General features: G+C 53.5%; 1 long non-coding RNA gene across 1 annotated transcript; it reads right to left on the bottom strand.

Moving 5' to 3' along the window:
- Positions 1–35,841: 35,841 nt before the first annotated feature.
- LOC140422633 (uncharacterized) lies at positions 35,842–41,709 on the bottom strand. Its single transcript, XR_011947528.1, has 2 exons — positions 41,554–41,709; positions 35,842–36,052 (listed from the first exon to the last, which is right to left on the bottom strand). It is a non-coding gene; the product is annotated as an uncharacterized lncRNA (long non-coding RNA).
- Between the last annotated feature and the right edge of the window lie 28,416 nt (positions 41,710–70,125).

Consider the following 70,125-nt stretch of genomic DNA (forward strand, 5'->3'; position numbering starts at 1 on the left):
GAAATAATAGATCTGAGTAGTATGATAGATGTTAAACAATTTGATTTTCTAAAGGCCGTCAGTAAGATCCGACATAACAGACTGATGGGTAATCTCAGAGCCAGTGGAGTTAGGGGACACAGCAGCAGGATGGACACATGCTGGCGACACACACAGAAAACAGCGAGAGGAGTTAAAGGGATTTAGGCTGATTGATGGAAGGTGGGAAGTGGTGTTCCACAAGGATCAGCACTGGGATCACTCTCCTTCACCATTCCCATCAACAATATGGGATCGGGAAGCAGAATGATAATTACATAATTTACAGACAAAATCAAATTGAGAGTGATAGTGAATACGGAGGCAGAATACAACTAATTAGAGGCACACACCATCATTAATTATGAATTTTCAAAGTGGGTATTTCGATGGGACATTAATGTCCCGACAGATCAGTGTCCGCTGCTGCATTTTGTTCAGAACAATAGGTCCCCCAATCACTCCTTGGAAAACAAGTGTGTGAATGGACTGGAGGGGTTTCTGGCTTCAGGTGAATAGATTCACAAATCGTGTGAAGCAGAAAGACAGTTTAAAAACACCCATAAAAATTGATCAAACTTGTGAGTTCATTTCAGGATGAATAGGAATGAGAAAATATCACAAAACCTATTGGAATGCTGCACTGCTGTGGGTTTTGAGAAATCTTAGACTGTGGGTGATATCTGTTCATGTTAGAGTAGATCAATAGAAAACAGAGATAGAGACATTTCACTTCATACAATAAATATCAAACATCTTCAAAACACAGCCAAACTCTTCCTGTTTTCAACCTATTCCAAAGTTAAAACACACAGAGAGAACTCCACAGAATGGAGCGACCCCTCCCCAATAAAATACATCATTTCAAAATAGAACCAACTAATTTCAGTCCAGTTACTGACCCACACACAATACAATTCCACACGGACAGATAGTCCCAGTAATAGATAGATAATTGGATCAGATATTCCACTCTGGTGAGAGTCCCACAGTCAGTACAATTCTACACTGACAGACATTTCCAGTAATCCTTGTTCACCGCTGTCAGATATTCCACTCTGGTTAGTGATCCACACTCAGTACAATTCCACACTGACAGATACTTCCAGTAATCCTTGTTCACCGCTGTCAGATATTCCACTCTGGATAGTGACCCACAGTCAGTACAATTCTACACTGACAGACACTTCCAGTAATCCTTGTTCACCACCGTCAGATATTCCACTCTGATAGTGACCCACAGTCAGTACAATTCTACACTGACACATACCCACACTCAGTGTGATTTAATTCTTTCTCCTCCTAAACCTCCCTTCAGAGAGATTGCCTTTACTGAGATCCAATCTAACATTATACAAGATTCCACTCAAAATAATAACGTCACCGGTCAGAGATCCAGTGAGTTACAAGCAGAGGTTTATTGTGAGTTGATGAAAGGGATTCAAACCATTGACAGGCTTAAAGACATTTGACAATGATATCGTTGACCAGGTGTCGATATAACAGTGAGCACGAGATCAGGATCAGATATTTTCAGTCCCAGTTTAAAATCAGAGAGCCGCTCACACACAGATTTACACAACTTCAATGGTGATGGTCACTTACCAGGAACACCAACAATAGCCAGGATTGGGTAGAATATTTTCTCAGCAGTCTGAATTGGATAAAGCATTTTCAGTGTGAAGTGATGTGTCCCTTCCTGCGATTGGCAATCTCTCTGTCTAAAACTCTGAGGTTAAATATTCTCCAAGATTTTAATTAATACCCTGTGGAGCCGCCTCAGGGAAATTGAGGTTGTGACATCGTTTAACTTATTTTTCAAGGTGTGAACAAACAGATTACGATATTGTGTTCAGTGAAAGAAAATATTATTTTTCTGAGTGAGTGACCTCTTTGCAAACACTGGACGGTGTTGATCACATTGTTCAACTAACATTAACAGAAAGGATGCTGTCCACTCAGACACCATCAGTCCCATCTCTACATCTCAGATTGTTTCAGTGATAACCCTCACTCCACTGTAACCATTCAGTGATTCAGTTCCAATTGTCAGTGTGTTTCTCTGGGTGTGTCCCCTGCACTCTGGGGTGTAGCTGTCTCTGGAACTGTGACCATTCAGTGATTCAGTTCCAATTGTCAGTGTGTTTCTCTGGGTGGTTCCACTGCACTCTGGGATGTAGCTGCCTCTGTAACTGTGACCATTCCTTTATTTTATTTCCGTTGTTTCTGTTTGAGAATAAGTAGAACATTTCAATGTCTCCAAAATCTGGAACTATTTAAAGTGCAAAGTATGAGATCCCATATCTGAATCTGATTCAGCCCCTCAAACTAAGAAAATATTTAGCATCATTGGAACCTCAGAAAACTCAGAGGCTGCAGCAGCAACAAACTCATCACCTCAGAGAGCAGCATTAATACATAGTCAGCAGTGAAAACTAGTACCCCGTCTCTAACTGACACCGGCCTCCATCTGATACACACACTTCAACTGGGAGAGAGGCAGGGTGAGATGTGGAGGAAGAGAGAACTGGTCTGTGAGATGTGCTGATAGAAGACAGCGTGAGAGAGAAAGAGGGTGGGAGGAGAGATATTGGGAGAGAAAGAGGGTGGAGAAATAAAGGATAAAACGGGAGAAGGAGGTGGATTGTCTGAGAGAAAGGGAAGCAGAGAGTGGAGAGGGTGAGTGGCTGAGGGAGGCAGATTGGGTGAGAAGGATGGTGTATTAAATACTCACATAATCTTAGACATAAGTACAGGAGAGAGCGACTGAGGGAGCGGGAGAGGGAAAGATTGTGAGCGAAAGTGTGAGAGAGGGAAAGAGAGTGAGAGAAAGTGTGATAGAGGGAAAGAGTGTGAGAGAAAGTGTGAGAGATGGAAAGAGTGTGAGAGAAAGTGTGATAGAGGGAAAGAGTATGAGCGAAAGTGTGAGAGAGGGAAAGAGTGTGAGAGAGGGAAAGAGAGTCAGAGAAAGTGTGAGAGAGGAAAGTGTGCGAGAAAGTGTGAGAGACGGAAAATGTGAGAGAGGGAAAGAGTATGAGAGAAAGTGTGAGAGAGGGAAAGAGTTTAAGACAAAGTGTGAGCGAGTGAAAGTGAGCCAGAGAAATTGTGAGAGAGGGAAAGAGAGTGAGAAAAAGTGTGAGAGAGGGAAAGTGTGAGAGAGGGGAAGAATGGGAGAGAACGTGTGAGAGAGAGAAAGAGTGTGAGAGAAATTGTGAGAGAGGGAAAGAGAGTGAGAGAAATTGTGAGAGAGGCAATGAGTGAGAAAATGTGTGAGAGAGGGAAAGAGTGAGAGAGGGAAAGATTGTGAGAGAAATTGTGAGAGAGAGAAAGAGAGTGAGAGAAATTGTGAGAGAGGGAAAGAGAGTGAGAGAAATTGTGAGAGAGGGAAAGAGTGTGAGAGAAATTGTGAGAGAGGGAAAGAGTGTAAGAGAAATTGTGAGAGAGGGATAGAGAGTGAGAGAAATTAAGAGAGGGACAAAGTGTGAGAGAGAGAAAGAGTGTGAGAGAAAGTGTCATTGAGGGAGTTTTGTGAGAGGGAGGGAGGCATGGAGGGAGAGAGATATAGGGATGGAGAGAGAGAGGGACAGAGTGTGAAAGTGTCTAACGGAGATGTGAGAGAGGGAGAGAGGGAGGCATGATGCAGAGAGAGAGAGGGGGGGAGAGTGAGAGAGGGGGACAGAATGTGAGAGAGGGGTAAGTGTGAGACAAGGGAAATCTGCTAGAGATAGTGGGAGAGTGGGAGTGAGTATCAATGAAGAAGAAAGTATGTGAGAGGCAGGAATTTGAGAGAGGGAGTGTGAGAGATGGAGGGATTGTGAGAGATGGCGGGTGAGAGAGGGAGAGAGTGTGAGGAAGGGAGAGTGAGCGAGACAGGTAGGTTGTGTTAGACAGGGAGAGAGTGTGAGAGAGGCAGAGAGTCTGAGAGGGAGACAGTGGGAGATAGGGAGGGTGACTGAGGTAGAGAATGTGTCAGAGGGAGAGAAAGTGAGGGGGAGAGTGTGAGAGAGGGTGAGAGTGCTAGAGAGGGAGGGAGTACAAAAGAGAGAATGCGAAAGGGGAGAGGGGGAGAGAGTGTGAGAGAGGGAGAAAGTATGAGAGAGGGAGGGTGAGAGAGGGAGGGTGAGAGAGTGAGAGAGTGTGAGAGAGTGAGGCACTGTGAGAGAGGGAGGGAGTGTGAGAGGGGGACAGAATGTGATAGAGGGAGAGAGTGTCAGAGAGGGAGACAGTGTGAGAGAGGGAGAGAGTGTCAGAGAGGGAGACAGTGTGGGAGAGGGAGAGAGTGTAAGAGAGGGAGAGAGTGTGAGAGAGGGAGAGAGTGTGAGAGAGGGAGAGAGTGTGAGAGAGGGAGACAGTGTGGAAGAGGGAGAGAGTGGGAGAGAGGGAGAGAGTGTGAGAGAGGGAGAGAGTGTGGGAGAGGGAGAGACTGAGAGTGGGTGACAGTGTGGGAGAGGGAGAGAGTGTGAGAGTGGGAGGGATTGTTGAGAGGGAGAGAGTGTTAGAGAGGGAGAGAGTGTGAGAGTGGGATACAGTGTGGGAGAGGGAGAGAGTGTGAGAGAGGGAGGGATTGTTGAGAGGGAGAGAGTGTGAGCGAGGGAGAGAGTGTGAGAGTGGGTGACAGTGTGGGAGAGGAGAGAGTGTGAGAGAGGGAGACAGTGTGAGAGAGGGGGAGAGTGTGAGAGAGGGCGACAGTGTGAGAGAGGGAGACAGTGTGGGAGAGGGAGAGAGTGTGAGAGTGGGTGTCAGTGTGGGAGAGGGAGAGAGTGTGAGAGTGGGAGGGATTGTTGAGAGGGAGATAGTGTGAGCGAGGTAGAGAGTGTGGGAGAGGGATAGTGTGAGAGAGTGGGTGTGAGGGAGGGAGGGAGTGCAAGTGAGAGATAGAGTGTGAGGGAGTGCTCTTGGAGATACAGAGAACAAAGAACAAAGAAATGTACAGCACAGGAACAGGCCCTTCGGCCCTCCAAGCCCGTGCCGACCATGCTGCCCGACTAAACTACAATCTTCTACACTTCCGGGGTCCGTATCCCTCTATTCCCAACCTCTTCATGTCTTTGTCAAGATGCCCCTTAAATGTCACTATCGTAAAGATATGTGGAACTGGGTATCAGGGGGAAACACAATCCGGATTAATACATTTGCTGAGGAAACAAACGTGTTCCTAAATTATAAAAATCTGATCAGAAGTAAATGTCCTCCATGCAGTATTGCACCATTTAAGTTGTGAATAACTGACAGAGTGTGATAGGTCAGTTATTGTGCAGAGCTGGAATAGAGCTTGTCTTTCCCCAGTCAGAGGCCAGAAAGCAAACACGTGGCACAGCCGCTTTTAAAAATAATTGTAAAGCAACCGGAAAAAAGATAGACCTCCCTCTAATTATTAAATGTGCGTCTGCTTTTATTGAGAGCAACACAGATGTTTTCAATATTAAAGCACAGGCAGCGCCCAGGGTCAGACAGATTGGAACTTACAATGAAGTTGATGCTGTGAAGTAAGCAGTGAGCTAAAGCGGGCGCTGGGTTCACACATAGACACAGTGAATAGAAAGGATTACAGTGAGAATACTCGCGGTGCTGGGGAACTTGGAGGGACCCTGCAGGTGTTGGTCCCATCATCTCACAGCCAGACCACATCCAAAGCCTTTAAAATGCGTGAAGTCCCGAAGGAGGACAGTCATTCCTGGGGCTGGTTTAGCACACTGGGATAAATCGCTGGCTTTTAAAGCAGACCAAGGCAGGCCAGCAGCACGGTTCAATTCCCGTACCAGCCTCCCCGAACAGGCGCCGGAATGTGGCGACTAGGGGCTTTTCACAGTAACTTCATTTGAAGCCTACTTGTGACAATAAGCGATTTTCATTTCATTTCATTCCATTTCATTTCATTCCGTTTGAACTCAGCGGCTCTGTATTTGAGCAGATGATTCAATCCCACTGCACCGCCCTTTCCCTGGAGACGTACATTTGATTTCTGTCGCTCCTACCATTCCCTGTGAAACCACTGTTGTATCTGCCTGCACCAGTGTCCCAGGCCGTGCAGACCAGATCCGAACCACTCGCTGTGTGGATCGTTTAGAAGCAGTTTTCCCTTCGGGATGATTGGATTGGCTGGGGCTGGGTTATTGGGAATAAAAGACGATGATGTGAGATTCGTTCCACACATTTAAGATGATAAAGTTTTGGATAATCTGGATGTAAATGAACTGTTTCCATGAACAATATAAATGTCTGTGGGAAAGATGTAACTGAAGTATATGATCATGCAGCTACATTCATCAGGAGTAATGCAGAGCCGGAACTGATAACAAATGGCAACATGGGGAGACTACACGGTCCCTCACACCTCCTCCACCATTCAATTTAATCACTGCTCAGCTTCTGCCTCAATGTCATTTCCCGCTTCTTCCTCACATCCTTTCATTACCTCATTTTCTGTAAGAATAATGGAGGCTGACACCCAAAGCCATATTTCAAACCGAGTTGGACATTTACGGCCATAAGACCATAAGACAAAGGAGCTGAACTTGGTCACTCGGCCCAGCGAGCCTGCTCCGCCAGTCAATCATGGCTGATATGTTTCTCATCCTCATTCTCCTACCTTCTCACCTTCTCCCCATAACCCCTGATCTCCTTATTAACCAAGAACCTATCTGTCTCTGTCTTAAAGACACTCAGTGATTTGGCCTCCACAGCCTTCTGTGACAGAGAGTTCCACAGATTCAGTACCGTCTGGCTGAATAAATTCCTCCACATCTCTGTTTTAAAGGATCGTGCCGGCGTGGGTGAGGTAAGTACTGCTTAACAACTTCCTTACCTTGCAGGTCAGCTGTTAGTTCGGGAGAGAGAGAGCCGGGACCTTGGAAACAGCGCGGGAGTTTGAAAAAGCGCGGGAGCTGCGAGGCAGAGGGGACAGTTTAAAAGGTCGCGGCGTGGGTGAGGTAAGTACTGCTTAACAACTTCCTTACCTTGCAGGTCAGCTGTTAGTTTCGGGAGATCAGTTTTGGGAGCAGGCCTATTGGCTGACTGTAAATCAGGAAGGATACAAAGGGTGTGGCTGAAGTGCCTTTAGAAACAGTGCTGGAGGCAAACAGTGTGTATCTGAGTTTGGGTAAGGCTGAGTTCGGGAAAGAGGGGAGTGAGGGCTGTGTTTTTTTTGGAGTTCGGTGTTTGGGGTTAAGTTTCCCCCCCCCCCCCCCCCCCCCCCGCCCCAAAAAAAAAAAAAAATATCCAATTAATTAAGTAAATTAATTAACTAGTTAAGGGAATTTGGTGCTCATCTTAAGGAGGTACAGAGAAGCAGACCTGTGAGGGAGTCTCGGGAGCAATTACATCACAGCCAGCAGGTAAGTGATTGGCTTGTGACTGGTAAGTCATTTCTCTCTCTTTGACTTTCTCTTAGCTGTGTAGTGTAGTTCAAATTTAACTTCAGGTTTAAGTCATGGCAGGAGAGCTCAGACCTGTGCCATGCTCCTCTTGTGAGATGTGGCAAGTCAGGGACCCTTCTGGTGTCCCTGACTCCTTCATCTGCAAGAAGTGTGTCCAACTGCAGCTCCTGTTAGACCGCTTGACGGCTCTGGAGCTGCGGATGGACTCACTTTGGAGCATCCGCGATGCTGAGGAAGTTGTGGATAGCACATTCAGTGAGTTGGTCACACCGCAGATTAAAATTACTGAGGCAGATAGGGAATGGGTGACCAACAGACAGAGGAAGAGTAGGAAGGCAGTGCAGGGATCCCCTGCGGCCATCTCCCTCCAAAACAGATTTACCGTTTTGGAAACTGTTGGGGGAGATGGCTCACCAGGGGAAGGCAGCAGCAGCCAGGTTCATGGCACCGTGGCTGGCTCTGCTGCGCAGCTGGGCAGGAAGAAGAGTGGCAGAGCTATAGTGATAGGGGATTCAATTGTAAGGGGAATAGATAGGCGTTTCTGTGGACGCAAACGAGAATCCAGGATGGTATGTTGCCTCCCTGGTGCAAGGGTCATGGTTGTCTCGGAGCGGCTGCAGGACATTCTGGGGGGGGCGGCGGGGGGGAGGGTGAACAGCCAGCTGCCGTGGTGCATATAGGCACCAACGATATAGGTAAAAAACGGGATGAGGTCCTACAAGCTGAATTTAGGGAGTTCGGAGTTAAACTAAAAAGTAGGACCTCAAAGGTAGTAATCTCAGGATTGCTACCAGTGCCACGTGATAGTCAGAGTAGGAATGACAGGATAGCTAGGATGAATACGTGGCTTGAGAGATGGTGCAAGACGGAGGGTTTCAAATTCCTGGGACATTGGGACCGGTTCTGGGGGAGGTGGGACCTGTACAAATCGGACGGTCTGCATCTGGGTGGGACCGGAACCAATGTTCTCGGGGGTGTGTTTGCCAGTGCAGTTGGGGAGGGTTTAAACTAATGTGGCAGGGGGATGGGAACCGATGTAGGAAGTCAGTGGGGACAGAAACAAAAGGCAGGAAGGGAGAGTGTGTAAAGCATGACCTGAGAAAGCAGGGCAGAGAGCAAGGACGGTCTACATTAAACTGCATTTATTTCAATGCAAGGGGCCTGACGGGCAAAGCGGATGAACTCAGGGCATGGACGGGCACATGCGACTGGGATATTATAGCTATGACTGAAACATGGCTAAGGGAGGGGCAGGACTGGCAGCTCAATGTTCCGTGGTACAGATGCTATAGAAAGGATAGAACAGGAGGTAAGAGAGGAGGGGGAGTGGCGTTTTTGATTAGGGAGAACATCACGGCAGTACTTAGAGGGGATATATCCGAGGGTTCACCCACTGAGTCTATATGGGTGGAACTGAAAAATAAGAAGGGAGAGATCACCTTGTAGGACTGTACTACAGGCCCCCAAATAGTCAGCGGGAAATTGAGGAGCAAATATGTAAGGAGATTACAGATAGCTGCAAGAATAATAGGGTGGTAGTAGTAGGGGACTTTAACTTTCCCAACATTGACTGGGACAGCCAGAGCATTAGGGGCTTGGATGGAGGGAAATTTGTTGAGTGTATTCAGGAGGAATTTCTCATTCAGTATGTGGATGGACCGACTAGAGAGGGGGCAAAACTTGACCTCGTCTTGGGAAATAAGGAAGGGCAAGTGACAGAAGTGAGGGATCACTTTGGGACAAGTGACCATAACTCCATTAGTTTTAAGATAGCTATGGAGAATGATAGGTCTGGCCCAAGAGTTAAAATTCTTAATTGGGGCAAGGCCAATTTTGATGGTATCAGACAGGAACTTGCAGAGGTAGATTGGGGGAGACTGTTGGCAGGCAAAGGGACGGCTGGTAAATGGGAGGCTTTTAAAAATGTGTTAACCAGGGTGCAGGGTAAGCACATTCCCTTTAGAGTGAAGGGTAAGGCTGGTAGAAGTAGGGAACCCTGGATGACTCGAGATATTGAGACTCTGGTTAAAAAGAAGAAGGAGGCATATGACGTACATAAGCAACTGGGATCAAGTGGATCCCTTGAAGAGTATAGAGATTGTCGAAATAGAGTTAAGAGGGAAATCAGGAGGGCAAAAAGGGGACATGAAATTGCTTTGGCAAATAATGCAAGGGAGAATCCAAAGAGATTCTACAAATACATAAAGGGGAAAAGAGTAACTAGGGACAGAGTAGGGCCTCTTCAGGATCAACAAGGGCATCTATGTGCAGAGCCACAAGAGTTGGGTGAGATCCTGAATGAATATTTCTCATCGGTATTCACGGTGGAGAAAGGCATGGATGTTAGGAAATTAGGGGAAATAAATAGTGATGTCTTGAGAAGTGTGCATATTACAGAGGAGGAGGTGCTGGAAGTCTTAAAGCGCATCAAGGTAGATAAATCCCCGGGACCTGATGAAATGTATCCCAGGGTGTTGTGGGAGACTAGGGAGGAAATTGCGGGTCCCCTAACAGACATATTTGAATCATCGGCAGCCACAGGTGAGGTGCCTGAAGATTGGAGAGTGGCGAATGTTGTGCCCTTGTTTAAGAAGGGCAGCAGGGAAAAGCCTGGGAACTACAGACCGGTGAGCCTAACGTCTGTAGTCGGTAAGTTGCTTGAAGGTATTCTGAGAGACAGGATCTACCAGCATTTAGAGAGGCAAGGACTGATTCGGGGCAGTCAGCATAGCTTTGTGCGTGGAAAATCATGTCTCACAAATTTGATTGAGTTTTTTGAGGGGGTGACCAAGAAGGTAGATGAGGGCAGTGCAGTAGACGTTGTCTACATGGACTTTAGCAAAGCATTTGACAAGGTACCGCATGGTAGGTTGTTGCAGAAGGTTAAAGCTCACGGGATCCAGGGTGAGGTTGCCAATTGGATTCAAAATTGGCTGGACGACAGAAGACAGAGGGTGGTTGTAGAGGGTTGTTTTTCAAACTGGAGGCCTGTGACCAGTGGTGTGCCTCAGGGATCGGTGCTGGGCCCACTGTTATTTGTGATTTATATTAATGATTTGGATGAGAATTTAGGAGGCATGGTTAGTAAGTTTGCAGATGACACCAAGATTGGTGGCACAGTGGTTAGTGAAGAAGGTTATCTAGGATTGCAATGGGATCTTGATCAATTAGGCCAGTGGGCCGACGAATGGCAGATGGAGTTTAATTTAGATAAATGTGAGGTGATGCATTTTGGCAGATCGAATCAGGCCAGGACCTACTCAGTTAATGGTAGGGCGTTGGGGAGAGTTATAGAACAAAGAGATCTAGGAGTACAGGTTCATAGCTCCTTGAAGGTGGAGTCGCAGGTGGACAGGGTGGTGAAGAAGGCATTGGGCAGGCTTGGTTTCATTGGTCAGAACATTGAATACAGGAGTTGGGACGCCTTGTTGAAGTTGTACAAGACACTGGTACGGCCACACTTGGAATACTGTGTGCAGTTCTGGTCACCCTATTATAGGAAGGATATTATTAAACTGGAAAGAGTGCAGAAAAGATTTACTAGAATGTTGCCGGGACTTGATGGTTTGAGTTATAAGGAGTAGGTGTACGAGGCAAGTTTTTTACGCAGAGGGTAGTGGGTGCCTGGAACTCGCTACCGGAGGAGGTGGTGGGAGCAGGGACGATAGGGACATTTAAGGGGCAACTTGACAAAACATGAATAGGATGGGAATAGACGGATACGGACGCAGGAAGTGTAGAAGATTGTAGTTTAGTCGGGCAGCATGGTCGGCACGGGCTTGGAGGGCCGAAGGGCCTGTTCCTGTGCTGTATATTTCTTTGTTCTTTGTTATTTTTGAGAGGCCGAATAGACTGGGACCTTTTTCCTTGGAGCGTAGGAGGCTTAGGGGTGATCTTATAGAGGTCTATAAAAGAATGAGGGGCATAGATAATCTTTTCCCAAAGGTAGGGGAGTCTAAAACTAGAGGGCATAGGTTTAAGGTGAGAGGGGAGAGATTCAGAAGGGCCCAGAGGGGCAATTTCTTCTCTCAGAGGGTAGTGAGTGTCTGGAATGGGCTGCCAGAGGTAGTAGTAGAGGCGGGTACAATTGTGTCTTTTAAAAAACATTTAGATAGTTACATGGGTAAGATGGGTATAGAGGGTTATGGGCCAAGTGCGGGCAACTGGGACTAGCTTAATGGTAAAAACTGGGCGGCATGGACTGGTTGGGCCGAAGGGCCTGTTTCCATGCTGTAAACTTCTATGATTCTATGATTCTATGTACAATGTCAATTAGTATTCTGAAGCATTTTGATTAAATCAGCCCTGAGACTGAATTCCAGTGTTTCAGAGTAAAGCTTCATCTACACTGTCCATCAAACACTCACAACACAAATACTGTCTGGAGTTAAATACAGAGTCAAAATCCCTCTGGCCTGCCCAAGGAATTTTTCATTGCAGATAGTTATTTTTATTTTTTGGAAAAGCAGAACTTAAATTGCACCGAATCCCAGGGTGGACTCTTGTTTATTTCAGCCCTTCACATTCAAACGTGAAGTTTAAGCTCCGATAAAGGTGTCTGCTTGTCTCTGTCTGTATATTCAATGTTCCTGTAGCTTATTCACTTGTCTGAAGTATTTGAATAATAGGCCTTGGTTAATCAATCCTTTATCACAGCTCATGGAAGTTGTGAATCTTCAAGGCTCTCAGTCTAATGTAGTTAAGAAAAAACTGCTTCCTTTGATCCTCAATCCATTTCCCAACCCTAAAAAGATCTCACACCTTTCCATAATGCAGGGATATCTCCATCAAAGCTTCTAATCAGTTCCCCATACACTTGTTAAACCTGCCTGTGTGAAGTAAATTCCACTGACAGATTCCGAAAGCTGCACAGAGCAATGACTGGTTATTTTAAACTTTGAAACGGAACTATTTTAACTTGTCCATCAGTCCTATTAAACAGAAATGTTGTCCCTGTGGGCTGACAGTCTCTCAGCAAGATTGAAACATTGAGGGACCCCACGTCCTGCATTTGACAACATTTGTGGCACTTCCACAATCTACGATACATTGCTGTCTGTATTGTGTGAATCCAGCTGTGAGATATCTGTCCAGTTTAAACTTCCACTGTTTCTGTATTCTCATCATTGATAAAGATCACGGTTTGATCACCCCTCTGCCTGAGGTGGGAGTGGGAGCATCCAGGGCTGCAGGCCCGGCCTGCTGTCCTCCCAGCCCTCTGCCTGAGGTGGGAGTGGGACCATCGGGGACTGCGGACCCTGTCCTCCCACCCCTCTGCCTGAGGTGGGAGTGGGAGCATCGAGGGCTGCAGGCCCGGCCTCCTGTCCTCCCACCCCTCTGCCTGAGGTGGGAGTGGGACCATCCAGGGCTGCAGGCCGAGCCTCCTGTCCTCCCACCCCTCTGCCTGAGGTGGGACTGGGACCATCCAGGGCTGCAGGCCCGGCCTCCTGTCCTCCCACCCCTCTGTCTGAGGTGGGACTGGGACCATCCAGGGCTGCAGGCCCGGCCTCCTGTCCTCCCACCCCTCTGCCTGAGGTGGGAGTGGGACCATCCAGGGCTGCAGGCCCGGCCTCCTGTCCTCCCACCCCTCTGCCTGACGTGGGAGTGGGACCATCCAGGGCTGCAGGCCCAGCCTCCTGCCCTCCCACCCTCAGGCCAGCACCTCGGGGGCATCCTCCACTGCCGGGGGCAGGGCGGACAAGACATTATGTGCGGGCGGCAGCCTCCCGTCGCTCCTCTGCCCCCGCGGTGCCCTCGCCCTCCCGCCTGCTCACGCGGCAGCTGGGGGTGAAGTGCTATGCCCACCCTACCATGACCATTGAGGCGGGCACCCGTGCGATGGGCGGGGCTGTCGGCCCCTCGGCCATCGTAGCCGCCTCGCGGATGTACGGCAAGGCCGGGTTCTTCCTGCGGGCCGAGCAGGCGGCCCACCGGGCCCTGGAAAGGGGGCTCACGGTGGGCGGGACACACGTGGCGGTGGAGACGCTGGAGGCCACCGCAGAACGTGTTGTTCTATCAAACGTCCCGCCCTCCCTCCCCACCGAGCTCCTCCTGCCCCATCCCAACCTACTGGGGGAGGTCAGGTCCGGGGCGGCGTCGCTGACGCTCGGCCTGCGGGACCCCTCCCTACGCCATGTCTACTCCTTCCGCCACCAGGCTCCTGTCCGCCTGAGCCGGGAGGGGGAGGGGGATGCTGCCGGGGCCTCTCCCGCCATGGAGGCCGTGCAGCAGGGCGATCCCGACCCGCCCCCTCCCCGCAAGCGCCGCCTGCCCGGGCAAGGGGGGGTTTGCTGCCCCCTCCCCGGGCGAGGGGTGGGGGTCTCCCGTGTTGGTGCCCATCCCCCCGACGCCTGGCCCGGGGCACACAATGAAGAGAAGCAAGACCGGGGGGGGGCCTCCGAGGCCCCCGAGCCACTCGAGCTGCTGTCCTCCCCGAGCAGGAGGACCCGGGGTCGAGCGGAGTCGAAGCCCCTGGGGGCCCGTCCCGCCCGGTGCAAGTTTCCTCCCCGGACGCCTCCTCTTCACCATCGCCGGGGGCCGGCAGCAGCAGCGACCGCTCATCGTGCCACTGTGGGCCGTGGACGGGGGAGGCTCCCCGCCCTCTACACCCGGGCGGGCGACGCCGGAGAGCCCTGTTTTCAAGCCGGACATATTTCCGGGGGGGTCTCTCCGAGGTCCCGGAGTCGCCGGCGTGGGTGGGGGCGCCGTCCACGGGCCCTGAGCCGCGGGAGGAGCCTGCGAGGGACCTGCCTGAGGACGACCCTGGGGGGTGGGGTCAAATCGGGCCAAGGGTTAGCCGGTGGGCCCGTGCCGCCCACTCTCCATGTGGCGGGGGACTCGAGCTCGGGAGGTGACCGTTCGGAGGAGGAAGGCTGCTCGGTGGCGGGTGAGGAGGAGGATTTAGACGCGCTCTGCAGCGAGGCAGAGGGCACCCTCACACCCGGCACCGAGTCTCCCCTCGTCCCCCCTGGGGGGGGGGTCAAGGAGCCGGTGCCAGGCCGTCTGCTGCACCTAAAGGCCCGTTTCGGGGCAGCGGTGATTCACTTTGTAAATGTATCCGCTCCCGTGGCCGGACCGCAGCAGGCGGCTTCCTTCCAAAAGGTGTCCACTCTTCTCGGCACCATCCCGGTGGGCGAGTGCATCGTCCTCGGAGGGGATTTCAATTGCACCCTCCGGGACAAGGACCGCATCGGAGTCCAGCGCAGCCCGGCGGCGGTGGTGGAGTTGAGGGACCTGGTTAGGTCCTTTGATTTGGTGGATGTCTGGCGGACTCTCCATCCTGAATTGCGGGTGCGCACCTCTGTGCGGCCCCAGTTCAGAGCGTCCAGCATCGACCGTCTTTACATTTCCAAGACGTACTTGCCCAGCGTTCCGACGGCCTCCATGGAGCAGGTGCCGAGCTCGGATCACCACCTGGTGTGGGCGGGTCTCGCCCCGTCCCGCGCTCAGACACGGTCCGCGTACTGGCACTTTAACAACCTGCTGCTGGAGGGCGAGCGGTTCCTGGACTCGTTCCGCCGTTTCTGGGCCGGCTGGAGAAGGAAGCGGGATGGCTTCCCCTCCTTGAGGCTACGGTGGGATGTGGGCAAGGCCCAGATCCGTGCTTTCTGTCAGGGGTACGCGAAGGGGTCTTCGGCGGGGCGGAACTCCACGATCACCAACCTGGCTGAGGAACTCCTCGATCTGGAGTCACGTCTCGCTCAGCCCGATGAGGCCCGGCCCTGGGGCTGGTGAACAGGGAGAAGAGGGGCGCACTGCGGGGCCTGCAACTGGCCGGGTGCCGCGGCGAGGACGTGAGGTCGCGGATCCGTCTCCTAACGGACATGGACCGCGGCTCCCGCTTCTTCTACTCGCTGGAAAGAGGACGCTGGGCCCGTCGGCAGATTTCTACGCTGCTGGCCGACGACCGGCCCCTCGTCTCGGATCCGGAGGGGGTCAGGACCCTGATCAGGGATTTTTACTCTGACCTCTTCTCTCCGGGTCCGTCCAGCGAGGACGCTTCTGGGGGAGGACCTGCCGCAGGTGGGCCCGGAGGGCGCCGGGAAGCTCGATAATGCCATCAACCTCCAAGAGCTGACCGGCGCCCTGGACAGCCGCTCACGGGGCAAATGCCCAGGGCTAGACGGGCTGACCGTGGAGTTCTTCAGGGCGTGCTGGGACGTCCTGGGGAGTGACTATACGGGGGTCCTGGGGGAATGTATCGTGACCGGGGAGATGCCCCTTTCGTGGCGCAGGGCCGTCATTGCCCTGCTGCCCAAGAAGGGGGATCACCGCCGACTTAAGACCTGGCGACCGGTCTCCCTCCTCAGCACGGACTATAAAATCTTCGCAAAGGTGCTGTGTTTACGCCTTGGCCCCGTGCCTGACCACATGATCCACCCTGACCAGTCCTACACAGTCCCGGACCGCACAATCTATGACAACATCCACCTGGCCCGGGGCATTATTCACTTTACCCAGCGGACTGGTATGTCGAGCGCCTCCCTGTCTCTTGACCAGGAGAAGGCGTTCGACAGGGTGGGGCCCGGGGATTTGCTCGGGACTCTGCGAGCTGTCGGGTTCGGGTGGTATTTTGCCGCCCGGATCCGGTTACTGTCCGCCGCCTCGGAGAGTCTGATTAAGGTTAACGGGTCCCTGACGGCGCCCCTTCGCTTTGGGAGAGGAGTGCGTCAGGGCTGCCCCCTGTCCGGCCAACATTATTCCCTCTGCGTGGGGCCTTTCCTGTGCCTCCTGCGGAGGGGGTTCACGGGGCTGGTTCTGCGCGAGCCGGACGGGGGGGTGGTCCTCTCGGCGGACGCTGATGCCGTGTTCCTCATGGTCACTGACCCCGGGGACCTGCGGAGGATGCGAGAGAGCCAAGCTGTCTACTCCGCCGCGTCCTCCGCACGGATCAACTGGGCCAAATGTTCCGGACTCCTGGTCGGTCCGTGCCAGGTGGACCCCCTCCCGGAGGAGCTCGGACCCTTCAGCTGGAGTCGGACCAACAGCCTGTACCTGGGAGTCCATCTTTGCCCGGCAGAGGGAGCCTGGCCGGCGAACGGGCAGGAGCTGGAGACCAAGGTCACCGCTGGCCTGGGACGCTGGACAGGACGGCTCCGAGTGCTGTCCCACAGGGGCCGAGTTCTCGTCATAAACCAGCTGATCGCCTCCATGCTGTGGTCCCGGCTGGTCACTGACTCCTCCCCCTGGCTTTGTCCCACCATCCAGAGAGCCCGGCTTCGGTTCCTCTGGGACAATCGACTGCACGGGGTCGCTGCGGAGGTCTGGAGTCTCCCGATGGCGGAGGGCGGCCAGGCGCTGGTGTGCCTCCGCACCCAGACTGCCACTTTCCACCCTCAGACTCTGCAGCGTTACCTGGACGCTGAGCCTCCTCCACGGCGGGGCCCTGGCGACGGATTTCTCCCCCCAGGGGCTCGGCCTGAACTACGACGTGCAGCTCCTGTCTGTGGACCAGCAGGGTCTTCGGAACTCTCTGTTGGCGCTGCCCATCTTGTACCAGGATCTCCTCAAAGTCTGGAACACGGTCTCCAGGCGCCGCAGCTCTCCCCCGTCAGGAGTGGCGGCTGTCGTAAGGGAGCCGCTGCTCAGGAATCCGCACCTCCGCCAATCTCCATTCGGGTGGCTGGCGGAGCGGAGGGCGGTGGGTGCCGTGGGCAGGGCTGGGTGGCGGAGGGCTGTGGGTGCTGTGGGTGCCGTGGGAAGGGCTGGGTGGCGGAGGGCCGGGCTGTGGGTGCCGGGGGAAGGGCTGGGTGGGGGAGGGCCGGGCTGTGGGTGCCGTGGGCAGGGCTGGGTGGTGGAGGGCTGTGGGTGCCGTGGGCAGGGCTGGGTGTCGGAGGGCTGTGGGTGCCGTGGGCAGGGCTGGGTGGCGGAGGGCTGTGGGTGCCGTGGGAAGGGCTGGGTGGGGAGGGCTGTGGGTGCCGGGGGAAGGGCTGGGTGGCGGAGGGCTGTGGGTACCGTGGGAAGGGCTGGGTGGCGGAGGGCGGTGGGTGCCGTGGGCAGGGCTGGGTGGCGGAGGGCTGTGGGTGCCGTGGGCAGGGCTGGGTGGCGGAGGGCTGTGGGTGCCGTGGGAAGGGCTGGGTGGGGAGGGCTGTGGGTGCCGGGGGAAGGGCTGGGTGGGGGAGGGCCGGGCTGTGGGTGCCGTGGAGCTTGTCCATGTTGTCTGTCCTCGGCTGCTCTCCCGCTTTGATTTCTCGACCACGTTGTTGTTGAGGTTTTCTTTGCGCTTCAGCCCCGCGCTCCTGATCTACGGACACCCGGTGCGGCGGGGGGCGGGGAAGGCGGAGGGTCTCCCCGTGAACCTGCCCCTGGGCCGGGCCGAACTTCCCATTTCTAGGTCCAGGCAGCGGGCGACTGAGGGGGCCGTCCGGCCCGGCTGTCTGCCCCTCTCCTGCGGCCTGGGTGGCGGCCGGGGGTCCCTGGAGCGGGAGCAGGCGCTGCCCACGGGCACACTCGAAGCTTTCCGGGCTGGCTGGGCCCCGCAGGGGGTGGGCTGCCGGACTGACCCCGATGTGGTAGTATGCATTAGGGGTCATGTGGGACTGTGAAGCCGTGATGCCATTGGCTGACAGATCCCGGGTCCTGGTTGGCTGTTGATCTCTAGCTCCGCCCTGAAGGCGGAGTATAAGAACCAGGAGTTCTCCCCGCAGCTCCAGTCTGTTGCTGAACTGCGGGGGAACAGTCACGCTTAATAAAGCCTCATCGACTTCATCTCTATTCGTCTCTCGTGAGTCTTTGTGTGCTACAATTTATTAAGCGTGCTTAAAGGACTATGGAGCTCAGGATCGTCCCGGAATGCCTGAGGATCAGCCCCCACGCAGTGAACTCAGCAGCAGTATTTAAACACTGGCAGACTTGTTTCGAAGCCTACCTCCGAACGGCCCCCGGCCGGATCACAGAAGACCAGAAACTGCAGGTCCTGCACTCGAGGGTAAGCACGGAGATTTTCCCTCTGATCGAAGATGCAGAGGATTTCCAGACGGCGTTCGCAGCACTAAAGAGCATCTACGTTCGCCCCGTGAACCAGGTCTACGCACGCTACCAACTCGCAACGAGACGGCAAAGTCCCGGAGAATCGCTAGACGAATTCTACGCCGCGCTGCTAATTTTGGGACGGGCCTGCAGCTGCCCGCCGGTAAACACGGCTGAACACACGGACATGTTAATTCGCAATGAGTTTGTGGCAGGTATGAACTCTCCCCAAATCCGCCAAAGACTTTGAGAAAAAGAGTCGCTAGGACTCTCAGAGGCACGGGCCCTTGCAGCCTCCCTGGATGTGGCCGCGCAAAACGCCCGCGCCTACGGCCCCGACCGCACGGCAACCCCTTGGGCTCCATGGACCCCCGTCGCGACAAACCCTCCCCCCTCACAGGTTTGCGCGGTTAAAGCGGCAGATCATCCCGGGGGGCCCGCTGCTATTTCTGCGGCCAGGCGAAACACCCCCGGCAGCGCTGCCCGGCCCGCGCAGCGATTTGCAAGAGCTGCGGAAAAAAGGGCCATTTCGCGGCTGTGTGCCGGTCCCGGGGGGTCACCGCTGTCCCCGGAGAAGAAAGAGTGCAGCGCATCCCAAACGCTCCCCAACGCCCCCCCCCAGCGCCCCATGTGCGACCCGCAGGTGCCGCCATTTTGGGTCCCGGCCACCACGAGGGGAGGATGGGCGCCGCCATCTTGTCACCCCCCAGTCATGTGCGATGCATGGGTGCGGCCATTTTGTCCACTGCCGCTGCCATCTTGGGACCCCCCAGCCCTGTGCGACGCATGGCGGCGGCCATTTTGTTCACCCCCGCCGCCATCTTGGACGACAACAATGGACCCCAGCATCGACGGCTCCACGGGGTTCGAAGAAGACGCTGAGACACTGCGACCACGTCTGGCCTCGGTGACGCTGGACCAAGCACGGCCCCGGACGCTCCAGACGACGACAACAACGGTGCTGATCAACGGACACGAGACACCATGCCTGATCGACTCCGGGAGCACAGAAAGCTTCATCCACCCCGACACGGTAAGACGCTGTTTTTTGACCATCCGTCCCAGTACGCAAAAGGTTTCCCTAGCTGCAGGATCCCGCTCCGTACAGATCAAAGGGTTCTGCATCGCGAACCTAACGGTGCAAGGGAGGGAGTTTAAAAACTACAGGCTCTACGTCATTCCCCAACTCTGTGCGCCCACATTACTGGGATTAGATTTCCAGTGCAACCTGCAGAGCCTAACTTTCCAATTCGGCGGCCCAATACCCCACTCACTATCTGCGGCCTCGCAACCCTCAAAGTTGAACCCCCATCCTTGTTTGCGAACCTCACCCGGATTGCAAACCCGTCGCCACTAGGAGCAGACGGTACAGCGCCCAGGACCGGACATTTATTCGGTCCGAAGTCCAGCGGTTGCTGAAGGAAGGCATAATCCAGGCCAGCAATAGTCGCTGGAGAGCCCAGGTGGTAGTAGTAAAGACAGGCGAGAAGCAAAGGATGGTCATAGACTATAGCCAGACCATCAACAGGTACACACAACTAGACGCGTACCCTCTCCCCCGCATATCCGACATGGTCAATCGGATTGCCCAATACAAGGTCTTCTCCACCGTGGACCTCAAGTCCGCCTACCACCAGCTCCCCATCCGCCCAAGTGACCGAAAGTACACAGCCTTCGAGGCAGACGGGCGACTATACCACTTCCTAAGGGTCCCATTTGGCGTCACAAACGGGGTCTCGGTCTTCCAACGGGAGATGGACCGAATGGTTGATCAACACGGGTTGCGGGCCACGTTCCCGTACCTCGACAACGTAACCATCTGCGGCCACGATCAGCAGGACCACGACGCCAACCTCCAAAAATTCCTCCAGACCGCTAAAGCCTTGAACCTCACATACAATGAGGACAAGTGCGTGTTTAGCACAAACCGGCTAGCCATCTTGGGATATGTAGTGCGCAATGGGATAATAGACCCCGACCCCGAACGCATGCGCCCCCTCATGGAATTTCCCCTCTCCCACTGCTCCAAAGCCCTGAAACGCTGCTTGGGGTTCTTTTCATATTACGCCCAGTGGGTCCCCCAGTACGCAGACAAGGCCCGCCCCCTAATACAGACCACTACCTTCCCCCTGTCGACAGAGGCTCGCCAGGCCTTCAGCCGCATCAAAGCGGATATCGCAAAGGCCACGATGCGCGCCATCGACGAGTCCCTCCCCTTCCAGGTCGAGAGCGACGCCTCCGACGTAGCTCTAGCGGCCACCCTGAACCAAGCGGGCAGACCAGTGGCCTTTTTCTCCCGAACCCTCCACGCCTCAGAAATCCGCCACTCCTCAGTGGAAAAGGAGGCCCAGGCCATAGTGGAAGCTGTGCGACATTGGAGGCATTACCTGGCCGGCAGGAGATTCACTCTCCTCACTGACCAACGGTCGGTAGCCTTCATGTTCGATAATGCACAGCGGGGCAAAATTAAAAATGACAAGATCTTAAGGTGGAGGATCGAGCTCTCCACCTTCAACTACGAGATCTTGTACCGGCCCGGAAAGCTGAACGAGCCGTCCGATGCCCTATCCCGCGGCACATGTGCCAACGCACAAATAAACCGTCTCGAAACCCTCCACGAGGACCTCTGCCACCCGGGGGTCACTCGGTTCTACCATTTTATAAAGTCCCGCAACCTCCCCTACTCTGTGGAGGAGGTCCGTACAGTCACCAGGAACTGCCACATCTGCGCAGAGTGCAAACCACACTTTTTCAGGCCGGATAGAGCGCACCTGATCAAGGCTTCCCGTCCCTTTGAACGCCTCAGTCTGGATTTCAAAGGGCCCCTCCCCTCCACCGACCGCAACGCATACTTCCTGAACGTGGTGGACGAGTACTCTCCTTTCCCTTTCGCCATCCCCTGCCCCGACATGACAGCGGCCACAGTTATTAAAGCCCTTAGCACCATATTCACACTGTTCGGTTGCCCCGCATATATCCATAGCGACAGGGGGTCCTCCTTCATGAGTAACGAGCTGCGCCAGTTCCTGCTCAGCAAGGGTATAGCCTCGAGCAGGACGACCAGCTACAACCCCCAGGGGAACGGGCAAGTAGAGAGGGAGAACGGCACGGTCTGGAAGGCCGTCCTACTGGCCCTGCGGTCCAGGGATCTCACAGTTTCACGGTGGCAGGAGGTCCTCCCGGACGCTCTCCATTCCATCCGGTCGCTGCTGTGTACCACCACTAACCAAATGCCCCATGAGCGCCTCCTTGTCTTCCCTAGGAGGTCCTCCTCTGGAACGTCGCTGCCAACCTGGCTGGCGGCCCCAGGACCCATCTTGCTCCGGAAACATGTGCAGGCGCACAAGTCGGACCCGTTGGTCAAGAGGGTTCACCTCCTCCACGCGAACCCGCAGTACGCCTACGTGGCGTACCCCGACGGCCGACAGGACACGGTCTCCCTGCGGGATCTGGCGCCCGCCGGCAACCCCCTCGACACCAATCACCCCCTCCCTGCCACCGGCGCACCCCGCGACCGCCCCCTTCCCGGGAGGATCGGTCCTCCTCCCATGTCCGACCAGGAATGAAGCAGAAGCAGACACCGTAAAGCTCCCGGAGACGACAACGCCGGAACAAGCACCTGCACCACCACCGGGGCTGAGGCGATCGACAAGGAAGACCAGACCGCCCGCTCGACTCGTGGCATCGGTGTAACACAAGAATGTTGTGGACTTTAACGGGAATGTTCTTTTTCTTCTTACGAATATTGTAAACAGTTCACAAACCCTGTACATAGCCCAGTGTAGGGCAAAGTGTAGGGCACTGTAATGACATGCAAAAAGTTTTTTTTCCTCCCAGGACCAGCCTTGTAAACCCCTACCACCATGCGAAGCACCACCCCGCCGGGTTCATTTTTAACAAGGGGTGAATGTGGTAGTATGCATTAGGGGTCATGTGGGACTGTGAAGCCGTGATGCCATTGGCTGACAGATCCCGGGTCCTGGTTGGCTGTTGATCTCTAGCTCCGCCCTGAAGGCGGAGTATAAGAACCAGGAGTTCTCCCCGCAGCTCCAGTCTGTTGCTGAAATGCGGGGAACAAGTCACGCTTAATAAAGCCTCATCGACTTCATCTCTGTTCGTCTCTCGTGAGTCATTGTGCGCTACACCCCATTCTCACACTTTCATTTGGCGGCGTTTTGTTGAGTTTTTGTCTCTCCTTTTTGTTCTTTTTGGGTTGTGCTGCGCCCGGCGTTTTGGAGTCCACCCCCTTTTCTTTCTCCCTCAGTCACTTTGTGTTCCTTTACTCAGTCGCTCCAATAGGCATCATGCAGCACACTCGTCCCCTGCTGCATGGACAGAAATGTGGCCGGGCTTCACCAAAACAAAGACAAAATGATGTGTTTGCATTCTTTGGCCCTAATTTTATAAATATAGCAGTAACACCTTATAAAAGGTGCTGGGAGTTTGTGTCACTGAGAGGGAGAATCTTGGCCTCTTGCTGTGTTTCTAGTTTAAACCATTTTCCTGCGCATGAGTTCATTTTCTCCCTCTTTCCCCCAGGAATTTGAATTTTGAATAAGAACATAAGAACTAGGAGCAGGAGTCGGCCACCTGGCCCCCTCGAGCCTGCTCCGACATTCAATGAGATCATGGCTGATCTTTGTGGACTCAGCTCCACTTTCCGGCCCGTACACCATATCCCCCAATCCCTTTATTCTTTAGAAAGGCATCTAACTTTATCTTAAAAACGTTTAAAGAAGGAGCCTCAACTGCTTCACTGGGCAAGGAATTCCAGAGATTCACAACCCTTTGGGTGAAGAAGTTCCTCCTACACTCCGTCCTAAATCTACCTCCCCTTATTTTGAGGCTATGCCCCCTAGTTCTGCTTTCACCCGCCAGTGGAAACAACCTGCCCCCATCTATCCTATCTATTCCCTTCATAATCTTATATGTTTCTATAAGATCCGCCCCCCCCCCCCCCGCATCCTTCTAAACTCCAACGGGTACAGTCCCAGTCTACTCAACCTCTCGTCATACTCTAATCCCCTCAACTCTGGGATCAACCTAGTGAATCTCCTCTGCACACCCTCCAATGCCAATATGTCCTTTCTCAGGTAAGGAGACCAAAACTGAACCCAATACTCCAGATGTGGCCTCACCAACACCCTATACAATTGCAGCATAACCTCACTAGTCTTGAACTCCATCCCTCTAGCAATGAAAGACAAAACTCGATTAGCCTTCTTAATCACCTGTTGCACCTGCACACCAACTTTTTGCGACTCGTGCACCAGCACACCCAGGTCCCTCTGCACAGCAGCATGTTTTAACATCTTACCGTTTAAATAATAAACCATTCCTCTGTTATTCCTCCCAAAATGGATAGTCTCACACTTGGCAACATTGAATTCCATCTGCCAGACCCTAGCCCATTCACCTAACCTATCCAAATCCTTCTGCAGACTTCCGGTATCCTCTGCACTTTTTGCTTTACCCACTCATCTTAGTGTCGTCTGCAAACTTTGACACGTTGCACTTGGTCCCCAACTCCAAATCATCTATGCAAATTGTGAACAACTGCGGGCCCAACACTGATCCTTGAGGGACCCCACTAGTTACACGTTGCCAACCAGAGAAACACCCATTTATCCCCACTCTCTGCTTTCTGTTAGTTAACCAATCCTCTACCAATGCTACCACTTTACCCTCAATGCCATGCATCTTTAGTTTATGCAGCAACCTTTTGTGTGGCACCTTGTCAAAAGCTTTCTGGAAATCCAGGTATGCCACATCTGCAATGTGAGCAGGAATCTTTGGACAAGGGCTATTCTCCAGAGGACAAGTGGATGGACTGAGGCCTACTCCACAGGCCGCACTCACGTGAGTTGTCTCTTTATTGCCGCCCCGGCCTTGCACTTAGACACAAACACATTAAACCTTAGGTGGGTGACAAAGAGCAAATTAAAAACCTGCAATATGAAGCTGTCTAAATTTTGTTTATGAACCCAAAATAACAGGGTTCTTTTAAATCTGGGTGTCCCGAAAGAGAGGGAGGGGTTGGATTTCATTGCCTGAGCCCCGTTCACTCTCCGTATAATCTGTTAGCTATTTTAAACGACACTCAACACTGCTGACTGCACCTTCTGGGATCTTTCTGTGTACCAATGGATTTTGTTTTAAAAAGGTTTTTCTCAGTTTTGAGAGGCAGTTTAACTCTTTCAGAGGATTGAAGGGAGTTCTTTAGACTGGGTCCAATCCACACACACAGGATGAGGGGGGAGGAAAGGGTTTAGATCCAGGGGGGACTGGAGCTCGTAGCAGGAGTGAGGGGGGTGGGGCGGGGGGAGAGGAAAGACAGCATCCCGCCTGGTTAGGTTCACATTGCTGCTGCTGTGGGATCTTGCTGTTCATGCACAGGCCTGTGGCCTTTGCCCGCAAAGTAATTGAGATCTCAACTCTTAAATTAAAATAGCACACGGACTGCAAAGTGGGTTCGAAGGTCTCACATTTTAAGGACTTGGGAATGAGTGAGTTGCTGAACCGATTTCACAGGGGACCGAGGGGATATTCAGCCAGGATCACACTGCTGCGTGTGGGATCTTACTGTGCAATCAATACTGCTGTCAGTTTGTACAGTGCAACAATGGTGTAGAAACAGAGAGAGATAGAGAAATCCCAGATCAGAAATTCTGAACTCAATTTGCAAAGTGTTATCATTTTGGCGATCTCCCTGTGTACACGTTGCCAGCAGAATTCACAAAATTAATAATATTGGGGTCACTTTAGGGCAGCAGAGTGGCGCAGTGGGTTAGCACTGCAGCCTCACGGCGCCGAGGTCCCAGGTTCGATCCCGTCAGTGTCCGTGTGGAGTTTGCACATTCTCCCCGTGTCTGCGTGTGTTTCACCCCCACAACCCAAAGGTGTGCTACGTTGGTGAATTGGCCACCCTAAATTGCCCCTTAATTGGAAAAAATGAATTGGGTATTTTAAATTTATTTTCAAAAAATTAAACAATAAAAAAAATAGTGGGGGTCACTTTCAAAACAAATTCATTGACTGTAAAGTAATCTCGATGGCTCGGAATAACAGTCCCTGAACTTGAAGCGGGTATAATTCTGGAATGAAGCCTGTATTTTAGGCCGAGACATAAATATGAGGGAGAAATTAAATGGCAGGGGGCCATTTGAATTCAGGTTACTGTTGTTGTGAGTGTTGGATTCCTGTGCCTGACTCTCTCTCTCTCTCCTTCCCAACTACTGGGGTACTGGGGTGAGGGGGAGACAGAGCGCGGAGTACGGAAAGAGTGTGGGGAGGGGTGTGAGGGAGATTAGAGAGAGGGAGAGGAGAAAGACAGAGAGCATGAAGGGAGAGGGAGGCTGTCAAAAAGAGAGGCTTTCTCTCCCTCTCTACCTTCTTTCCATTCTTGTCTCTCTCTCTCCCTGTCTCCCCAGCATTCTGCCACTATCTGTCCATCTCTCTCCAGCATTTTAGTGTCTCTTTAAACCTTTAATCTATGAAAACCACCCCACAAACTGCAATGGGGAGTCTCATCCCTTCTTTCTGGGGATACCCTGATTTGGGAAAAGAATAGAAATAAATGGTGGGAGGGAGACTTTAAAAAGTCTCTAAACGGACCAGGCAGTGGGTTTCCCAGTTTAAAGAGGGGAGTTTCTCTCTTTCTGGGGACAGTGGATGTGTCTCCAGACTGGGAATACCCATGGTGTTCACGGGGGGGGGGGGAGTTTAGGGGGGGCAGGGGGAGATGGAAGAACAAATATGGCAGGCAATGGAAGGAATATGTCCCCCCCCCCTCCCCGCTCACTTGCCTGTCCCTGACAGGATCACATTGCTGGTTGTGGGATCGTGCTGTTCATCAATGGCCTGCTGCATTTCCTAAACTTCAACTTAGAGACCACACACATTTAAAATTAAACTAGTTGTCTGAGTGTGAAGCAGTCGGGAGGGGGTGAGGGAGTGGGTCTGAAATGAATAGGCCGCAGCCTGGGTAAAGATTTGACCTCAATCCCAGTGGTGTTTGTGTTTTGGACAGGGCGGTGGCATTGGAAGGATTTCTGAGGGGGTTTTGTGGTGAAATATCCCTGTCTCTGTCCCTCCAGCTTTCTATATCTCTCTCTTTCCAATCTCTCTCTCTTTCCAATCTCTCCCTCCTTCCCAATCTCTCCCTCCCTCCCAATCTCTCCCTCTTCCCAATCTCTCCCTCTCAGCCTCTCTCCCTCTCAGCCCCTCTCAGCCTCTCAGCCCCTCTCCCTCTCAGCCTCTCTCCCTCTCAGCCCCTCTCCCTCTCAGCCCCTCTCCCTCTCAGTCCCTCTCAGCCTCTCAGCCCCTCTCCCTCTCAGCCCCTCTCCCTCTCAGCCCCTCTCCCTCTCAGACCCTCTCAGCCTCTCAGCCCCTCTCCCTCTCAGCCCCTCTCCCTCTCAGCCCCTCTCAGCCTCTCTCTCCCTCTCAGCCCCTCTCCCTCTCAGCCCCCCTCCCTCTCAGCCTCTCTCCCTCTCAGCCCCTCCCTCTCAGCCTCTCTCCCTCTCAGCCCCTCTCCCTCTCAGCCTCTCTCCCTCTCAGCCCCTCTCCCTCTCAGCCCCTCTCCCTCTCAGCCCCTCTCCCTCTCAGCCCCTCTCCCTCTCAGCCTCTCTCCCTCTCAGCCCCTCTCCCTCTCAGCCCCTCTCCCTCTCAGCCTCTCTCCCTCTCAGCCTCTCTCCCTCTCAGTCCCTCTCCCTCTCAGCCCCTCTTCCTCTCAGCCCCTCTCCCTCTCAGACCCTCTCCCTCTCAGCCCCTCTCCCTCTCAGCCCCTCTCCCTCTCAGCCCCTCTCCCTCTCAGCCCCTCTCCCTCTCAGCCCCTCTCCCTCTCAGCCCCTCTCCTCTCAGCCCCTCTCCCTCTCAGTCCCTCTCCCTCTCAGCCCCTCTCCCTCTCAGCCCCTCTCCCTCTCAGTCTCTCTCCCTCTCAGCCTCTCTCACTCAGTCTCTCTCCCTCTCAGTCCCTCTCCCTCTCAGTCCCTCTCCCTCTCAGCCCCTCTCCCTCTCAGCCTCTCTCCCTCTCAGCCTCTCTCCCTCTCAGCCCCTCTCCCTCTCAGCCCCTCTCAGCCTCTCTCCAGCTCAGCCTCTCTCCCTCTCAGCCCCTCTCCCTCTCAGTCCCTCTCCCTCTCAGCCTCTCTCTCCCTCTCAGCCCCTCTCCCTCTCAGTCCCTCTCCCTCTCAGCCTCTCTCCCTCTCAGCCCCTCTCCCTCTCAGCCTCTCTCCCTCTCAGCCTCTCTCTCTCTCAGCCCCTCTCCCTCTCAGCCCCTCTCCCTCTCAGCCCCTCTCCCTCTCAGCCTCTCTCCCTCTCAGCCCCTCTCCCTCTCAGCCTCTCTCCCTCTCAGCCCCTCTCCCTCTCAGCCCCTCTCCCTCTCAGCCTCTCTCCCTCTCAGCCCCTCTCCCTCTCAGCCCCTCTCCCTCTCAGCCTCTCTCCCTCTCAGTCTCTCTCCCTCTCAGCCCCTCTCCCTCTCAGCCCCTCTCCCTCTCAGTCTCTCTCCCTCTCAGCCCCTCTCCCTCTCAGCCTCTCTCCCTCTCAGCCCCTCTCAGCCTCTCTCCCTCTCAGCCTCTCTCCCTCTCAGCCTCTCTCCCTCTCAGCCCTCTCCCTCTCAGTCCCTCTCCCTCTCAGCCCCTCTCCCTCTCAGCCCCTCTCCCTCTCAGCCTCTCTCCCTCTCAGCCCCTCTCCCTCTCAGCCCCTCTCCCTCTCAGCCCCTCTCCCTCTCAGCCCCTCTCCCTCTCCCTCTCAGCCCCTCTCCCTCTCAGTCCCTCTCCCTCTCAGCCCCTCTCCCTCTCAGTCCCTCTCCCTCTCAGCCTCTCTCCCTCTCAGCCTCTCTCCCTCTCAGCCCCTCTCCCTCTCTCCCTCTCAGTCCCTCTCCCTCTCAGCCTCTCTCCCTCTCAGCCCCTCTCCCTCTCAGCCCCTCTCCCTCTCAGTCCCTCTCCCTCTCAGCCTCTCTCCCTCTCAGCCTCTCTCCCTCAGCCCCTCTCCCTCTCAGCCCCTCTCCCTCTCAGTCTCTCTCCCTCTCAGCCCCTCTCCCTCTCAGCCCCTCTCCCTCTCAGTCCCTCTCCCTCTCAGCCTCTCTCCCTCTCAGCCTCTCTCCCTCAGCCCCTCTCCCTCTCAGCCCCTCTCCCTCTCAGCCCCTCTCCCTCTCAGCCCCTCTCCCTCTCAGCCTCTCTCCCTCTCAGCCCCTCTCCCTCTCAGCCCCTCTCCCTCTCAGCCTCTCTCCCTCTCAGTCTCTCTCCCTCTCAGCCCCTCTCCCTCTCAGCCCCTCTCCCTCTCAGTCTCTCTCCCTCTCAGCCCCTCTCCCTCTCAGCCTCTCAGCCCCTCTCAGCCTCTCTCCCTCTCAGCCTCTCTCCCTCTCAGCCTCTCTCCCTCTCAGCCCCTCTCCCTCTCAGTCCCTCTCCCTCTCAGCCCCTCTCCCTCTCAGCCCCTCTCCCTCTCAGCCTCTCTCCCTCTCAGCCCCTCTCCCTCTCAGCCCCTCTCCCTCTCAGCCCCTCTCCCTCTCCCTCTCAGCCCCTCTCCCTCTCAGTCCCTCTCCCTCTCAGCCCCTCTCCCTCTCAGTCCCTCTCCCTCTCAGCCTCTCTCCCTCTCAGCCTCTCTCCCTCTCAGCCCCTCTCCCTCTCTCCCTCTCAGTCCCTCTCCCTCTCAGCCTCACTCCCTCTCAGCCCCTCTCCCTCTCAGCCCCTCTCCCTCTCAGTCCCTCTCCCTCTCAGCCTCTCTCCCTCTCAGCCTCTCTCCTCAACCCCTCTCCCTCTCAGCCCCTCTCCCTCTCAGCCTCTCTCCCTCTCAGCCCCTCTCTCTCTCAGCCTCTCTCCCTCTCCCTCTCAGCCTCTCTCCCTCTTAGCCCCTCTCCCTCTCAGCCCCTCTCCCTCTCAGCCTCTCTCCCTCTCAGCCCCTCTCCCTCTCAGCCCCTCTCCCTCTCAGCCCCTCTCCCTCTCAGTCTCTCTCCCTCTCAGCCCCTCTCCCTCTCAGCCCCTCTCCCTCTCAGCCTCTCAGCCTCTCTCCCTCTCAGCCTCTCAGCCTCTCTCCCTCTCAGCCCCTCTCCCTCTCAGCCCCTCTCCCTCTCAGCCTCTCTCCCTCTCAGTCTCTCTCCCTCTCAGTCTCTCTCCCTCTCAGCCCCTCTCCCTCTCAGCCTCTCTCCCTCTCAGCCCCTCTCCCTCTCAGCCTCTCTCCCTCTCAGCCCCTCTCCCTCTCAGCCCCTCTCCCTCTCAGCCTCTCTCCCTCTCAGTCTCTCTCCCTCTCAGTCTCTCTCCCTCTCAGCCCCTCTCCCTCTCAGCCTCTCTCCCTCTCAGCCCCTCTCCCTCTCAGCCTCTCTCCCTCTCAGCCTCTCTCCCTCTCAGCCCCTCTCCCTCTCAGCCCCTCTCCCTCTCAGCCCCTCTCCCTCTCAGCCTCTCTCCCTCTCAGTCTCTCTCCCTCTCAGTCTCTCTCCCTCTCAGCCCCTCTCCCTCTCAGCCTCTCTCCCTCTCAGCCCCTCTCCCTCTCAGCCTCTCTCCCTCTCAGCCTCTCTCCCTCTCAGCCCCTCTCCCTCTCAGCCTCTCTCCCTCTCAGCCCCTCTCCCTCTCAGCCCCTCTCCCTCTCAGTCCCTCTCCCTCTCAGCCCCTCTCCCTCTCAGTCCCTCTCCCTCTCAGCCTCTCTCCCTCTCAGCCTCTCTCCCTCTCAGCCCCTCTCCCTCTCTCCCTCTCAGCCCCTCTCCCTCTCAGTCCCTCTCCCTCTCAGCCTCTCTCCCTCTCAGCCTCTCTCCCTCTCAGCCCCTCTCCCTCTCTCCCTCTCAGTCCCTCTCCCTCTCAGCCTCACTCCCTCTCAGCCCCTCTCCCTCTCAGCCCCTCTCCCTCTCAGTCCCTCTCCCTCTCAGCCTCTCTCCCTCTCAGCCTCTCTCCCTCAACCCCTCTCCCTCTCAGCCCCTCTCCCTCTCAGCCTCTCTCCCTCTCAGTCTCTCTCCCTCTCAGCCCCTCTCCCTCTCAGCCCCTCTCCCTCTCAGCCTCTCTCCCTCTCAGCCTCTCTCCCTCTCAGCCTCTCTCCCTCTCAGTCTCTCTCCCTCTCAGTCCCTCTCCCTCTCAGCCCCTCTCCCTCTCAGCCCCTCTCCCTCTCAGTCCCTCTCCCTCTCAGCCCCTCTCCCTCTCAGCCCCGCTCCCTCTCAGTCCCTCTCCCTCTCAGCCCCTCTCCCTCTCAGCCTCTCTCCCTCTCAGCCCCTCTCCCTCTCAGCCTCTCTCTCTCAGTCTCTCTCCCTCTCAGCCCCTCTCCCTCTCAGCCTCTCTCCCTCTCAGTCTCTCTCCCTCTCAGCCCCTCTCCCTCTCAGTCCCTCTTCCTCTCAGCCTCTCTCCCTCTCAGCCCCTCTCCCTCTCAGCCTCTCTCCCTCTCTGTCTCTTCCAGATTTCTCTCTGTTGGAGAGAATTGGGCGGTTGCGACACCCAACGTGTGGTAACATTCAAGGCTTTGGGCCTAGTGCTGGGCAGAGGGATTGGAGCAGATTAGAGTATTTACACTTGTCTCTCCAGGCTTGGTGGGTGGAAGGGCCTGTTCTGTGCGGTCTGATTCTGTGCAGATCCGGCTCAGAGAGGGATAGAGAGAGAGAGCAGAGAGAGAAATGAGAGAGGGAGAGAGAGGAATGAAATGAGAGGGAGAGAAATGAAAAGTGAGAGAGGGAGAGAGAGAAATGAAAAGTGAAAGAGGGAGAGAAATGAAAAGAGAGAGGGAGAGAGAAATGAAAAGTGAAAGAGGGAGAGAAATGAAAAGAGAGAGGGAGAGAGAGAAATGAAATGAGAGAGAGGGAGAGAAATGAAATGAGAGAGAGAGGGAGAGAGAAATGAAATGAGAGAGAGGGAGAGAAATGAAAAGTGAGAGAGGGAGAGAAATGAAAAGAGAGAGGGAGAGAGAGAGAAATGAAATGAGAGAGAGGGAAGGAGAGAAATGAAATGAGAGGGAGGGAGGGAGAGAAATGAAATGAGAGAGAGGGAAGGAGAGAAATGAAATGAGAGAGAGGGAAGGAGAGAAATGAAAAGTGAGAGAGAGAGAGAAATGAAATGAGAGAAAGAGAGATGGAGGCAGAGGTAAGTGATGGAAGTTGAAGGCTGGGGATGTGAAGGGGATCTGGAGGGGTGGGGGAGAGAGACAGAGTGTGTGGGAGGGGTGTCCTGCACCATCGTGGTACTGCCAGTGGGATCTTGCTGTGTAGAATTGCCTTCATTGCTCATGTACACTGACTGGAGGGGTGATTGGATCTGATTGTGCAATTAGGACGGAGATAGGGGAGAGTGCAAAGCCAGAGGGAGCGGAGAGAGAGACAAGAATCGTGGATGGGGGTTTCCTGGTGTAGAGTCAGGGTCCAGCACACTCCCCCCACCCCCTCCCCTTGCGCCCACACAACCCGCCCCATGTTCCTCGCAAGGCGACACTGTCCACACTGGGGGGTGGGGAATATTGGGGGCTGTGTGGGTGAAAGAGAGCCAGTGAGGCGATGGGGTGGGAGGGGGTATCCAGAGACAGCAAAGCAGAGGTGGACATTGGTTGGTGGGTCAAGGGAAGGGGGGATAAAGACACTGGATCTGACGGTTTCCAGTGTGGGATCTTGCTGTGCGAGGCTGTGGGCAATATTGACGTGGGGCGGTGGGGCTGGAGAATCACTCTCCACTTGGGAGAGGCGAGCTTTGATCAGGAATAGTCAGCGTGGCAGAGGGAGGCCGTGCTGAACCAATGGGACTGAATTATTGGAGGAGGTGACCAGATGAGGGTGGTGCAGTTGATGTAGTTTATCTGGGTTGCAGCCAAGCCTCTGACAAGGCCCCACATGGGAGACTGACAAAGAAGTCAAATGCACATGGGAGATGGGGTAACTTGGAAGCAGAACTGAGTTAGTGATAGGAGACAGAGGGAGGTGGGAGAAGGCTGTTTGTGCGACTGGAGGCCAGTCACAGAGTGAAAGATGTTACAGCATGGAAACGGTCCCTTCGGCCCAGCTTGTCCGTGCCGCCCAGTTTCTATCACTAAGCTAGTCCCACTTGCCCGCATTTGCCCCATATCCCTCTGTACCCAACCCTGCCCACGGATACCACATTGCAGTGTGTGTGTGGGATCCTGCTGTGCGAGGATGAGGGACATATTGAAGTGGAGTAAGAGGGGGTAGTTTGTTTGGAGAGAGGTAAATGTTCTAGGGAGTTTGTGGGATCGGACTGTGCGCTGCCACTGTACCATGGAACATACTGACTTCCGAGTGTTTGTGAGAGAGGGAGAGGTGACTGATGGAAGGGGAAGCGTCAGGATTAATACTGAATGAGGAAACAGCGGCAATCCTGGAGCCATTGGCTCGGGAGACATTATCTTTGACTTTAATGAGTTTTTGACAGTAAAATTCTCTCGTCCCACATTGTTGTAATGAAGTAAAGATGCTCCATCTGTGCTGTAATTGAGTAGCAGGAGCTAAATCGGTGTTGTAATTAATAATTGTGCTCCCTCAGTGTTGTAATTGGGTATCGGGTGCTCCGTCCATGTTGTAATTGGATATCGGGTGCTCCCTCAGTGTTGTAATTGGGTATTGAGTGCTCCCTCAGTGTTGTAATTGGGTATCGGGTGCTCAGTCAGTGTTGTAATTGGGTATCGGGTGCTCCCTCAGTGTTGTAATTGGGTATCGGGTGCTCCCTCAGTGTTGTAATTGGGTATCGGGTGCTCCCTCAGTGTTGTAATTGGGTATCGGGTGCTCCCTCAGTGTTGTAATTGGGTATCGGGTGCTCAGTCAGTGTTGTAATTGGGTATCGGGTGCTCAGTCAGTGTTCTAATTGGGTATCGGGTGCTCCCTCAGTGTTGTAATAGGGTATCGGGTGCTCCTTCAGTGTTGTAATTGGGTATCGGGTGCTCCCTCAGTGTTGTAATTGGGTATCGGGTGCTCCCTCAGTGTTGTAATTGGGTATCGGGTGCTCAGTCAGTGTTGTAATTGGGTATCGGGTGCTCAGTCAGTGTTGTAATTGGGTATCGGGTGCTCCCTCAGTGTTGTAATTGAGTATCGGGTGCTCAGTCAGTGTTGTAATTGGGTATCGGGTGCTCCCTCAGTGTTGTAATTGGGTATCGGGTGCTCAGTCAGTGTTGTAATTGGGTATCGGGTGCTCCCTCTGTGTTGTAATTGGGTATCGGGTGCTCCCTCAGTGTTGTAATTGGGTATCGGGTGCTCCCTCAGTGTTGTAATTGTGTATCGGGTGCTCAGTCAGTGTTGTAATTGGGTATCGGGTGCTCCCTCAGTGTTGTAATTGGGTATCGGGTGCTCCGTCAGTGTTGTAATTGGGTATTGAGTGCTCCCTCAGTGTTGTAATTGGGTATCGGGTGCTCCCTCAGTGTTGTAATTGGGTATCGGGTGCTCCCTCAGTGTTGTAATTGGGTATCGGGTGCTCCGTCAGTGTTGTAATTGGGTATCGAGTGCTCCCTCAGTGTTGTAATTGGGTATCGGGTGCTCCCTCAGTGTTGTAATTGGGTATCGGGTGCTCCCTCAGTGTTGTAATTGGGTATCGGGTGCTCCCTCAGTGTTGTAATTGGGTATCGGGTGCTCCCTCAGTGTTGTAATTGGGTATTGAATGCTCCCTGAGTGTTGTAATTGGGTATGGGGTGCTCCCTCAGTGTTGTAATTGGGTATCGGGTGCTCCCTCAGTGTTGTAATTGGGTATCGGGTGCTCCCTCAGTGTTGTAATTGGGTATCGGGTGCTCCCTCAGTGTTGTAATTGGGTATCGGGTGCTCCCTCAGTGTTGTAATTGTGTATCGGGTGCTCAGTCAGTGTTGTAATTGTGTATCGGGTGCTCCCTCAGTGTTGTAATTGGGTATCGGGTGCTCCGTCAGTGTTGTAATTGGGTATTGAGTGCTCCCTCAGTGTTGTAATTGGGTATCGGGTGCTCCCTCAGTGTTGTAATTGGGTATCGGGTGCTCCGTCAGTGTTGTAATTGGGTATTGAGTGCTCCCTCAGTGTTGTAATTGGGTATCGGGTGCTCCCTCAGTGTTGTAATTGGGTATCGGGTGCTCCCTCAGTGTTGTAATTGGGTATCGGGTGCTCCCTCAGTGTTGTAATTGGGTATCGGGTGCTCCCTCAGTGTTGTAATTGGGTATTGAATGCTCCCTCAGTGTTGTAATTGGGTATCGGGTGCTCCCTCAGTGTTGTAATTGGGTATCGGGTGCTCCCTCAGTGTTGTAATTGGGTATCGGGTGCTCCCTCAGTGTTGTAATTGGGTATCGGGTGCTCCCTCAGTGTTGTAATTGTAAAGCAGAGCGGCTGAAAGGGTCGCAGTCCTCAGCAATGGCAGAGAGCTGGATAGACACGATAGGTACAATTGCTCCAGGAGGGACAGAGGTGCAGGAAAGGGGAGTTGCCTTTTTCAGTAAGGGGAGCGTCACGGCAGCAGTCAAGAGATGAAATAACCGAGGAATCATCCAGTGATGTTTTGTGGGTGGAACCAAGGATGGGATGGTGACCTCATTGGGATTGTACCCAAACAGTCAACAGGAATTAGAAGCTGAAATATGCAGGGAGATTGGGGAAACTTGCAGGGTAGGGGGAGTCTGAGGGGGGGAGGGGGGACAGAGGGGGAGATATTGGGGGGGGAGACAGAGGGGGAGAGGGAGACAGAGAGGTAGAGGGTGGGGGGAAGACAGAGGGGGAAGAGGGTGGGGGGGAAGACAGAGGGGGAAAAGGGTACACACCAGTCCTGGAGTGAGCAGGGAGAGTGGGGGAGGGGAAAGTGTCGGATATCTATCAGGATTTGTTGGAGGCGGAGGAGACCCCGGTGGAGGAACTGAAGGGCAAGTGGGAGGAGTTAGGTGGGGAGTTAGAGGCGGGTCTGTGGGCGGATGCCCGCAGGGTTAATTCCTCCTCATCATGTGCCAGGCTCAGCCTAGTACAGTTTAAGGTGGTACACCGGGCACACATGAAGGTGGCGAGGATGAGCAAGTTTTTCGGGGTAGACGATAGATGTGCGAGACGTGCGGGAAGCCCAGCAAACCACGTCCACATGTTTTGGGCATGCCCGAAGCTTAGAGGGTTTTGCTCGAGCAATGTGCTCGACACCCGGTCGGTGCCGAGTCCGGAGGTGGCGATCTTTGGAGTGTCAGAAGATCCCGGAGTACAGGGAGTGAAATAGGCCGACGTTCTGGTCTTTGCCTCCCTGGTAGCCCGGAGACAGATCCTTTTAATGTGGAGGCACTCGGAGCCCCCGAGCGTGGAGACTTGGCTCAGTGACATGGCTGGGTTCCTCAAGCTGGAGAAAATAAAGTTTGCCTTGAGGGGGTCAATGCTGGGGTTCTCTCGGAGGACGCAGCCGTTCGTCGACTTTCTGGGGGCGAATTAAAGTGTCGGCAGAAGCAGCACTCTGAAGGGGGGGGGGGAAGTGCAATATGGTTAAGGGATGTACAGGAGGGGTTGGGTGGGAAATATCTCCTTTACTATGTTGATGGTTATGTTGTTATTGCTTTTGTTATTGTTATCAATAAAAATATATTTTTTTGAAACAACTAAACTGTTGCAGCGTTCGGCCGTGTTTATAAAATGGGTTTTATAAAACAGATTGGGGGCAGTCCCAGGATGTTGCTGTGCCTTTATTATTTCAATAATGCTTTGCTGTAATCAATTTCCAGCTTTCACTTCCCGAGGAGAGTTGATTTTGAAGCTTGGACGACACAAAGAGAATCCTTCCTCGGCGAGGAATCCTCAGACAGGAGTTCGAACCTGAGAGAAACAGAATAAATGTCAATGTGTCTTTGTCCGTCATTATTGGGGTTTCATTATTCTGATGGGTACTCAAGTGTTGGGCTCTTTTGTTTTTTTGGAAGCGGGGGGGGGTGGGGGGGGGAGGGTGCAGGAGTCTCAGTGTCTCTGGGGGGCGGGGGGGGGTGCAGGAGTCTCAGTGTCTCTGGGGGGCGGGGGGGGTGCAGGAGTCTCAGTGTCTCTGGGGGGGGCGGGGGTGGGGGGGGAGAGGCAGGAGTCAGTGTCTCTGGGGGGAGTGGGAGACCGGTGACATTTTCACACTGAGGGTTGGGTGAGTTATTCCAGTGAACAAGATGTCGTGTGGGAGCAGGAGGGAGCGCAGCCTCAGGTGATTAAGGAGGTGGAGTGTGGGAACAGGAGGGAGCGCAGCCTCAGGTGATTAAGGAGGTGGAGTGTGGGAGCAGGAGGGAGCGCAGCCTCAGGTGATTAAGGAGGTGGAGTGTGGGAACAGGAGGGAGCGCAGCCTCAGGTGATTAAGGAGGTGGAGTGTGGGAACAGGAGGGAGCGCAGCCTCAGGTGGTTAAGGAGGTGGAGTGTGGGAGCAGGAGGGAGCGCAGCCTCAGGTGATTAAGGAGGTGGAGTGTGGGAACAGGAGGGAGCGCAGCCTCAGGTGATTAAGGAGGTGGAGTGTGGGAGCAGGAGGGAGCGCAGCCTCAGGTGATTAAGGAGGTGGAGTGTGGGAGCAGGAGGGAGCGCAGCCTCAGGTGATTAAGGAGGTGGAGTGTGGGAACAGGAGGGAGCGCAGCCTCAGGTGATTAAGGAGGTGGAGTGTGGGAGCAGGAGGGAGCGCAGCCTCAGGTGATTAAGTAGGTGGAGTGTGGGAACAGGAGGGAGCGCAGCCTCAGGTGATTAAGGAGGTGGAGTGTGGGAACAGGAGGGAGCGCAGCCTCAGGTGATTAAGGAGGTGGAGTGTGGGAGCAGGAGGGAGCGCAGCCTCAGGTGATTAAGGAGGTGGAGTGTGGGAGCAGGAGGGAGCGCAGCCTCAGGTGGTTAAGGAGGTGGAGTGTGGGAGCAGGAGGGAGCACAGCCTCAGGTGATTAAGGAGGTGGAGTGTGGGAGCAGGAGGGAGCGCAGCCTCAGGTGATTAAGGAGGTGGAGTGTGGGAACAGGAGGGAGCGCAGCCTCAGGTGATTAAGGAGGTGGAGTGTGGGAGCAGGAGGGAGCGCAGCCTCAGGTGATTAAGGAGGTGGAGTGTGGGAGCAGGAGGGAGCGCAGCCTCAGGTGATTAAGGAGGTGGAGTGTGGGAGCAGGAGGGAGCGCAGCCTCAGGTGATTAAGGAGGTGGGGAGCAGGAGGGAACACCCCCTCAGGAAGGGATTAAGGAGGTGGGGCAGGAGGGAACGTAGCCTCAGGTGATTAAGGGGCAGGAGGGAACGCAGCCTCAGGAAGGGATTAAGGAGAAGTGGGGAGCAGGAGGGGTCTGGTGTGTTTAATAAATTAAATAGTGGATTTGACCCTTCATTTCATTTAAACTCTCCCCATGTGGGTCAGGGTTTTGTAAGGGGGCGAACGGAACCCCCCCCAGCTCTGTATCTACATTGGCAATAAAATGTGTAAACAACCAACCTGACCCGAGGATTATGTATTTTATCCAGGGGGGATATTTTTGGGGAAGAATGTGTGGGGGGGAGGGGAGTATAATAGGGTTGAAAATATTTGGGGGGGAATATTTGTAGAAAAAAAAAATAACGGGGGGGGCAATTTGAGGGGGGTATAAAATTGGGGGGGGGGGAAATAATTTTTGCCGGGGGGTAATTTGAAGGGGGCGCAATTTGAGGGGGGGCAAATTTGAGGTGGCATAAAATTGGCGGGGAAATAATTTTGGCTGGGGGGCAATTTGAGGGGGGCAAATTTGAGGGGGGGGCAATTTGAGGGGGGCAAATTTGAGGGGGGGCAATTTGAGGGGGGCAAATTTGAGGGGGGGGCAATTTGAGGGGGCATAAAATTGGGGGGGGGAAATAATTTTGGCCGGGGGGGCAAATTTGAGGGGGGAATATTTGTAGAAAAAAAATGAGGGGGGGGAAATAATTTTGCCGGGGGGGGGGGGCAAATTTGAGGTGGCATAAAATTGGGGGGGGGGGGGAAATAATTTTGGCCGGGGGGCAAATTTGAGGGGGGTAATTTGAAGGGGGGGCAATTTGAGGGGGGGCAAATTTGAGGTGGCATAAAATTGGCGGGGAAATAATTTTGGCTGGGGGGCAATTTGAGGGGGCATAAAATTGGGGGGGAAATAATTTTGGCCGGGGGGGGGGCAAATTTGAGGGGGGGGCAATTTGAGGGGGGCAAATTTGAGGGGGGGGCAATTTGAGGGGGGCAAATTTGAGGGGGGGGGGCAATTTGAGGGGGCATAAAATTGGGGGGGAAATAATTTTGGCCGGGGGGGGGGATAAAAATGGCGGGGGGGGGGATAAAATTGGCGGGGGGGGGGGAACAGAACCCAGCAGGAGGGGCAGAATCCAGCAAGGGGGCGGGGGGGGCCGAACCCAGCCGGGGGGGGGGGCAGAGAAAGACAGAGAGAGAAAGAAAGACAGAGAGAGAGAAAGGACAGAGAGAGAGAGAGAAAGAAAGACAGAGAGAGAGAGAAAGAAAGACAGAGAGAGAGAGAGAGAGAAAGAAAGACAGAGAGAGAGAGAGAGAGAAAGAAAGACAGAGAGAGAGAGAGAGAGAAAGAAAGACAGAGAGAGAGAGAAAGAAAGACAGAGAGAGAGAGAGAGAGAGAGAAAGAAAGACAGAGAGAGAGAGAGAGAGAAAGAAAGACAGAGAGAGAGAGAGAGAGAGAGAAAGAAAGACAGAGAGAGAGAGAGAGAGAGAGAGAAAAAAAGACAGAGAGAGAGAGAAAGAAAGACAGAGAGAGAGAGAGAGAGAGAAAGAAAGACAGAGAGAGAGAGAGAGAGACAGAGAGAGAGAAGGCAGAGAGAGAGAAAGGCAGAGAGAGAGAAAGGCAGAGAGAGAGAGAGAGAAAGAAAGACAGAGAGAGAAGGAAAGACAGAGAGAGAGAGAAGGAAAGACAGAGAGAGAGAGAAGGAAAGACAGAGAGAGAGAAGGAAAGACAGAGAGAGAGAGAAGGAAAGACAGAGAGAGAGAAGGAAAGACAGAGAGAGAGAAAGGCAGAGAGAGAGAGAGAAGGAAAGACAGAGAGAGAGAAAGGCAGAGAGAGAGAAAGGCAGAGAGAGAGAAAGGCAGAGAGAGAGAAAGGCAGAGAGAGAGAGAGAGAAAGAAAGACAGAGAGAGAGAAGGAAAGACAGAGAGAGAGAAGGAAAGACAGAGAGAGAGAGAAGGAAAGACAGAGAGAAGGAAAGACAGAGAGAGAGAAAGGCAGAGAGAGAGAGAGAGAAAGAAAGACAGAGAGAGAAGGAAAGACAGAGAGAGAGAGAAGGAAAGACAGAGAGAAGGAAAGACAGAGAGAGAGAAAGGCAGAGAGAGAGAGAAAGGCAGAGAGAGAGAAAGGCAGAGAGAGAGAAAGGCAGAGAGAGAGAAAGGCAGAGAGAGAGAAAGAGAAAGAAAGACAGAGAGAGAAGGAAAGACAGAGAGAGAGAGAAGGAAAGACAGAGAGAAGGAAAGACAGAGAGAGAGAGAAAGAAAGACAGAGAGAGAGAAGGAAAGACAGAGAGAGAGAGAAGGAAAGACAGAGAGAAGGAAGGAAAGACAGAGAGAGAGAAGGAAAGACAGAGAGAGAGAAGGAAAGACAGAGAGAGAGAGAAGGAAAGACAGAGAGAGAGAAGGAAAGACAGAGAGAGAGAAAGGCAGAGAGAGAGAAGGAAAGACAGAGAGAGAGAAAGGCAGAGAGAGAGAGAAAGGCAGAGAGAGAGAAAGGCAGAGAGAGAGAGAGAGAAAGAAAGACAGAGAGAGAAGGAAAGACAGAGAGAGAGAGAAGGAAAGACAGAGAGAAGGAAAGACAGAGAGAGAGAGAAGGAAAGACAGAGAGAAGGAAAGACAGAGAGAGAGAAAGGCAGAGAGAGAGAGAAAGGCAGAGAGAGAGAAAGGCAGAGAGAGAGAAAGGCAGAGAGAGAGAAAGAGAAAGAAAGACAGAGAGAGAAGGAAAGACAGAGAGAGAGAGAAGGAAAGACAGAGAGAGAGAAGGAAAGACAGAGAGAGAGAAAGGCAGAGAGAGAGAGAGAGAAAGAAAGACAGAGAGAGAGAAGGAAAGACAGAGAGAGAGAGAAAGAAAGACAGAGAGAGAGAAGGAAAGACAGAGAGAGAGAGAAGGAAAGACAGAGAGAAGGAAAGACAGAGAGAGAGAAGGAAAGACAGAGAGAGAGAAGGAAAGACAGAGAGAGAAGGAAAGACAGAGAGAGAGAAAGGCAGAGAGAGAGAGAGAGAAAGAAAGACAGAGAGAGAAGGAAAGACAGAGAGAGAGAGAAAGAAAGACAGAGAGAGAGAAGGAAAGACAGAGAGAGAGAGAAGGAAAGACAGAGAGAAGGAAAGACAGAGAGAGAGAAGGAAAGACAGAGAGAGAGAAGGAAAGACAGAGAGAGAAGGAAAGACAGAGAGAGAGAAAGGCAGAGAGAGAGAGAGAGAAAGAAAGACAGAGAGAGAGAAGGAAAGACAGAGAGAGAGAGAAGGAAAGACAGAGAGAAGGAAAGACAGAGAGAGAGAAAGACAGAGAGAGAGAAAGGCAGAGAGAGAGAAAGGCAGAGAGAGAGAAAGGCAGAGAGCGAGAAAGGCAGAGAGAGAGAAAGGCAGAGAGAGAGAAAGGCAGAGAGAGCGAGAGAGAAAGAAAGACAGAGAGAGAAGGAAAGACAGAGAGAGAGAGAAGGAAAGACAGAGAGAGAGAAGGAAAGACAGAGAGAGAAGGAAAGACAGAGAGAGAGAAAGGCAGAGAGAGAGAAAGGCAGAGAGCGAGAAAGACAGAGAGAGAGAAAGACAGAGAGAGAGAAAGGCAGAGAGAGAAAGACAGAGAGAGAGAAAGAAGGACAGAGAGAAAGAAGGACAGAGAGAGAGAAAGGACAGAGAGAGAGAAAGGAGGACAGAGAGAGAGAAAGAAGGACAGAGAGAGAGAAAGAAGGACAGAGAGAAAGAAGGACAGAGAGAAAGAAGGACAGAGAGAGAGAAAGAAGGACAGAGAGAGAGAAAGGACAGAGAGAGAGAAAGGACAGAGAGAGAGAAAGAAGGATAGAGAGAGAGAAAGAAGGACAGAGAGAAAGAAAGGACAGAGAGAGAGAAAGAAGGACAGAGAGAGAGACAGAGACAGAAAGACAGAGAGAGAGACAGAGACAAAGACAGAGAGAGAGACAGAGACAAAGACAGAGAGAGAGACAGAGACGGTGAGAAAGTCAGCGTGGAGAAAAGCTGGATCGTACATCATAATGCAATTAAAGACAGAGATTGAAACAGGAAAAAGTCAGGGAGAGAGAGAGATTGGGTGGAATGCAGTGAGAGAGAGAGAGTGGATTGAAAAGAGACAGAGTCAATAGCAGAATGAGGCAGGAATCAAAGAGACAGAAATTGGAGTTTCATACTCACCTTTCCACGTGATCTCCATGGCTTGATTCACCCTCAGCTCAGCCTCGGTGGTGGGGAGAGAGATCTCAGTCAGGAGTGTACTGTGGGGTGTAAAATATCAGAGCTGGGACTCCATGCTCACACACACATTCACACACACAGAGCGAAGACACCTATACTTACCAAGTCCACATGGTGAAGAGAGAGAAAATGGATCCCTACTCTTTAAATACCCCAAATGAGTCACAAAAAGAATCCCCACCTCCCCACTAATGATACCCAACCAGCTCACGGTTACCCTCACCTGAACACACCTCCTCCAGGTCTGGGCCAGACCAAGAGAAACCTCAGAGATTGGGAGGGTGTGTTGTCAACCCCTGCTCAATGGATTATCCCAGGGCTGTGTGTCTCTCTCTCTCTTGCCCCTCACCTCAGCACCTCAGCCACAATGCAGATTCCAATGAACACCATCTCCAACTGGCCATTGCAGCTTGATCATCTTCGACTACAGAAGGTACAGCCAATCCTGATTTGCTGCTTTATGTTAAGTTTCCACAGACATCCATTTCTTCCAAACACTCTTGCTGCTTTTACAGCGGGAGCTCACGTGTGTCTGTGTGTGTGTGTGTCCCTGTGTGTGTGCATTTAGGCAATCGCTACAGTTTAGAGCTGGAAAACGTTACACATTTCAGAATCTTAACACTCGCTGAGCAACGGGGAGAGATCTGATGCTTAAACAAGTAGCCTCAGAGAGAGACAGGAGGCTCAGCTCTCTGTAAACTGTACCTCACACACACAGCTCCTGTGTCACAGGCAATCCAGGCTCAGCTCTCTGTAAACTGTACCTCACACACACAGCTCCTGTGTCACAGGCAATCCAGGCTCAGCTCTCTGTAAACTGTACCCCTCACACACTCAGCTCCTGTGTCACAGGCAATCCAGGCCCAGCTCTCTGTAAACTGTACCCCACACACACTCAGCTCCTGTGTCACAGGCAATCCAGGCTCAGCTCCCTGTAAACTGTAAACTGTACCCCACACACACTCAGCTCCTGTGTCACAGGCAATCCAGGCTCAGCTCTCTGTAAACTGTAAACTGTACCCCACACACACTCAGCTCCTGTGTCACAGGCAATCCAGGCCCAGCTCTCTGTAAACTGTACCCCACACACTCAGCTACGCAACAACTCCTGTGTCACAGGCAATCCAGGCTCAGCTCTCTGTAAACTGTATCCCGCACTCACACTCAGCTACACAACAACTCCTGTGTCACAGGCAATCCAGGCCCAGCTCTCTATAAACTGTACCCCACTCACACTCAGCTCCTGTGTCACAGGCAATCCAGGCCCAGCTCTCTGTAAACTGTACCCCCCACACACACTCAGCTACACAACAACTCCTGTGTCACAGGCAATCCAGGCCCAGCTCTCTATAAAATGTACCCCACTCACACTCAGCTCCTGTGTCACAGGCAATCCAGGCCCAGCTCTCTGTAAACTGTACCCCCCACACACACTCAGCTACACAACAACTCCTGTGTCACAGGCAATCCAGGCCCAGCTCTCTATAAACTGTACCCCCCACACACACTCAGCTACACAACAGCTCCTGTGTCACAGGCAATCCAGGCCCAGCTCTCTATAAACTGTACCCCCCACACACACTCAGCTACACAACAGCTCCTGTGTCACAGGCAATCCAGGCTCAGCTCTCTGTAAACTGTACCCCACACACACTCAGCTACACAACAACTCCTGTGTCACAGGCAATCCAGGCTCAGCTCTCTGTAAACTGTATCCCACACACACACTCAGCTACACAACAACTCCTGTGTCACAGGCAATCCAGGCCCAGCTCTCTATAAACTGTACCCCACTCACACTCAGCTCCTGTGTCACAGGCAATCCAGGCCCAGCTCTCTGTAAACTGCACCCCCCACACACACTCAGCTACACAACAACTCCTGTGCCACAGGCAATCCAGGCTCAGCTCTCTGTAAACTACCCCACACACACACTCAGCTACACAACAACTCCTGTGTCACAGGCAATCCAGGCTCAGCTCTCTATAAACTGTACCCCACACACACACTCAGCTACACAACAACTCCTGTGTCACTCGCAATCCAGGCTCAGCTCTCTGTAAACTGTATCCCGCACTCACTCATCTACACAACAACTCCAGTGCCACAGGCAATCCAGGCCCAGCTCTCTGTAAACTACCCCACACACACTCTCAGCTACACAACAGCTCCTGTGTCACAGGCAATCCAGGCCCAGCTCTCTGTAAACTACCCCACACGCACACTCAGCTACACAACACCTCCTGTGTGACTCGCAATCCAGGCGACTCATTTGAAAAGTAAAAATGAAAATCGCTTACTGAAACAAGTAGGCTTCAATGTCCTGTTTGGGGAGGCTGGTACGGGAATTGAACCGTGCTGCTGGCCTGCCTTGGTCTGCATTCAAAGCCAGCGATTTAGCCCTGAAATCTGTGAGGCTTTATTCCATGACGATCACATTGCCCCGAAAGTTCGCTCCATGTGAATATAGTGTGTGCGGCACTGCAAGGGACTCCAATACACTGACCCATTGGTTCGGTTAACAACCTTCATTTACTACCCAACATTCTCCCATGTGTGCTGTGTGACACACAGACTGGCAGCTCTCCGTCCACAGCAACTTGCAGCCACCTCCCGGAGACTTTGGCAGCGAGTAAACGAGTGTCAGCTCCACTCAGCTTCTGGTGTCTTTGGAGTTTGATTTGAAAATGTTATATCCCTCACTTCCCTGCCTCCCAGACTGTGTGCTGACAGCTCGGATATGTGTGGACCCCTGTCACTGTGGCAAAGTCACTCTGCTGGACTCTCCCGGTGGGAGAGTCATCCTCACTGATTTCCATTTAAACATGCTGCTGCGAACATAACTCAGTAGAAACAGAGTCTTCAGCCCTCTGATCAGGAGCTGGGCTGGTCACACACACCCTCAATATACTCACAGACACCGCAGCAGGAGACAGGACTCTAACCTGCCTTTTATTGGAAGAAGTCTTACAACACCTCTTCATTCACCTGAGGAAGGAGCAGCGCTCCGAAAGCTAGTGAATCAAAACAAACCTGTTGGACTTTAACCTGGTGTTGTTAGACTTCTCACTGAGCCCAGGACAGTCCCAAACCGGCATCTCCACATCAGGGCTGCTTTCTATTATTCATTGTTCCACAGGTTACAGTCCCCTCTGTTTGGGACAGGGACAGCATTTTATAATCCATCCCTACTTGCTGCTGGCTATGGTTAGAATATCACACTCACAGATCTTCATCGACACCCAGTCACACAAACATATTCACACACACACACACACACAGCCACACACAAGCACTCACACACACATACATACGCTCACGTGCACTGCTCACGTGCTGGCCAGGCACATACATTTTCACACACACATGCAGTCATATCCTCGCATACGCAGATGGACACAAGCTCTCACACACTCACTTACACACACTCACATCAATCTTCACACACAAGCGCTCACACACAGACTTACACACTCGCACATGCTCACGTACCTTACCCACATTTGCTGATTACTATTACATTAAAGCTGACTTTCACTTGAATCAATTTCTTCCAAAAGTTCTGATGCTTTTACAAATGGAGCTAACATTTGCAAGCCGACCTATTTGTTGTGTGTGGGGGCGAGTGTGTGTGTCTGGGTTACATGTTTAGTCCGTCCACAGACATTACCGGCAGAAACCTTTACACATTTCAGAATCATAAACAACTCGGTGGCAAGAGATTCAGAAGATCAAATGCTGCATTTTTCTGCCTCTGACAAGCAGCTTTGCAGAGGCACAGAGAGAGAGAGAGAGAGAGAGACCGTCTGGTGGGGAATGTCTGAATCACACACACACCTTTACCAAACTCCACCTAGTGGGGAATGTCTGAATCACACACACCTTTACCAAACTCCACCTAGTGGGGAATGTCTGAATCACACACACCTTTACCAAACTCCACCTAGTGGGGAATGTCTGAATCACACACACCTTTACCAATCTCCACCTAGTGGGGAATGTCTCAATCACACACACCTTTACCAAACTCCACCTAGTGGGGAATGTCTGAATCACACACACACCTTTACCAATCTCCACCTAGTGGGGAATGTCTGAATCACACACACCTTTACCAAACTCCACCTAGTGGGGAATGTCTGAATCACACACACCTTTACCAATCTCCACCTAGTGGGGAATGTCTGAATCACACACACACACCTTTACCAAACTCCCCCTAGTGGGGAATGTCTGAATCACACACACACCTTTACCAAACTCCACCTAGTGGGGAATGTCTGAATCACACACACACACCTTTACCAATCTCCACCTAGTGGGGAATGTCTGAATCACACACACACCTTTACCAAACTCCACCTAGTGGGGAATGTCTGAATCACACACACACCTTTACCAAACTCCACCTAGTGGGGAATGTCTGAATCACACACACCTTTACCAAACTCCACCTAGTGGGGAATGTCTGTATCACACACACACCTTTACCAATCTCCACCTAGTGGGGAATGTCTGAATCACACACACACCTTTACCAAACTCCACCTAGTGGGGAATGTCTGAATCACACACACACCTTTACCAATCTCCACCTAGTGGGGAATGTCTGAATCACACACACACCTTTACCAAACTCCACCTAGTGGGGAATGTCTGAATCACACACATACCTTTACCAAACTCCACCTAGTGGGGAATGTCTGAATCACACACACCTTTACCAAACTCCACCTGCTGCCCAAGAAGGGGGATCTCCGCCGACTTAAGACCTGGCGACCGGTCTCCCTCCTCAGCACGGACTATAAATTCTTAGCCAAGGTGCTGTCTTTACGCCTTGGCCCCGAGCTGGACCACATGATCCACCCTGACCAGTCCTACACAGTCCCGGACCGCACAATCTACACAATATCCCCCTGGCCCGGGACATTATTCACTTTACCCAGAGGACTGGTATGTCGAGCGCCTCCCTGTCTCTTGACCAGGAGAAGGCGTTCGACAGGGTGGGGCCCGGGGATTTGCTCGGGACTCTGCGAGCTGTCGGGTTCGGGTGGTATTTTGTGGCCCGGATCCGGTTACTGTCCGCCGCCTCGGAGAGTCTGATTAAGGTTAACGGGTCCCTGACGGCGCCCCTTCGCTTTGGGAGAGGAGTGCGTCAGGGCTGCCCCCTGTCCGGTCAACATTATTCCCTCTGCGTGGGGCCTTTCCTGTGCCTCCTGCGGAGGGGGTTCACGGGGCTGGTTCTACGCGAGCCGGACGGGGGGGTGGTCCTCTCGGCGGACGCTGATGCCGTGTTCCTCATGGTCACTGACCCCGGGGACCCCCGGAGGATGCGAGAGAGCCAAGCTGTCTACTCCGCCGCGTCCTCCCCACGGATCAACTGGGCCAAATGTTCCGGACTCCTGGTCGGTCCGTGGCAGGTGGACCCCCTTCAGGAGGAGCTCGGGCCCTTCAGCTGGAGTCGGACCAACAGCCTCTACCTGGGAATCCATCTTTGCCCGGCAGAGGGAGCCTGGCCGGCGAACGGGCAGGAGCTGGAGACCAAGGTCACCGCTGGCCTGGGACGCTGGACAGGACGGCTCCGAGTGCTGTCCCACAGGGGCCGAGTTCTCGTCATAAACCAGCTGATCGCCTCCATGCTGTGGTCCCGGCTGGTCACTGACTCCCCCCCCTGGCTTTGTCCCACCATCCAGAGAGCCCGGCTTCGGTTCCTCTGGGACAATCGACTGCACGGGGTCGCTGCGGAGGTCTGGAGTCTCCCGATGGCGGAGGGCGGTCAGGCGCTGGTGTGCCTCCGCACCCAGACTGCCACTTTCCACCCTCAGACTCTGCAGCGTTACCTGTACGCTGAGCCTCCTCCACGGTGGGGCCCTGGCGACGGATTTCTCCCCCCAGGGGCTCGGCCTGAACTACGACGTGCAGCTCCTGTCTGTGGACCAGCAGGGTCTTCGGAACTCTCTGTTGGCGCTGCCCGTCTTGTACCAGGACCTCCTCAAAGTCTGGAACACGGTCTCCAGGCGCCGCAGCTCTCCCCCGTCAGGAGTGGCGGCTGTCGTAAGGGAGCCGCTGCTCAGGAATCCGCACCTCCGCCAATCTCCATTCGGGTGGCTGGCGGAGCGGAGGGCGGTGGGTGCCGTGGGAAGGGCTGGGTGGCGGAGGGCCGGGCTGTGGGTGCCGTGGGCAGGGCTGGGTGGCGGAGGGCGGTGGGTGCCGTGGGCAGGGCTGGGTGGCGGAGGGCCGGGCTGTGGGTGCCGTGGACAGGGCTGGGTGGGGGAGGGCCGGGCTGTGGGTGCCGTGGGAAGGGCTGGGTGGGGGAGGGCGGTGGGTGCCGTGGGAAGGTCTGGGTGGGGCCGGGCTGTGGGTGCCGTGGGAAGGGCTGGGTGGGGGAGGGCCGGGCTGTGGGTGCCGTGGGAAGGGCTGGGTGGCGGAGGGCTGTGGGTGCCGTGGGAAGGGCTGGGTGGGGGAGGGCGGTGGGTGCCGTGGGAAGGGCTGGGTGGCGGAGCGGAGGGCGGTGGGTGCCGTGGGCAGGGCTGGGTGGCGGAGGGCTGTGGGTGCCGTGGGAAGGGCTGGGTGGGGGAGGGCGGTGGGTGCCGTGGCAGGGCTGGGTGGCGGAGGGCTGTGGGTGCCGTGGGCAGAGCTGGGTGGCGGAGGGCTGTGGGTGCCGTGGGAAGGGCTGGGTGGGGAGGGCTGTGGGTGCCGTGGGAAGGGCTGGGTGGGGAGGGCTGTGGGTGCCGGGGGAAGGGCTGGGTGGCGGAGGGCTGTGGGTGCCGTGGGCAGGGCTGGGTGGCGGAGGGCTGTGGGTGCCGTGGGCAGGGCTGGGTGGCGGAGGGCTGTGGGTGCCGTGGGCAGGGCTGGGTGGGGGAGGGCCGGGCTGTGGGTGCCGTGGGAAGGGCTGGGTGGCGGAGGGCCGGGCTGTGGGTGCCGTGGGAAGGGCTGGGTGGCGGAGGGCCGGGCTGTGGGTGCCGTGGGAAGGGCTGGGTGGCGGAGGGCTGTGGGTGCCGTGGGAAGGGCTGGGTGGCGGATGGCCGGGCTGTGGGTGCCGTGGGCAGGGCTGGGTGGCGGAGGGCCGGGCTGTGGGTGCCGTGGGAAGGGCTGGGTGGCGGACGGCCGGGCTGTGGGTGCCGTGGGCAGGGCTGGGTGGGGGAGGGCCGGGCTGGCAGGGCGCGGGGCGGTGTCTGTCCGGCGCCCGGCCAGTGCCATCCAAGGCCTCAAGACGGCTGTTCCCGGCCCCGCGGGCACACTGGAGCGAGAGGCGGCCTGGTTGTGAGGTTGGCATCCCGGCTGAGCGAACCCCTGCTCGGACGGAGTTCCACATCGGTCCCAGGCCCCGGTGCACCCGCCGGGCGCCGGCGCCCCACAGCCGCCTGGTGGAAGTCCCCTCCGGGCCTCTCGGCACCGCGCGGAGGGGTTTCCTGTCCGGCCTGCTCCTGCACACCTTCCACCTCCTTTACCTCGCCCGCCCTCCCCACACGCGTCCGGCTCCCCCCACACAGCCAGCACTGCCAGTGCTCCCACCACACAGCCAACACTGTCAGTGCTCCCACCACACAGCCAGCACTGTCAGTGCTCCCCCACACAGCCAGCACTGTCAGTGCTACCCCCACACAGCCAGGACTGTCAGTACTACCCACACACAGCCAGCACTATCAGTGCTCCCAGCACACAGCCAGCACAGTCAGTGCACCCTCACACAGCCAGCACTGTCAGTGCTCCCCCACACAGCCAGTACTGTCTGTGCTCCGCCACACAGCCAGCACTGTCAGTGCTCCCCCACACAGCCAGCACTGTCAGTGCTCCACCCAGACAGCCAGCACTGCCAGTGCTTCCACCACACAGCCAGCACTGTCAGTGCTCCCCCACACAGCCAGCGCTGTCAGTGCTCCCACCACACAGCAAGCACTGTCAGTGCACCCCCACACAGCCAGCACTGTCAGTGCTCCCCCACACAGCCAGCACTGTCAGTGCTCCCCACACAGCCAGCACTGTCAGTGCTCCCCACACAGCCAGCACTGTCAATGCTCCCCCCACAGAGCCAGCACTGTCGGTGCTCCCACCACACAGCCAGCACTTTCGATGCTCCCACCGCACAGCCTACACTGTCAGTGCTCCCCACACAGCCAGCACTGTCAGTGCTCCCCACACAGCCAGCACTGTCAATGCTCCCCCACAGAGCCAGCACTGTCGGTGCTCCCACCACACAGCCAGCACTTTCGGTGCTCCCACCACACAGCCAGCACTGTCAGTGCTCCCACCACACAGCCAGCACTGTCAGTGCTCCCCCACACAGCCAGCACTGTCAGTGCTCCCACACACACAACCAGAACTGTCAGTGCTCCCACCACACAGCCAGCACTGTCAGTGCTCCTCCCACACAGCTAGCACTGTCAGTGCTTCCACCACACAGCCAGCACTGTCAGTGCTCCTCCCACACAGCCAGCACTGTCAGTGCTCCCACCACACAGCCAGCACTGTCAGTGCTCCTCCCACACAGCTAGCACTGTCAATGCTTCCACCACACAGCCAGCACTGTCAGTGCTCCTCCCACACAGCTAGCACTGTCAGTGCTTCCACCACACAACCAGCACTGTCAGTGCTCCCACCACACAGCCAGCACTGTCAGTGCTCCCACCACACAGCCAGCGCTGTCAGTGCTCCCACCACACAGCCAGCACTGTCAGTGCTCCCCCACACAGCCAGCACTGTCAGCGCTCCCACCACACAGCCAGCGCTGTCAGTGCTCCCACCACACAGCCAGCACTGTCAGTGCTCCCACCACACAGCCAGCACTGTCAATGCACCCACCACACAGCCAGCACTGTCAGTGCTCCCCCACACAGCCAGCACTGTCAGTGCTCCCCCCACACAACCAGCACTGTCAGTGCTCCCCCCACACAGACAGCACTGTCAGTGCTCCCCCACACAGCCAGCACTGTCAGTGCTCCCCCAACACAGCCAGCACTGTCAGTGCTCCCTATACACAGCCAGCACTGTCAGTGCCCCCCACACAGCCAGCAGTGTCAGTGCTCCCACCACAGTGCCAGCACTGTCAGTGCCCCCCCACACAGCCAGCACTGTCAGTGCTCCCCGCACAGCCAGCACTGTCAGTGCTCCCCCATACAGCCAGCACTGTCAGTGTTCCCCACACAGCCAGCACTGTCAGTGCTCCCCACACAGCCAGCACTGTTAATGCTCCCCCACACAGCAAGCACTGTCAGTGCTCCCACCACACAGCCAGCACTGTCAGTGCTCACACCACACAGCCAGCACTGTCAGTGCTTCCACCACACAGCCAGCACTGTCAGTGCTCCCACACACAGCCAGCACTGTCAGTGCTCCCCCACACAGCCAGCACTGTCAGTGCTCCTCCACACAGCCAGCACTGTCAGTGCTCCCACCACACAGTCTGCACTGTCAGTGCTCCCACCACACAGCCAGCACTGTCAGTGCTCCCCCCACACAGCCAGCACTGTCAGTGCTTCCACCACACAGCCAGCACTGTCAGTGCTCCCCCACACAGCCAGCACTGTCAGTGCTCCCCCACACAGCCAGCACTGTCAGTGCTCCCCACACAGCCAACCCTGTCAGTGCTCCCCCACACAGACAGCACTGTCAGTGCTCCAACCACACAGCCAGCACTGTCAATGCTCCCCCCACACAGCCAGCACTGTCAGTGCTCCCCCACACAGCCAGCACTGTCTGTCCTCCCCACACAGCCAGCACTGTCAGTGCTCACCCCACACAGCCAGCACTGTCAGTGCTCCCCACACAGCCAGCACTGTCAGTGCTCCTCCCAAACAGCCAGCACTGTCAGTGCTACCACCACAACCAGCACTGTCAGTGCACCCCCTACACAGCCAGCACTGTCAGTGCTCCCTCCACACAGCCAGCACTGTCAGTGCTCCCACCACACAGCCAGCACTGTCAGTGCTCCCCCACACAGCCAGCACTGTCAGTGCTCCCCACACACAGACAGCACTGTCAGTGCTCCCCCACACAGCCAGCACTGTCAGTGCTCCCACCACACAGCCAGCACTGTCAGTGCTCCCCCCACACAGCCAGCACTGTCAGTGCTCCCACCACACAGCCAGCACTGTCAGTGCTCCCACCACACAGCCAGCATTGTCAGTGCTCCCCCACACAGCCGGCACTGTCAGTGCTTCCCCCACACAGCCAGCACTGTCAGTGCTCCCCCCACACAGCCAGCACTGTCAGTGCTCCCACCACACAGCCAGCACTGTCAGTGCCCCCCACACAGCCGGCACTGTCAGTGCTTCCCCCACACAGCCAGCACTGTCAGTGCTCCCCCCACACAGCCAGCACTGTCAGTGCTCCCACCACACAGCCAGCACTGTCAGTGCTCCCACCACACAGCCAGCATTGTCAGTGCTCCCCCACACAGCCAGCACTGTCAGTGCTCCCACCACACAGCCAGCACTGTCAGTGCTCCCCCCACACAGCCAGCACTGTCAGTGCTCCCACCACACAGCCAGCACTGTCAGTGCTCCCACCACACAGCCAGCATTGTCAGTGCTCCCACACACAGCCAGCACTGTCAGTGCTCCCACCACACAGCCAGCACTGTCAGTGCTCCCACCACACAGCCAGCACTGTCAGTGCTCCCACCACACAGCCAGCACTGTCAGTGCTCCTCACGCACCAGACCCAGCTCCTGATTGGCTCATAGGCTGTCAGTCAGCGGTTGGAGCTGCTGATTGGATGAGAGGCTGTCAGTCAGCGCCAGGAGCTACTGATTGGCTGAGAGACTGTCAGTCAGCGGCTGGAGCTCCTGATTGGCTGAGAGACTGTCAGTCAGCGCCAGGAGCTACTGATTGGCTCATAGGCTGTCAGTCAGCGGTTGGAGCTGCTGATTGGATGAGAGGCTGTCAGTCAGCGCCAGGAGCTACTGATTGGCTGAGAGACTGTCAGTCAGCGGCTGGAGCTCCTGATTGGCTGAGAGGCTGTCGGTCAGCGGCTGGAGCTCCTGATTGGCTGAGAGACTGTCAGTCAGCGGCTGGAGTTCCTGATTGGCTGAGAGGCTGTCAGTCAGCGGTTGGGGCTCCTGATTGGCTGAGAGACTGTTTGTCAGCGGCTGGAGCTCCTGATTGGCTGAGAGACTGTTAGTAGCGGCTGGAGCTCCTGATTGGCTGAGAGACTGTTAGTCAGCGGCTGGAGCTGCTGATTGGATGAGAGGCTGTCAGTCAGCGCCAGGAGCTATTGATTGGCTAAGCGTCTGTGAGTCAGCGGTTGGAGCTCCTGATAGGCTGAGAGGCTGTCAGTCAGCGGCTGGAGCTCCTGATTGGCTGAGAGACTGTCAGTCAGCGGCTGGAGCTCCTGATTGGCTGAGAGACTGTCAGTCAGCGGCTGGAGCTCCTGATTGGCTGAGATGGTTTCAGTCAGCGGCTGGAGCTCCTGATTGGCTGAGGGGTTTTCAGTCCGTTTTATTTTCTCATTAATTTAATAATTGATGTAACCGAATATTTCACCCCGACCTTGATCTGCTCCCTGAACCTGGACTGAGTCACCACATAAATAAATGTGTTTGTGCAGCAATTTAAATCCCGCAGCATATATCCGACTATTTGTAAATTATATTGAGGAAGGGTGAGGTAATATAATCCTCTCACATAGATATAGAAAAATTTAATAACAGACACGGTCCAGAGGAGGATGAAAGTTCCGGAGATGCTGAAGAGTAAAATCATTGACTTCCTTCTGCTCTCCATCTCTGGGTCGCTGCGATTGTCTCCCTGACTCTGGGCCCTCAGTGCCTTCCGGACCCGACTGCTGAGTAAAATGTGTCTGACTGTCAGAGCGTTGGTCAACAGGATTGAGAAGAACGGCACCAATGGGGTTACAACCTGAGCAAACCAGAGATACCCACCCCATCCCGGGTCAGTGAAAACGCTGCTCTTTGTGACGCAGTCCCACTGGACATTGTCGATTATCCTCCCAGGTTCCAATGTAAAGTACCAGGAGATGTTTTTCACACAGAGCAGGAGGCCGCTTGTGGACAGAACCACAGCCGCAGTTTTACCGGTGCAATATTTACTTTTCAGTTTCTGGCAGCAAATGGCCACAAATCGATCAAAGGAGAAAGTGAGGGTGAACCAGACAGAACAGTCCGTGGCTGCATAGAGCAGGACACCGTTAACACGACACACAGGGGTGAGGAACAGGAAACTCCGGGGGAAATAATAACCACTGATCATGTTCAGTATGGGACGAGTGATAATAAACAGCAGATCCGCCGTTGCCATGGCCACCAGGTAGCGAGTGGTGCAGGTAGAGAGGCCACACTTCCCCCGACACAGAATCGCAATTCCCAGTATATTAACTGTCAGAGAGAGAAAGGTGAGACGCGGGAAATTACTGGGTAATGAATCTCCCTGTCTGAACCAGGACACAATTGCAGCATCAATATAATGGACAGTGGGTGGGTGGGGGTGCTGGGAGAGGAGTGGGCACAGAGATTAACATTGCAGAGAGGGGAGTAGGAAATGTAACTCCAGTGTTAAAGGTGGGGAATGGGGGGAAAGTGTGAATTGCAGCCCTGTCAGTTTGATGGCAGTGGTAGGAAAATGTTTATAATTCAGAGACCTTTGGGAGAGGTTACATTTCTCATTTAGTCTGATTTACAGGATTCACTCAGGCCGGCCAGGTTTCCCAAACCGGATACAAACATACCCGAGATTGTCATCCCAGCTCAATTATTGGACCACACCCCGGATTGGACCATTCCCTGGACTGGATTTCTGATGGGGTTGGACCCCACTCCTAGTTTATTTGAATACTCCACGATCAATGGGAAAAATAAAACAAACGCAGGACCTTCCCACTTCATAACCATGGGAGGAATAGAAATATAGAATGTACAGTGCAAAAGGAGGCCATTCGGCCCATCGAGTCTGCACCGGCCCTTGGAAAGAGAAAACTAGTTCAGCCCACCCCATCCCCATAACCCAGTGACCCCATCAAAATTGTTTGGAAACTAAACACAATTTATCTTGGCCAATCCACCTAACCCGCACATCTTTGGACTGTGGGAGGAAACCGGAGCACCCGGAGGAAACCCACGCAGATACGGGGAGGATGTGCAGACTCTGCACAGACAGTCACCCAAGCCGGGAATCGAACCTGGGACCCTGGAGCTGTGAATTAACTGTGCCAACCAGTGTGCTACCGTGCAGCCCAGCCTGTCCAGAATAGAGTCTATCCATTCTCCAGAACATCCCGAGGGATCATCCCTCCCAGGTTTAGTCATTCGTAAAGCACCCGCTCCCGGGAATCCCCCATTGCCATGTCTCGAACATCCCAACATCACTGTTCCCAGGAATCCATCCTCTCCCTGTTTGGAAAGAATCCCTGCCAAGCTTTTCTCAGGAGTATTCCCGCTCCGGCATTGGACATTCCCCAGGGTTCACTTGGCCGGAATAGACTCTCTCCAGATTCGGACTCATTGCATTCGACAAAAAAGTAGGAACATTCCAAAACAAGAGCGTTAAGATGGAGGAGAAAGTTCCCAGACTAAAGTTGTTGAAATTAAAGTTACGTCCTGCGGGACCGAACATCCGAATTGGACGATGAGATGTTGCTCCTCCAGCTTGCGTTGGGCTTCACTGCATTCTGGCAGCAGGCCAAGGACAGACATGTGGGCCCGAGAGCAAGGTGCTGAGTTAACATGGCCACAACAGGAAGGCTGGGGCCATGCTGTGGGCTGAGTGAAGGTGTTCCACAAAGCAGTCTCCCAGTCTGCGTTTAGTCTCCCCAATGCAGAGGAGACGGTATTGGCAGCAGCGAATACAGGAGAACAAACTGAAAGCACAGAAGTGAAACGCTGCTTCCCCAGAAAGGAGAGTTTGCTGCTGAGAACCGGGACACGGGAGGAGGTAAAGGGACAGTTGTTACACCGTCTGTGATTGCAGGGGAAGGTGCTGGGGGAAGGGAAAGGGGTGTGGGGTGTGCGGGGGAAGTGGACAAGGAGGAGGGAGCGGTACCTGAGGAATGCAGACATTGGAGAGAGGTGAAGATGTGTTTGGTGGTGACATCATGCTGGAGTTGGCAGAAATGGAGGAGGATTTTCCTTTCAATGGGGAGGCTGATGGTGTGGAAAGTGAGGAGAGGAACCCTATCATGTTTCCGGGAGGGAGGGGGATGTGTGAGGACAGCGGTGTGAGAAGTGAATTGAACACGATTGAGAGCCCTGTTAACAAAGGAAGGTGGTGGGGACGGCCCGGTTAAGGAAAAGACAGACATGCCAGGGGGTCTACTTTCGAAGACGCCAGCATCAGAACAGAGGCGATGGAGGCGGAGAAAGTGGGAGAATGAGATGCAGTCTTTACAGGAAGCAGGGTATGAGGATCTGTACACAACCCTCGTGTTGGGGAACGGAGGTGCAGAGGGATTGGACGTCCATTGTGAAGATTAGGCGGTTAGGGCCAGGGAAATGGACCTTGTTTACGACACCAGAGGAATCAGGAAACATAAAATCCCCACAGTGCAGAAGGAGGCCATTCGGCTCATTAAGCCTGTACCAAACCTCTGAAAGAGTACCTCAACCAAGCTCACTCCCCCGCCTATCTCATTAACCCCTGAATCTAACCTACACATCTTTTTGGACACTACGGAGTAATTTAGCATGGCCAATCCACCTAACCTGCACATCTTTGGGCTATGGGAGGTAACCGGAGACCCGGAGGAAACCCACACAGACAGGGAGAGAAAGTGCAGTCTCCACACAGACAGTCACCTAAGGTAGGAAGTGATCCGGAGACCCTGGTGCTGTGAGGCAGCAGTGCAAACCACTGTGTCACTGTGACACCACTGTCTTTGGGAAGGGACAGAACAGGGTAAAGCGGATGGAATCAAGATCGGAAGAAATGATCTTGGTGGGGCTGGAACAGGCCGAAATAATGGGTGCACTGGGACTTTCCTGTTTGTGGATTTTGGGAAGGAGGTAGAAGCGGGAGGTTGATGCAGGATGTGTGGGATTGTGGGACTATGATGTCCGAGGCTGAGGACAGAAGATATCCTGAGTCAACGAGGTCAGTGAAAGACCTGGAAACAACATCATGATGTTTGGTGGTGTGCTGCTGGTCCAGGGGGAGGTACCAGGCTGTGCCTGAGAGCGGACGGTCAGCCTCTGTGAGGAAGAGGTCAGGACACCAGACAATAATGACACCACCCTTGTGAGCAGCTTAGATCACCAGGCCAGGGTTGGATATCAGAGAGAGGATTGGAGCAAGTTTAGAGTGAGTCAGGATAGAGTTGGTGAGAGGCACAGGGAAATTGAGACGGTCGATGTCGCACTGACAGATCTCAATGAAAAGATCAAGAGCTGATAGGAGGCCAGAGGGCGGGGTCCAGGTAGAGGGAGATTACTGGAGGCGGATGGATTTCACAACAAATATTCATAAAATAGACAGAAACAGCAGAGACAATATTATCTATTCACTGGTCAACATCAGAATAATTACCAAAGAATTGAGAAGCAGAAGTCGGTCTCTGTTATTCTTGAATTTAGAACAGAATATAATCAAATCGTCCAGTCACAATGTCAACAGTTGGAAGCATTGAATTAGAAGTCTGAGTTAAAAGAAATCCAGTAACACAGAGTACACTAAATAGCCGGCACATATTCCAAAGTCAACATTCTTCCTGACACATTTCATCCAATTATTTCAATAACTATCAGAAATAATAGATCTCAGTAGTATGATGGATGTTAAACAATTTGATTTTCTAAAGGCCGTCAGTAAGATCCGACATAACAGACTGATGGGTAATCTCAGAGCCAGTGGAGTTAGGGGACACAGCAGCAGGATGGATACATACTGGCGACACACAGAGAAAACAGGGAGAGGAGTTAAAGGGATTTAGGCTGATTGGTGGAAGGTGGGAAGTGGTGTTCCACAAGGATCAGCACTGGGATCACTCTCCTTCACCATTCCCATCAGCAATATGGGATCGGGAAGCAGAATGATAATTACACAATTTACAGACAGAATCAAATTGGGAGTGAATACAGAGGCAGAATACAACTAATTACAGGCACACACCATCATTCATTATGAATTTGCAAAGTGGGTATTTCGATGGGACATTAATGTCCCGACAGATCAGTGTCCGCTGCTGCATTTTGTTCAGAACAATAAGTCCCCCAATCGCTCCTTGGAAAACAAGTGTGTGAATGGACTGGAGGGGTTTCTGGCTTCAGGTGAATAGATTCACAAATCGTGTGAAGCAGAAAGACAGTTTAAAAACACCCATAAAAATTGATCAAACATGTGAGTTCATTTCAGGATGAATAGGAATGAGAAAATATCACAAAACCTAGTGGAATACTGCACTGCTGTGGGTTTTATGAAACATTAGAGTGTGGGTGATATCTGTTCCTGTTAGAGTAGATCAATAGAAAACAGAGATAGAGACATTTCACTTCATACAATAAATATCAAACATCTTCAAAACACAGCCAAACTCTTCCTGTTTTCAACCTATTCCAAAGTTAAAACACACAGAGAGAACTCCACAGAATGGAGCGACCCCTCACCAATAAAATACATCATTTCAAAATAGAACCAACTAATTTCAGTCCAGTTACTGACCCACACACAATACAATTCCACACGGACAGATAGTGCCAGTAATAGATAGATAATTGGATCAGATATTCCACTCTGGTGAGAGACCCACAGTCAGTACAATTCTACACTGACAGACATTTCCAGTAATCCTTCTTCACTGCTGTCAGATATTCCACACTGGTGTGGGACCCACAGTCAGTACAATTCTACACTGACAGATACTTCCAGTAATTCTTGTTCACCGCTGTCAGATATTCCACTCTGGTTAGTGATCCACACTCAGTACAATTCCACACTGACAGACACTTCCAGTAATCCTTGTTCACCGCCGTCAGATATTCCACTCTGGATAGTGACCCACAGTCAGTACAATTCTACACTGACAGATACTTCCAGTAATCCTTGTTCACCGCTGTCAGATATTCCACTCTGGATAGTGACCCACAGTCAGTACAATTCTACACTGACAGTGCCCACACTCAGTGTGATTTAATTCTTTCTCCTCCTAAACCTCCCTTCAGAGAGATTGCCTTTACTGAGGTCCAATCTAACATTATACAAGATTCCACTCAATATAATAACTTCCCCGGTCAGAGATCCAGTGAGTTACAAACAGAGGTTTATTGTGAGTTGATGAAAGGGATTCAAACCATTGACAGGCTTGAATACATTTGACAATTATATCGTTGACCAGGTGTCGATATAACAGTGAGCACGAGATCAGGATCAGGTATTTTCAGTCCCAGGTTAAAATCAGAGAGCAGCTCACACACAGATTTACACAACTTCAATGGTGACAGTCACTTACCAGGAACACCAACAATAGCCAGGATTGGGTAGAATACTTTCTCAACCTGATTAACTGGAAAATGCATTTTCAGTGTGAAGTGATGTGTCCCTTCCTGCGATTGGCAATCTCTCTGTCTGAAACTCTGAGGTTATATATTCTCCAAGCTTTTAGTTAATACCCTGTGGAACCGCCTCAGGGAAATTGAGGTTGTGACATCGTTTAACTTATTTTTCAAGATGTGAACAAACAGATTACGATATTGTGTTCAGTGAAAGCAAATATTATTTTTCTGAGTGAGTGACCTCTTTGCAAACACCGGACGGTGTTGATCACATTGTACAACTAACATTAACAGAAAGGATGCTGTCCACTCAGAAACCATCAGTCCCATCTCTACATCTCACATTGTTTCAGATATATCCCTCACTCCACTGTAACCATTCAGTGATTCAGTTCCAATTGTCAGTGTGTTTCTCAGGGTGGTTCCAATGCACTCTGGGTTGTAGCTGTCTCTCTAACTGTGACCATTCAGAGATTCAGTTCCAATTGTCAGTGTGTTTCTCTGGGTGGTTCCACTGCACTCTGGGGTGTAGCTGTCTCTGTAACTGTGACCATTCAGTGATTCAGTTCCAATTGTCAGTGTGTTTCTCTGGGTGGTTCCACTGCTCTCTGGGATGTAGCTGCCTCTGTAACTGTGACCATTCAGTGATTCAGTTCCAATTTTCAGTGTGTTTCTCTGGGTGGTTCCACTGCACTCTGGGATGTAGCTGCCTCTGTAACTGTGACCATTCAGTGATTCAGTTCCAATTTTCAGTGTGTTTCTCTGGGTGGTTCCACCGCACTCTGGGTTGTAGCTGTCTCTGTAACTGTGACCATTCAGAGATTCAGTTCCAATTGTCAGTGTGTTTCTCTGGGTGGGCCAACTGCTCTCTGGGGTGTAGCTGTCTCTGTAACTGTGACCATTCAGTGATTCAGTTCCAATTGTCAGTGTGTTTCTCTGGGTGGTTCCACTGCACTCTGGGGTGTAGCTGCCTCTGTAACTGTGAGCATTCAGTGATTCAGTTCCAATTGTCAGTGTGTTTCTCTGGGTGGTTCCACTGCACTCTGGGGTGTAGCTGCCTCTGTAACTGTGACCATTCAGTGATTCAGTTCCAATTGTCAGTGTGTTTCTCTGGGTGGGTCCACTGCTCTCTGGGTTGTAGCTGTCTCTGTAACTGTGACCATTCAGAGATTCAGTTCCAATTGTCAGTGTGTTTCTCTGGGTGGTTCCACTGCACTCTGGGGTGTAACTGCCTCTGTAACTGTGACCATTCAGTGATTCAGTTCCAATTGTCAGTGTGTTTCTCTGGGTGGTTCCACTGCACTCTGGGGTGTAGCTGTCTCTGTAACTGTGACCATTCAGTGATTCAGTTCCAATTGTCAGTGTGTTTCTGAGGGTGTGTCCACTGCTCTCTGGGATGTAGCTGTCTCTGTAACTGTGACCATTCAGTGATTCAGTTCCAATTGTCAGTGTGTTTCTCTGGGTGGTTCCACTGCACTCTGGGGTGTAGCTGCCTCTGTAACTGTGACCATTCAGTGATTCAGTTCCAATTGTCAGTGTGTTTCTCTGGGTGGTTCCACTGCACTCTGGGGTGTAGCTGTCTCTGTAACTGTGACCATTCAGTGATTCAGTTCCAATTGTCAGTGTGTTTCTCTGGGTGGTTCCACTGCACTCTGGGGTGTAGCTGCCTCTGTAACTGTGACCACTCAATGATTCAGTTCCAATTGTCAGTGTGTTTCTCTGGGTGGTTCCACTGCACTCTGGGGTGTAGTTGTCTCTGTGACGGTGACCATTCAGTGATTCAGTTCCAATTGTCAGTGTGTTTCTCTGGGTGGTTCCACTGCACTCTGGGATGTAGCTGCCTCTGTAACTGTGACCATTCAGTGATTCAGTTCCAATTGTCAGTGTGTTTCTCTGGGTGGTTCCACTGCACTCTGGGGTGTAGTTGTCTCTGTGACGGTGACCATTCAGTGATTCAGTTCCAATTGTCAGTGTGTTTCTCTGGGTGGTTCCACTGCACTCTGGGGTGTAGCTGCCTCTGTAACTGTGACCATTCAGTGATTCAGTTCCAATTGTCAGTGTGTTTCTCTGGGTGGTTCCACTGCACTCTGGGGTGTAGCTGCCTCTGTAACTGTGACCACTCAGTGATTCAGTTCCAATTGTCAGTGTGTTTCTCTGGGTGGTTACACAGCACTCTGGGGTCTAGCTGCCTCTGTAACTGTGATCATTCAGTGATTCAGTTCCAATTGTCAGTGTGTTTCTCTGGGTGGTTCCACTGCACTCTGGGATGTAGCTGCCTCTGTAACTGAGACCATTCAGTGATTCAGTTCCAATTGTCAGTGTGTTTCTCTGGGTGGTTACACTGCACTCTGGGGTGTAGCTGCCTCTGTAACTGAGACCATTCAGTGATTCAGTTCCAATTGTCAGTGTGTTTCTCTGGGTGGTTCCACTGCATTCTGGGGTGTAGCTGCCTCTGTAACTGTGACCATTCAGTGATTCAGTTCCAATTGTCAGTGTGTTTCTCTGGGTGGGTCCACTGCTCTCTGGGGTGTAGCTGCCTCTGTAACTGTGACCATTCAGTGATTCAGTTCCAATTGTCAGTGTGTTTCTCTGGGTGGTTCCACTGCACTCTGGGATGTAGCTGCCTCTGTAACTGTGACCATTCAGTGATTCAGTTCCAATTGTCAGTGTGTTTCTCTGGGTGGTTACACTGCACTCTAGGGTGTAGCTGCCTCTGTAACTGTGACCATTCTGTGATTCAGTTCCAATTGTCAGTGTGTTTCTCTGGGTGGTTACACTGCACTCTAGGGTGTAGCTGCCTCTGTAACTGTGACCACTCAGTGATTCAGTTCCAATTGTCAGTGTGTTTCTCTGGGTGGTTCCACTGCTCTCTGGGGTGTAGCTGCCTCTGTAACTCTGACCATTCAGTGATTCAGTTCCAATTGTCAGTGTGTTTCTCTGGGTAGTTCCACTACACTCTGGGGTGTAGCTGCCTCTGTAACTGTGACCATTCAGTGATTCAGTTCCAATTGTCAGTGTGTTTCTCTGGGTGGTTCCACTGCACACTGGGGTGTAGCTGTCTCTGTAACTGTGACCATTCAGTGATTCAGTTCCAATTGTCAGTGTGTTTCTCTGGGTGGTTCCACTGCACTCTGGGGTGTAGCTGCCTCTGTAACTGTGACCATTCAGTGATTCAGTTCCAATTGTCAGTGTGTTTCTCTGGGTGGTTCCACTGCACTCTGGGGTGTAGCTGCCTCTGTAACTGTGACCATTCAGTGATTCAGTTCCAATTGTCAGTGTGTTTCTCTGGGTGGTTCCACTGCACTCTGGGGTGTAGCTGTCTCTGTAACTGTGACCATTCAGTGATTCAGTTCCAATTGTCAGTGTGTTTCTCTGGGTGGTTCCACTGCACTCTGGGGTGTAGCTGTCTCTGTAACTGTGACCATTCAGTGATTCAGTTCCAATTGTCAGTGTGTTTCTCTGGGTGGGTCCACTGCACTCTGGGGTGTAGCTGCCTATGGAACTGTGACTATTCAGTGATTCAGTTCCAATTGTCAGTGTGTTTCTCTGGGTGGTTCCACTGCACTCTGGGATGTAGCTGCCTCTGTAACTGTGACCATTCAGTGATTCAGTTCCAATTGTCAGTGTGTTTCTCTGGGTGGTTCCACTGCACTCTGGGATGTAGCTGTCTCTGTAACTGTGACCATTCCTTTATTTTATTTCAGTAGGCTATGTTTGAGCATAAGTAGAACATTTCAATGTCTCCAAAATCTGGAACTATTTAAAGCGCAAAGTATGTGATCCCATATCTAAATCTGATTCAGCCCCTCAAACTAAGAAACTATTTAGAATCATTGGAACCTCAGAAAACTCAGAGGCTGTGGCAGAGACAAACTCATCACCTCAGAGAGCAGCATTAATACATAGTCAGCAGTGAAAACTAGTACCCCGTCTCTAACTGACACCGGCCTCCATCTGATACACACACTTCAACTGGGAGACAGGCGGGGTGAGATGTGGAGGAAGAGAGAACTGGTGTGTGAGATGTGCTGATAGAAGACAGGGTGAGAGAGAAAGAGGGTGTGATGAGAGATATTGAGAGAGAAAGAGGGTGGTGAAATAAGGATAAAACGGGAGAAAGAGGTGGATTGTCTGAGAGAAAGGAAAGCATAGAGTGGCGAGGGTGAGTGGCTGAGGGAGGCAGATTGGGTGAGAAGGATGGTGTATTAAATACTCACATAATCTTAGACATAAGTACAGGAGAGAGCGACTGGGTGACTGAGGGAGCGGGAGAGGGAACGATTGTGAGGGAAAGTGTGAGAGAGGGAAAGAGAGTGAGAGAAAGTGTGATAGAGGGAAAGAGTGTGAGAGAACGTGTGAGAGAGGGAAAGAGTGTGAGAGAAAATGTGAGAGAGGGAAAGAGAGTCAGAGAAAGTGTGAAAGAGGGAAAGAGTGTGAGAGAAAGTGTGAGAGAGGGAACGAGTGTGAGAGAAAGTGTGAGAGAGGGAAAGAGAGTCAGAGAAAGTGTGAGAGAGGGAAAGTGTGAGAGAAAGTGTGAGAGACGGAAAGTGTGAGAGAGGGAAAGAGTATGAGAGAAAGTGTGAGAGAGGGAAAGAGTTTAAGACAAAGTGTGAGAGAGTGAAATAGAGTCAGAGACATTGTGAGAGAGGGTAAGAGAGTGAGAAAAAGTGTGAGAGAGGGAAAGTGTGAGAGAGGGAAAGAATGTGAGAGAACGTGTGAGAGATAGAAAGAGTGTGAGAGAAATTGTGAGAGAGGGAAAGAGAGTGAGAGAAATTGTGAGAGAGGGAATGAGAGTGAGAAAAAGTGTGAGAGAGGGAAAGTGTGAGAGAGGGAAAGATTGTGAGAGAAATTGTGAGAGAGAGAAAGAGAGTGAGAGAAATTGTGAGAGAGGGAAAGAGAGTGAGAAAAACTGTGAGAGAGGGAAAGAGAGTGAGAAAAAGTGTGAGAGAGGGAAAGTGTGTGAGAGAAAGTGTGAGAGAGGGATAGAGAGTGAGAGAAAGTGTGAGAGAGGGAAAGAGTGTTAGAGAAATTGTGAGAGAGGGATAGAGAGTGAGAGAAAGTGTGAGAGAGGGACAAAGTGTGAGAGAGAGAAAGAGTGTGAGAGAGGGACAAAGTGTGAGAGTGGGAGACAGTGTGAGAGAGGGAGACGGTGTGAGAGAGGGAGAGAGTGTGGGAGAGGGAGAGAGTGTGGGAGAGGGAGAGAGTGTGAGAGTGGGTGACAGTGTTGGAGAGGGAGAGAGTGTGAGAGAGGGAGACGGTGTGAGAGAGGGAGAGAGTGTGGGAGAGGGAGAGAGTGTGGGAGAGGGAGAGAGTGTGGGAGAGGGAGAGAGTGTGAGAGTGGGTGACAGTGTGGGAGAGGGAGACAGTGTGAGAGTGGGAGACAGTGTGATAGAGGGAGAGAGTGTGAGAGAGGGAGACGGTGTGAGAGAGGGAGAGAGTGTGGGAGAGGGAGAGAGTGTGGGAGAGGGAGAGAGTGTGGGAGAGGGAGAGAGTGTGAGAGTGGGTGACAGTGTGGGAGAGGGAGACAGTGTGAGAGTGGGAGACAGTGTGAGAGAGGGAGAGAGTGTGAGAGAGGGAGACAGTGTGAGAGTGGGAGACAGTGTGGGAGAGGGAGAGAGTGTGAGAGTGGGTGACAGTGTGGGAGAGGGAGAGAGTGTGAGAGAGGGAGGCAGTGTGGGAAAGGGAGAGAGTGGGAGAGTGGGAGGCAGTGTGGGAGAGGGAGAGAGTGTGAGTGTGGGAGGCAGTGTGGGAGAGGGAGAGAGTGTGAGAGTGGGTGACAGTATGAGAGAGGGAGAGAGTGTGAGTGTGGGAGAGGGAGACAGTGTGGGAGAGGGAGACAGTGTGGGAGAGAGAGAGTGTGAGAGTGGGAGGCAGTGTGGGAGAGGGAGAGAGTGTGAGAGTGGGAGGCAGTGTGGGAGAGGGAGAGAGTGTGAGAGAGGGAGAGAGTGAGACACTGTGAGAGATGAAGGGAGTGTGAGAGAGAGAGAGAGAGAGAGAGTGAGAGAGGGAGAAAGTGTGGGAGAGGGATAGAGTGTGAGAGAGGGAGGGATTGTTGAGAGGGAGAGAGTGTGAGCGAGGGAAAGAGTGTGAGAGAAAGTGTGAGAGAGGGAAAGAGTTTAAGACAAAGTGTGAGAGAGTGAAATAGAGTCAGAGACATTGTGAGAGAGGGAAAGAGAGTGAGAAAAAGTGTGAGAGAGGGAAAGTGTGAGAGAGGGAAAGAATGTGAGAGAACGTGTGAGAGATAGAAAGAGTGTGAGAGAAATTGTGAGAGAGGGAAAGAGAGTGAGAGAAATTGTGAGAGAGGGAATGAGAGTGAGAAAAAGTGTGAGAGAGGGAAAGTGTGAGAGAGGGAAAGATTGTGAGAGAAATTGTGAGAGAGAGAAAGAGAGTGAGAGAAATTGTGAGAGAGGGAAAGAGAGTGAGAAAAACTGTGAGAGAGGGAAAGAGAGTGAGAAAAAGTGTGAGAGAGGGAAAGTGTGTGAGAGAAAGTGTGAGAGAGGGATAGAGAGTGAGAGAAAGTGTGAGAGAGGGACAAAGTGTGAGAGAGAGAAAGAGTGTGAGAGAAAGTGTCATTGAGGGAGTTTTGTGCGAGGGAGGGAGGCATGGAGGGAGAGAGATATAGGGATGGAGAGAGAGAGGGACAGAGTGTGAAAGTGTCGAACGGAGATGTGAGAGAGGGAGGGAGGGAGGCATGATGCAGAGAGAGAGAGGGGGGGAGAGTGAGAGAGAGGGACAGAATGTGAGAGAGGGGTAAGTGTGAGACAAGGGAAATCTGCTAGAGAGAGTGGGAGAGTGGGAGTGAGTATCAATGAAGAAGAAAGTATGTGAGAGGCAGGAATTTGAGAGAGGGAGTGTGAGAGATGGAGGGATTGTGAGAGATGGAGGGTGAGAGAGGGAGAGAGTGTGAGGAAGGGAGAGTGAGTGAGACAGGTAGGTTGTGCTAGACAGGGAGAGAGTGTGAGAGAGGGAGAGAGTCTGACAGGAGACAAAGTGGGAGACAGTGGGAGAGAGGGAGGGTGACTGAGGTAGAGAATGTGTCAGAGGGAGAGAATGTGAGGGGGAGAGTATGAGAGAGGGTGAGAGTGCTAGAGAGGGAGGGAGTACAAAAGAGAGAATGCGAAAGGGGAGAGGGGGAGAGAGTGTGAGAGAGGGAGAAAGTGTGAGAGAGGGAGGGTGAGAGAGGGAGGGTGAGAGAGTGAGAGAGTGTGAGAGAGTGAGACACTGTGAGAGAGGGAGGGAGTGTGAGAGGGGGACAGAATGTGATAGAGGGAGAGAGTGTCAGAGAGGGAGAAAGTGTGAGAGAGGGAGAGAGTGTGAGAGAGGCAGAGAGTCTGAGAGGGAGACAAAGTGGGAGACAGTGGGAGAGAGGGAGGGTGACTGAGGTAGAGAATGTGTCAGAGGGAGAGAATGTGAGGGGGAGAGTGTGAGAGAGGGTGAGAGTGCGAGAGAGGGAGGGAGTACAAAAGAGAGAATGCGAAAGGGGAGAGGGGGAGAGAGTGTGAGAGAGGGAGAAAGTGTGAGAGAGGGAGGGTGAGAGAGGGAGGGTGAGAGAGTGAGAGAGTGTGAGAGAGTGAGACACTGTGAGAGAGGGAGGCAGTGTGAGAGGGGGACGGAATGTGATAGAGGGAGAGAGTGTCAGAGAGGGAGAAAGTGTGAGAGAGGGAGAGAGTGTGAGAGAGGGAGAAAGTGTGAGAGAGGGAGACAGTGTGGGAGAGGGAGAGAGTGTGAGAGAGGGAGAGAGTGTGAGAGAGTGTGAGAGAGGGAGACAGTGTGGGAGAGGGACAGAGTGTGAGAGAGGGAGAGAGTGTGGGAGGCAGGGTGGGAGAGGCAGAGAGTGTGAGAGTGGGAGGGATTGTTGAGAGTGTGAGAGAGGGAGAGAGTGTGAGAGGGGGAGAGCGTGTGGGAGAGGGAGAGAGTGTGAGAGAGGGAGAGAGAGGGAGAGAGTGTGAGAGTGGGTGACAGTGTGGGAGAGGGAGATAGTGTGAGAGAGGGAGAGAGTGTGAGAGTGGGTGACAGTGTGGGAGAGGGAGAGGGTGTGAGAGTGGGTGACAATTTGGGAGAGGGAGACAGTGTGAGAGAGGGTGACAGTGTGGGAGAGGGAGAGAGTGTGAGAGAATGAGAGAGTGTGAGAGTGGGAGGTAGTGTGGGAGAGGGAGAGAGTGTGAGAGGGGGGCAGAGTGTGAGAGAGGGAGACAGTGTGGGAGAGGGAGAGAGTGTGAGAGAGGGAGAGAGTGTGAGAGAGGGAGAGAGTGTGAGAGTGTGAGGGATTGTTGAGAGGGAGAGAGTGTGAGCAAGGGAGAGAGTGTAAGAGAGGGAGACAGTCTGGGAGAGGGAGAGAGTGTGAGAGAGGGAGACAGTGTGAGAGTTGGTGACAGAGTGGGAGAGGGAGAGAGTGTGAGAGTGGGTGACAGTGTGGGAGAGGGAGAGAGTGTGAGAGAGGGAGAGAGTGTGAGAGTGGGTGACAGTGTGAGAGAGGGAGAGAGAGGGAGAGTGGGTGACAGTGTGGGAGAGGGAGAGAGTGTGAGAGTGGGAGGCAGTGTGGGAGAGGGAGAGAGTGTGAGAGTGGGAGGCAGTGTGGGAGAGGGAGAGAGTGTGCGAGTGGGAGGCAGTGTGGGAGAGTGAGAGAGTGTGAGAGTGGGAGGCAGTGTGGGAGAGGGAGAGAGTGTGAGAGTGGGTGACAGTGTGGGAGAGGGAGAGAGTGTGAGAGAGGGAGACAGTGTGGGAGAGGGAGAGAGTGTGAGAGAGGGAGGGATTGTTGAGAGGGAGAGAGTGTGAGAGAGGGAGAGAGTGTGAGAGTGGGAGGCAGTGTGGGAGAGGGAGAGAGTGTGAGAGTGGGTGACAGTGTGGGAGAGGGAGAGAGTGTGAGAGAGGGAGACAGTGTGGGAGAGGGACAGAGTGTGAGAGAGGGAGGGATTGTTGAGAGGGAGAGAGTGTGAGAGAGGGAGAGAGTGTGAGAGTGTGAGGTAGTGTGGGAGAGGGAGAGAGTGTGAGAGGGGGCAGAGTGTGAGAGAGGAAGACAGTGTGGGAGAGGGAGAGAGTGTCAGAGAGGGAGATAGTGTGAGAGAGGGAGAGAGTGTGAGAGTGTGAGGGATTGTTGAGAGGGAGAGAGTGTGAGCGAGGGAGAGAGTGTGAGAGAGGGAGGCAGTGTGGGAGAGGGAGAGAGTGTGAGAGAGGGAGACAGTGTGAGAGTTGGTGACAGTGTGGGAGAGGGATAGAGTGTGAGAGTGGGTGACAGTGTGGGAGAGGGAGAGAGTGTGAGAGAGGGAGAGAGTGTGAGAGTGGGTGACAGTGTGAGAGAGGGAGAGAGAGGGAGAGTGGGTGACAGTGTGGGAGAGGGAGAGGGTGTGATAGTGGGAGGCAGTGTGGGAGAGGGAGAGAGTGTGAGAGTGGGAGGCAGTGTGGGAGAGGGAGAGAGTGTGAGAGTGGGTGACAGTGTGGGAGAGGGAGAGAGGGAGAGAGTGTGAGAGTGGGTGACAGTGTGAGAGAGGGAGTGAGAGGGAGAGTGGGTGACAGTGTGGGAGAGGGAGAGAGTGTGAGAGTGGGAGGCAGTGTGGGAGAGGGAGACAGTGTGAGAGTGGGTGACAGTGTGGGAGAGGGAGAGAGTGTGAGAGTGGGAGGCAGTGTGGGAGAGGGAGAGAGTGTGAGAGAGGGAGACAGTGTGGGAGAGGGAGAGAGTGTGAGAGAGGGAGGGATTGTTGAGAGGGAGAGAGTGTGAGAGACGGAGAGAGTGTGAGAGTGGGAGGCAGTGTGGGAGAGGGAGAGCGTGTGATAGAGGGAGACAGTGTGGGAAAGGGAGAGAGTGTGAGAGAGGGAGGGATTGTTGAGAGGGAGAGAGTGTGAGAGTGGGAGAGAGTGTGAGAGTGGGAGGTAGTGTGGGAGAGGGAGAGAGTGTGAGAGGGGGGCAGAGTGTGAGAGAGGAAGACAGTGTGGGAGAGGGAGAGAGTGTCAGAGAGGGAGACAGTGTGAGAGAGGGAGAGAGTGTGAGAGTGTGAGGGATTGTTGAGAGGGAGAGAGTGTGAGCGAGGGAGAGAGTGTGAGAGAGGGAGACAGTCTGGGAGAGGGAGAGAGTGTGAGAGAGGGAGACAGTGTGAGAGTTGGTGACAGTGTGGGAGAGGTAGAGAGTGTGAGAGTGGGTGACAGTGTGGGAGAGGGAGAGAGTGTGAGAGAGGGAGAGAGTGTGAGAGTGGGTGACAGTGTGAGAGAGGGAGAGAGAGGGAGAGTGGGTGACAGTGTGGGAGAGGGAGAGAGTGTGAGAGTGGGAGGCAGTGTGGGAGAGGGAGAGAGTGTGAGAGTGGGAGGCAGTGTGGGAGAGGGAGAGCGTGTGAGAGTGGGTGACAGTTTGGGAGAGGGACAGAGGGAGAGAGTGTGAGAGTGGGTGACAGTGTGAGAGAGGGAGTGAGAGGGAGAGTGGATGACAGTGTGGGAGAGGGAGAGAGTGTGAGAGTGGGAGGCAATGTGGGAGAGGGAGACAGTGTTAGAGTGGGTGACAGTGTGGGAGAGGGAGAGTGAGAGTGGGAGGCAGTGTGGGAGAGGGAGAGAGTGTGAGAGTGGGAGGCAGTGTGGGAGAGGGAGAGTGTGAGAGTGGGAGGCAGTGTGGGAGAGGGAGAGAGTGTGAGAGAGGGAGAGAGTGTGGGAGTGGGTGACAGTGTGAGAGAGGGAGAGAGAGGGAGAGTGGGTGACAGTGTGGGAGAGGGAGAGAGTGTGAGAGTGGGAGGCAGTGTGGGAGAGGGAGAGAGTGTGAGATAGGGAGACAGTGTGGGAGAGGGAGAGAGTGTGAGAGTGGGAGACAGTGTGAGAGAGGGAGAGAGTTTGAGAGAGGGAGAGAGTGTGAGGCAGTGTGGGAGAGGGAGAGAGTGTGAGAGTGGGAGGCAGTGTGGGAGAGGGAGAGAGTGTGAGAGAAGGTGACAGTGTGAGAGAGGGAGACAGTGTGGGAGAGGGAGAGAGTGTGAGAGAGGGAGACAGTGTGGGAGAGGGAGAGAGTGTGAGAGTGGGAGGGATTGTTGAGAGGGAGAGAGTGTGAGAGAGGGAGACAGTGTGAGAGTGGGTGACAGTGTGGGAGAGGGAGAGAGTGTGAGAGT

Source organism: Scyliorhinus torazame, chromosome 5 (assembly GCF_047496885.1).
Source record: "Scyliorhinus torazame isolate Kashiwa2021f chromosome 5, sScyTor2.1, whole genome shotgun sequence".
NCBI classification, from domain to species: Eukaryota; Metazoa; Chordata; class Chondrichthyes; order Carcharhiniformes; family Scyliorhinidae; genus Scyliorhinus; species Scyliorhinus torazame.